At 35.4% G+C, this 60,948-nt stretch overlaps 2 protein-coding genes across 2 annotated transcripts; both read left to right on the top strand.

Moving 5' to 3' along the window:
• Positions 1 to 2,879: 2,879 nt before the first annotated feature.
• LOC111903600 (uncharacterized serine-rich protein C215.13-like) lies at positions 2,880 to 3,602 on the top strand. The gene has a single exon (XM_023899368.2). It carries the CDS (start codon positions 2,880 to 2,882, stop codon positions 3,600 to 3,602), a length of 723 nt encoding a protein of 240 aa, XP_023755136.2.
• A 16,381-nt stretch (positions 3,603 to 19,983) lies between these two features.
• On the top strand, positions 19,984 to 28,727 carry LOC128127967 (uncharacterized). The gene is made up of 7 exons (XM_052766718.1): positions 19,984 to 20,310; positions 20,455 to 20,921; positions 21,018 to 22,146; positions 22,227 to 22,802; positions 23,844 to 24,114; positions 26,211 to 26,569; positions 28,674 to 28,727. The coding sequence occupies exons 1-7, from the start codon at positions 19,984 to 19,986 to the stop codon at positions 28,725 to 28,727; spliced, it is 3,183 nt and encodes a 1,060-aa protein (XP_052622678.1).
• The last annotated feature ends 32,221 nt before the right edge of the window (positions 28,728 to 60,948 follow it).

Raw genomic sequence — 60,948 nt, 5'->3', positions numbered from 1 at the left:
ACGTCAGAAAATCCAAAAACAAAAATATTTGTGAGTAATGATGTGTTGGGAAGTGATATCAAAAGGTGATAACAGGCAATCTGGATCTGTGTAAAGTACCAAAGTTGAATTGTCTAGGCTCTGTGTTCTATGCGTTGGTAGGCACGAAGAATTTAATGGACTTGACTAGGAAAAGATGAACCTAAGAAATCAAATGACTTGACAAATCTTGACCTAGATAGATCCATTTAGCCTAACAATACGATGCTCGGGTAGGTTGAGCAGGGAGATATACATGAGAATCCACCAATCACACTAAAGAACCCGTATATAGAACTGTGGTTTTACTTTTCCTCGATGTACGGATTGTGTCCTTAATTCCGGTATTGACAGAGCGACTGGGGAATTCTGATAAAGTAGGTTTGTAGAAAATTATTTTCTTTCTTTCTTACTATTAGTCATATGTTGCCTCCTTTAACTGATTGGAAGAGATCCGACCTGGACTGCAACATATGCAAATCTATTTCTCTGCATATTATCTATGAAATTCTTCATATCTGTTAGCCATATGCTGTCTTCTTTGTGTGATTAACAATCCGATCTGCTACACAGCATATGCAACCTTCTACTTCTCAATCCCTCTAAAAACTATAATTAATAATAATCTAAATCTATCATCTCTATGAATAATAGTCTGCTCACCTAAAGTAAGGAGTATCTCGAAAGTTCTTGATTATTGGGGTATATCAGGAAGCGGGAAACATGTTCTAGTACATCTAAAATTGAACAATTCTAGATTTTCTGTAGATCTCGCTGCTCAACTTAGGTGGACAACAATATCTATGGTCGTCGTCAGATGAATGATCCTTAGGAAGTTTTATCTAGGAACATAGGATCAACTTGTCTTGTCACTTATAGCATGTCCAAAATTTGTCACAATTTTTCGTGTTTAAGTGGACCACAATACTGGCGATCGACCAGATTTATTCATGAAAGGGGAATTACTGATAAATTAAAAACGATTTTTAACAACTTTCATCCCACATCACAAAAGGTTAATCAATTTCCAGTTAGAGGATTAAAGTTAGTTTAGAATTGAATTTTTATTATTATTATCCTTTTATTTTGTGTCATCTTATTTTATTTTTATTTTTTTATTTTTATTTTTCATTTTTAGGAGTGATATAAAAATGTTCGTTTAAAATTTTAATCCTCAAAATGATTTATTTTTGAAATTCTTTTGAGTGTTGGGCTTGGGATTTTATTTTAATAAAGAAGGGAAAAAAAAAAGCCCAAGCATTAAGAAGTATATAAAGGGGTGTGCGGTTCATGCTTGGTCACTGTTTATTGATTTCAAAAAGCAACCGCACACACCTCTCATCTTCTCTCTCTCTCGAAAATCAACTCAAATCCTTCATTTTTTCAGAAATTGAAGCTTGATAACTATAAGAACTACAAAATTGACACCCTCAACATGATTTTTATGCAAAATCGATCAAGAAAAGATGGTTAATCGAGGGTTTTTATTCCAGACTGTGTGTGTGTGACCGCACACGCCATGTGCGACCACACACGCGTGTGCGGCTGGACCGTGTGCGGCTGCACACTTCCTTGTGTGCAGCTTCATACATCCTTTAAGTTCTAAATCGTGTGTGCGGCTGCATACTTCCTTGTGTGCGGCTGCATACATCCTTTGAGTTATAAATCGCGTGTGCGACTGCACACTTCCTTGTGTGCGGCTGTACATATCCTTTGAGTTATAAACCGCGTGTGCGGCTGAACACTTCTATATGTGCGGTTGCACACATCTACGTGTGCGGTTGCACATTTCAATGTGTGTGGATGACCATGAACAGTTGGAATAATTGTATGACTGTACACTATGTGCAGCTGCACACTCTGTGTGTGGATGGATATAGGTGTATGGTTGTATACCCAAAATTGACAATTTTTTTGCCCTAATGTATGCTTGTGTTTTTTCAGATTAACATGGGAGATCTTGAATTTGCAAAGGTGCACAACTCAGCAATCTTTCTTGAAAATCCTCCAGCTGCTCACAATGATCTAAAATTCATTGTTGAAGGTCTTAAGAAATGTTGTCTGGTTCATGCTTTGACGACTAGTCCGGTGATTTATCAGAATTTGATCAAATACTTTTAGAGAAGTGCAATCATCAAGAAAGATGACAAGGAAGAAAAGTATCTTGAAGCAACTATACAAGGAAAGAAGATTCTGATCTCAGAAAGTGTTATTCGAAAATCACTTCAAATCAATGACAGGCTTGAGTATTCTATGAAATTGACGTGTATCAAACCCAAGACGTTCTGGACCACATGGGGTATGAAGGATCATTTCCTCCTACCATCAAGAAACTACTTCCTCCTTGCTGGAAATATTTAGCTCATGTATTTGTGAGCTGTATTTTCGGAAGGAGATCAGGACCAAACAAAATTTATTTGTTCAACACAGGTGCCATTACAGCCTTGGGTTCACGGATCGAGTTTAATTTTTCAAAATTTATCTTGCACAAATTGATTCTAAATGTTGAAGGAAACAAGAGAGACAAGTTTTTGATGTACCCGATATTTCTTCAAATTATCTTCAATGTCATGCATTCTGAGCTCAAAAGAGGAAATGAGACACTGGATCTTAAGTCTGTTGGTCCAAGTGCTCTTGGATTGATGAAGCAGAAAAGGGAAGGAAAGTTCGTTTTTGAAGGGAAATTCCCTTTAATAAGATTTGGAATTTTTGCTGAAGATAGTAATCAATCAGATTCAGAAAATCACTCTAAACCTACAGAGACTAATGATGTTTTGATTTCAACTTCAGAGCCAGAGATTGAAGAAGTTCATGATTCTCCTATAACAATGGTGGCATAGGAACATAATCGTCTACACAATATGGAAGTTGAAGCACAGTTTGTTCATGAAGAAGGCGATGAGGATCTTCATGAAGATGTTGATTTTCTGAAAGAGATAGATTTTACTCGGATCAGTGATGATCTCCCTTCGAGCATTGAACTCAATCTTGACGATGATGATTTTGGTCCATTTCCGGGGTTTGACAGCAGGTGCTTTAAAAAGGTCAATGAAGTTGCTCAACCAGCAACCAAGACTGGGGAAGACGTTAATGCTCTCAAAATTTTTCTCTCCTCTTCCAAGCCTATGGAGGTCTCTTCAAGTCAAAGAGATGTGATTTCAGAGATTCCTCCCTCTGATTCAACTGTCTCTACTTATGCTCCGCCTTTGAGTGAATCAACACAGACACAAACCTCCCAGTCTCCTTCGAAAAGAAGTCGATCAGATTCAAGACTAGGAGTGCCCTCTATAAGCCAAGCACCACCAATCTTATCCACTTCTACCACCACTACTGTCACTACTACCACTACTACAGTCTCTATTCCACCACTACAGTCAAAAGAAGGCCCGAGCACAATATTTGAAGCAGCTGGTTCATCCTCTATTCCAGAGTATTCTCCTACACGACCCTCACTGGATGAAGCCTCGATCAGATTGGCCAAACACCTTGCTCAAAACAGTCCAACTTCTTCCTCCCAGGGAAAAGGCATATCTTTCGGGGAAGAGCATTCAGGTGATGACAAGACTTTAGTGTTAATACTTTAGGAAGAAATTGGTATTCTCAGGCAAGAACTTACAGAGAAGAGCATTCTACTAGAACAACACACTTCTTACATAGAAGAACTCAAAGAAAGAGATTAAATGAAGACAAAACAGATTAAGGATTTGCAGAAAAATCTTGGCTCTATAACAGCTTTTTACTTCAATTTGAAGACTATTTTGTATGATGCCTTCGATGATAAGGTTAAAGCTTTGTTTCAACAGCCGCACGGAATTGAAGATCCTCCCATGGATCCCACCCAATCTACTCATGATGATTTTCTAGTTGATCCACCTCCTCTAAGAACAACTACCATTGTTGATCAGTTTGATAAAGAACCTAAAAACAACAGATCTCGCATTACAATCAAGCAAGGAAAAGGACCGTCACTGCCAGCAAAAGCGATGGGTTACTTTTCATGAAAAACTAGAATGAAAATCGCAAAGCTAAAGATCCTGTGCTGACTGTGACAGATCTCATAAAGCGAAAGTTTGGTGACGAGTATGGAGATCGATCCGGAATCCGAATGTGGGCTTTTGATCCTGAGTCGAACATGTGGGTTGTAAAGAGGAATTCTGGTGTCCCTGAGTATTACAAAAGTGTTCATGATTTTAACTCGTGGACTAAAGTGGATCTTGCTGAACATTCAAGAGCCCCATTCCATAATCCTTCAGAAGATCCAAGCGCGACAAATTTCAAAAGATTTCTTGACAGGCAGGTCAAGGAAAACTTCTCAAAAATGAAAACTGAAAGAGCCTTATACAGAAAAGATAAGGAAATTTTGGATCCTGAATCAGGCGAGCCCATGAAGATTATACTATGGCCAGCAATGAAACAGTAGAAGGAAATTCCTATCCCTCAACACTTTCATGAGGGATACCTTGATAATATGGAATTCTGAGCGTACGATGATGAAACTACCATTGCAGCCATAAAATTCAAGGATCGAGAAGAAGTTTTAAGGATGATAAGTGCTAAGGATTTTCTAAGATTCATATAAAGAGATATATATGTACTCTGTCTCGTCACCAAATCATATGTCGAAAGGATGTCATGGAGGCTGCTGCCAAAGAATATACTGGAATGGTCGACACAATCATTAATGGGAGACTTTAGATGGGATCCATGGAAAAGCAAGATTTGTAGCTGTTTGAAAAACCCTCAGAATGAAGACCAAGTCTATGCTAGCCTCAAACCAAGGGGGAGATTGAAAGGCTATAGTTTTGTGGTTTGGGCTAGGCATTCTTTTGTATAGAGCTTGATAGGTTGATAGAGTAATAGTGTAGTGGTTTGATGGTAGATTGATAGAACTGTCTGTGTGTGTGCGGCCACACACGTGTGTGCGGCCGCACATGCCGTGTGCGGTCGTACATGTGTGTGCGTGTTAGAGTCGAAATGTTGTAATAAGTCGAAATTTGTCTTTAGTATCTTTGAACATTTTTGTAATGTATTTTACTAGGGTATAATATTCGAAGCATCATGTTTAGTCCTTAGTATATTTTTTTGTATGCTTTCATCTCCTATAAATAGGAGTAGTTACTAGTGTCTTAGTAACGAAGTCTTTACAGAATTTTCACTTGTACTCTATAAAACTGAAAAATCGTAATAGAGTCAAACAGATCATATTTACATCAATGTTCAAATCTTTCAATCTTACTTTGAATTTACATTCTAATTCAATCAACACTTGATTCTTTGTCTCATCAATTGGTATCAGAGCAGGAATCATATCTCTGATCTGATTTTCACATTGTTCAAAAGGTTTTTGAATCAACTTTTTGATTCAAAAGTTTCCGCACTTTTTGAAAGTGAAAAATTGTTTAGATCTAAGTCTGTGATTCGATTCTACACTTAATTCATTGAATCGAGTGTTCTAAGAGTGATTTTGATTTGAATCATATAGTTTGTTGTCAAATTCTCAAAGTTTCTTCAAAAATTCTCAAGGATTTATTCCGTACATCAATGGCTTCTTTCAATCTGAATTCCATGACTTCATTTTCTCATCTCCTTGGGTCATCCACCAAAATCCTTATGCTCATCCCTGAGTATTATGATCAGTGGGCTGATCGTATGGAGGATTATCTCAACGGATTGGATGAAGAACTGTGGACTTGCATTTCTGGCAATCTCAAACCACCGTCAAATGTTCAACCAATTGGTTCTTCCTCTGGAAATTCTGAAGTTGAGAATCAATCTGATCATCTGAAAAAGCTGGAGAAGAGGTGTGTAAGAGAGCTAACAGGAGATTTGCCTCCAGTTGTTTACAACTATATGAGGAGTTGTACAACTACAAAGGAAATTTGGAACAATCTCAAGGAAAAATTTCATGGAAGTGAGAAGACAAGAGTTAACTCTGTGAAACAATGCTTAGTGGAACTGAAGGACTTTAGACAAAAAGATGGTGAGACTATTGAAGTTTATTACGATCGTTTTAATGAATTGATCTATCGATGCAATCGATATGGAATCACTAGATCTGCCATGGAGTTCAATCTCATTTTTGTTATGGGACTTCGTAAGGAGTGACGTAGTGTGAGCATGATGGTTAAGAATCAACAGAGCTTTGATACATCAACCTTGAATGATTTGTACAATCAACTGAAGACACATGAAAGCGAAGTGATCGAAATAGCTGAAGAATCAAAGGCTATTTTGGGAGGTCCACTAGCTTTGGTTTCAAAGATCTCTGAAAGGGATGCTGAGAAAGATGCTTCTGATGAAGATGAAGGGTTCATCATGAACTCAGATGATGAGGCAATTGCTTTTTATTCAAACAATTGTGTGAAAAAGTTTTTCAAAAAGCCTTTTAATTCGAAGGTAAAGTCATCTTAGACAAAAGGGAACTTTCTGAATAAAATTGTTGGGGAAGAGAAAAAGAAGGAAGAGATGAAAGATACGAAGCCTGTTGAGGGAAAGACTGAAAAGAAGCTAAAGGGAGATGATGGGATTGATTGTCATTATTGCAATGGTGCCAATCACCTTGCTAATGATTGCATGCTTCGAAAGAAGGATGAAAGAAAGAATAAAGTCAAGGATGAGGCGTACTATGCTGAGAAGTTGGAGGTGGTTCGTGAGAAAGCCAAAAATTTGTCTCTAGTTGCAAGGGGTGCAAATGAGGATGAAGAAGGTACTTATCAAATCTGGTCATATGGATCAGATGATGAGGAAATGTGAAATCCAACCCATGGAGCAATGTTTGCAAAAATGGAGGAGGAATCTGAGGAGGAGGCATACGAAGTGCATGGGAGATGCTTCGTAACAAAAGCAGCTGACAAATCTCCAATGACCACAAAGGCACGAAATATTCTTGAATCTTTCAATATTCCAGTACATGCTTATAATTCTGAATTAGTATCCTTTGATGAAACGGTTACTTATTTTGATTCGATTGTGGTATCTGCTAGCAATGAGGCTAAGAAGCTATCTATGCAGTTGATAGAGACACAGAAGAAATTAGATTCGAAAATCACTAAGATAGATTGTTTAGAACTTCAAATAACTAATATCATGGTTGATAGAGACAATTTGTCTAGTGATAATAAATTGTTATTAGCACAGAGGAACATTTACTGTAACGCTGCTAAAAGATTGTATGGAAAAATAACTGAACTTCATCATTCATGCGAAATCAGTAAAGAACAACATAGAAAATTGTTGCCATTTTTAGCTTATGAAAGACCTAAGGTAGATAACATTTCATATGACTGTGAAAAGGAAATAGCTGACTTTAACAAAGTTTCGAATGATAAGTATAGATATGGAATAGTCAAAGTTGATGAATGTCTTGATTCAGATGATTTAGTTAACATTGTAAATGATACTTTGACTAAATCTGAACAAATTCACATTTTGAAAAAGACTGAGAATTCAACATCTGATTCTCAATCTAATTTTGCTGATATTGAAGATAATTCTGACAATGTTAGTGAAATTAGTGAGCTTGAAGATGTTGATTGTTCTCAGTTGTCTATTGTTAATGTTGCTTCGAATTCTAAAGGGAAAGAAAAAGTTAAGGATTTGATGGTCGAGAATGAAACTGATATACCCTCAACTTCGAAAGTTAGTGAAATGAACTTCGTGGATCTCAAAGATTACCAAACTGATGATAGTAATGATGAAGATGTTGAGAAAGTTTCGAAAGAAAAGGAATCCTGTTGAGTCTAGTGGATTGCGTCATGGGCTCGGTCCATAGCCTAGTTTGAATGCCAGTATTGGGCCTGTCCAGCCGTGCATAATTTCGTATTAGGGTTTAAGTATATAATCTGCATGCATGCAGACTTAGAAGATAGCTCGCCTCTACAGCGGTAGTTCTTCACCGAGCTCTGCTGAGGCGTGACTCAGTTTTGAATCATAAGCTCATATTTGATTCTGTTTTGTGTTCGTTCTTATTTTGTTCTTAAACTGTTAGATTTCTTTTGTCGTACTTGTTAAAGATCTAAACGATCAAAGAGTTTTGAACTCATCAATTGGTATCAGAGCAGGAGACTGTGTAATCCATACACACCTCTTCTGTCGAAGAAGTTCATAGGGTTTTTATTCCGCATTGATTGATATTTATTTAGCCGTCATCCTTTATTGGCGTATCTCATTAATTGTTAATCTAACCCTAATCGAAACATTACAAGTCTGATCTTTTACAGGTTTTCGATCAAAAGTATTCACAATGTCTATGGATGATTCTCAAACCAATCCGATAAATATCTCCAACAGCATAGGGTCTACAACAAGAATACTGATCTTGTACACGCAAGACTATGAAGTCTGGACACATCATTTTGAAGATTACATGATTGGATCGGAGGACAATGGGTATCTTATCTAGGAAGCAATCACTTCAGGCCCATTCGCTCATGCTAGCACATCAAAGATTGTTAAAACGCAGAAAGAATACAATCAGCTTGTCAATGACGTCAAAGACTTTCCTCAGGATGAAAAAGAGATGTTTCAGTGCAACATCAAAGCTCTAAGGATGATAAGGTTTGCACTGCAATCAGATACGTTTCGTTTGGTAAGTTCTTGTACCACAGCTAAGGAGATCTGGGATAGATTGAAGGAGTTATATTCCACATATGAAGATCTGGAACACTCTATTCAAACCCTCTTGTTATCAGAGTTTGGCAATTTTAAGCAAAAGCCTGAAGAAAAACTTATCCAAACTTTCGATTGTTTCAATCATCTTTTGAGCAAGATGATAAAGCATGGAATTGAAAGAAAGGTGATTGAACAAAAGTTCACTTTCATGAATGGTCTCAGACCTGAATGGATGGCTGTTGTGTCAACTGTCAAAGCTCATGAACAGTTCAAGTCATATTCTCTGGCAAAACTTGTGGGTATTCTAAAATCCCATGAGAATGCCTTATAGAAGGAAACGAATGTAGTTTCGGGTCTAGGTTCCTTAGCTCTTGTCTCCAAAGGAAAGAGTTCGGTTGAAGAAGAAGAGGAATTAGATCTTGTAGATTTTGATCTAACTGGCAAAGAATATGCAATGATGGTGTCAAACCCCAGAAAATTTATCAAGAAGAAATTCCCAGCCAACATGAACCGAAACTGGCAGGGAAGCTATAGCGCTGAACGGATCAAGAAGGAACCGAATATGGGATCAAAATCTGAAGAGTCAAAGAAGGAAGCTAAAATTGGAGGTGATTCAGGATTTGACTGTCATTACTGTGGAGGCAAAAATCATTTTGCTAAAGATTGCATGCTGAAAAAGAAAGAAGAGAAGACAAGCGAAGATGATGAGGAAAGCGAGCCTCCTGAGAAGATTGGAGGAGATGAAGAAAAGAAAGTCTGCTGTTAATAACTCTATTATGAATGCTTTAATTGTGCAGGGTTCTAACAACAGCGATGAGTTTGGAGGTGTGGAGATCTGATCCACAGATTCAGAGGAAGATGAAGTTAGGAAGCCTACTCACGGGAAAGCTATGATGGCAAAAGCAGAGCAGTCAATGGGAAGATGCTTTGCAGTGACCGAGGGTGTGTCCCATATGAGAGGATACACAACTGATGGGGGAGTTGAAGAAGAAAGAGAGCGAGATGACAGATGTTTTGCCTCCAAGCCTGTCAGTGTTCAGATCAACGAATGTGATGAGTTGATCAAAAAGGTACAAGATATTCTTGCTTCTCTAAAATTACCTGCTAATAATTATAAAAAGGAATTGAATAATTTGAAGTCAAAATTCTCTAGCATAAGTAGCAGTCTCACCCAAACCCGTGTCACGAATTCTAACCTAACTGATCAAATCAGCAGGATTTCATCAAAGAGAGAGGAACGAAGAATGTGGATCGAGCAAAAGGAAAAGGAATTAATTAGATCTAAAGATGATTCTATTTATTTGCAGAGAGACAATCTTAAACTTCTCAAGCAGAGAAATGTTTTTTGTTTAATTGCTAAGAGACTCTATTTTAACATCACTCAATTGCATCTTGATTGTGAAATAGGGAAGAAAATCCATCGTATGATTTTACCTTTCCTTGAATTAAAAGAGGATGAAATCGATGCAGAAGCATACAACCGTGAAAGCGTTGTATCATCTGACGAAGTGTCTCCAGCATATAAGATAGGCCTGGACAAAATTGAATCTTACATAAAGTCCAAGGACCACAAGGACATGCTCAAAAATCTACTAGATGAAAATGATAGATTGAAACTAAGAGCCGAAACTATACAAAATTTTGACTCATTGAATGCCAACTTAAGTTCAGAAAACAAAATTGATGTTGAAAATACATTTGAACTTAATGAGAATGGTGATATGAGTGAAATTTCTGTAGAAGATTTGGTAGACTGTTCTGAATTAGCCAAAAATGAACCAAAGTCCAATAAGAACCTTATCTCTAAAAACTATGTTGAGTTTGCTCGTTCCTCTACTAACAATTCCAAAGCTCTCAAAGCTAAAGTTGTTGTGTACCAAAAGGTAAAAACCACTCCAAACCAAGTCTACACAGTGCAAGGTAACACTCCACAACAAACTGCAGAACTGACTGCTATGGTAGAAGAAGATAATGTTGGTGGATGTGATGAATTCTTCTGGTCGGCCCCAATAGACAACACAGACGAGACGAAGGGTCTTTATCAGAAAACCTCATGGAGAGTAAAAGGTAGATACATACCTGAACCGCTAAATGAGCCTACCAAGTATGATGTGTCGAGCACAAGCGGAACTAAAACTACTTTGGATAAACTTGTTCAAACCACTACTAATACTTCTTCAGCAAATAATGCATGCTGTGCCCATGCATCAAAGCGAAAAGCCAACATTCACAGAAATCCAAAACAGGTGGCTGATCGTAAGCATCAAAGAAATCTGAGATACAAGAAGAACCTCTCAGAGAGAAAACGGTTTTGGAAGTCTCAAAATCCTGATTTTGTAAGGATTGAAAAGAACCAAAAATCACACGAATACACAAGGAACCGAAAGGGAGGTTTCGGTCCTTCGACCAACAGGAACCGAAAGGATGATTTTGGTCTTTCACAAATAGCAACCGAAAGGGTGGTTTCGGTCCCTCGACTGAAAACAACCGAAAGGGCAGTTTCGGTCCATCACCCATCAACAACCAAAAGGGCAGTTTCGGTCCATCACCCATCAACAACCGAAAGGGCGGTTTCGGTTCATCTTCTAACTACAACCGAAAGGAGAGTTTCGGTCCATCATCCTTGAACAACCAAAAGGACAGTTTCAGTTCCTCATCCAACTCCAACCAAAAGAACAATTTTGGTCCCACATCCTACAACAACCGAAAGGAGAGTTTCGGTCCTTCATCCAATGGCAAACGGAATAGCACTTTCCGTCCTCCTGCCTGCAAGTTTGATCAACAAAACCAGGAACCTAATGTCTCTCCTAATTCCAAATCTCTAAATTCCAGTTCTTCTGTAAAAAACCCTAGTCCCCCTAAGTCAACAAAAATTAAAGTTTTCACCATTAAAAGAAAAGATGAAACAACTTTAATTAAACGCACATATATGGTTGATATTTATCTTACCATACCATGTCCTGTAAAAGGCTCACAAGGACCCAAGAAACTTTAGGTTCCTAAATCTGGTTAATTTTTGCAGGTTATTCGTGATGAGCAGTTAGACGAACAATGGTACATCGATAGTGGCTGCTCGCGTCACATGACAGGAAGGAAGGAGGAACTAAGAGAGTTTCGTTCTCTCAAAGATGGCGGTATTGTAAAGTATGGCAACAACTCTTTTGGACCTATTAAAGGCTACGGAATGATCACTAATGGCGAATTCTCTATAAGGAAGGTTGCATATGTTGAAGGGCTCCAACACAATCTCATTAGTGTATCACAGTTGGTGGTTGGTACTGGGTTAAAAGTATCATTCGACGATGAAGGCTCAGAAATTGTTGAGAAGAAGTCAAGCAACGTTCTATTAAAATCCAAGCGAAAAGGAGAAATGTATCCACTGAACCTCAATCCGATAAGAGGTAAACCAACAGTCTGTTTACTCACAAAGGCTCACTCCGATGAAAGTTGGTTATGGCACAGAAGACTCTCGCACCTGAACTTCAAGGACATCAACAAATTAGTTTTAGGTGATCATGTTCGAGGGCTGCCAGTTCTGAAATTCGATAAAGAACATCTCTGTGCAGCGTGTGAAATGGGAAAGCAGAGTCGGCAAAGCCATCCTTCAATAATCAACACTAAGGTAATAGAACCATTGGAGATACTGCATATTGATCTATGTGGTCCATCGTCCATCGAAAGCATTAGAGGAAACAAATATATTCTGGTTATTGTAGACGATTTTTCAAGGTTCACATGGACCTTCTTTCTCAAGCAAAAGTCTGAAGCTGCACCAAAGCTCAAGCTCTTCATTAAACAGATAGAAACGCAACTCAAAAAGGTTGTTCGTAATATAAGGAGCGATAATGGCCTGGAATTCAAAAATAAAGATTTTGAATGTTTTCTTGCTGAAAAGGGGATGACTCACAATTTCTCAGCTCCCTATACTCCACAACAAAACGGCATTGTTGAAAGGAGAAATCGATCCTTGTGTGAAGCTGCTCGCACCATGTTATGCTTCACATCCTTGCCATTATACTTCTGGGTTGATGCAATTGCGGCTGCATGATATACTCAGAATAGATCTTACTTGAATAAATGGTTCTCCATTACTCCTTACGAGATCATGAACAATCGAAAACCGAACATGAAATTCTTTCATGTGTTCGGTTCTAGATGCTTCATTTTCAACTCCAAAGAGAATCGAAACAAGTTCGATGCTAAGGCGGACGAAGGAATTTTCTTAGGCTATTCCCTGAACTCCAAGGCATATAGAGTTCTCAATAAACGCTCGAAGAAAATTGAGGAAACATACTATGTCACTTTTGACGATAGTTATGTTAAGAAATTAAGAACAACCAAAGCTGCATCACATGACATATTTCCAAAGAATGGTCAGGTTACTATCTCCATCTCGAATCTTTTCGACCAATTCATGCTCTTGTTTAATGATCCTCAGAAATCAATTGACTCAGAATCAACTGCAAAAGACAACAAAGTTGAAAATATGAAACAAGTTATAGGTGATGCTGCTAGAAAAATGGCGGATGATCAATCCAAAGGAACCGAAAGTGCAGATGGAAGCGAACCTTCAAGTGACCATCCTACTATCGAGGGGGAGGGTTCTTCTCCTTATCATGATCAAGGTTCTTCTTTCCAGGGGGAGAACTCATCACCAAATACAACAGGATCAACTGAAATTCTAACCAATGAAGAAGGTGCAAATGTTGGTCCTGAACAGGAAACATTCTTCGAGGGGGAGAAAACAATTAGTGAAGATGACAATCTGTCTGAACTCGAAGAAGAAATCAATGCTAAATTGGATCCTATCTATGATCCAAAGTTTCCTCCACTTGTGAAATGGACCAAAGATCACCCCCAGACTCAAATCATTGGGGAATCCTCTGAAAAGGTGTTGACCCGCTCTCAAATCAAAGCGAAACAGGCTGTTTTATTTTCAAAACTAGTTTTGTATGTTCAATTCATTCGTGTCCAAAATTGAGCCAAAGACTGTTAATTCAGCTCTTGATCATTCAGACTGGGTTCAAGCCATGCAGGATGAACTAAATGAGTTTGAACGAAATAAGGTTTGGCGTCTTATTCAAACTCCTAAGGATGCTTCGGTTGTCGGTCTCAAATGGGTATTCAGAAACAAGATGGACAAAGAGGGGAATGTCATTCGTAACAAAGCAAAGCTTGTCGTAAAAGGATATTGTCAGGAAGTGGGAATCGATTATGAAGAAACCTTCGCTCCAGTGGCTAGATTGGAATCTGTTCGTATCTTTCTTGCATATGCTGCTCACAAAAACTTTGAAGTCTATCAGATGGACATCAAATGTGCCTTCCTAAACGGTGAACTTGAAGAAACCGTATATGTTGAGCAACCTCCAGGATTCGTTAATGAGAAGTATCCAGATCATTGCTATATCCTTGACAAAGTTGTCTATGGCCTGAAACAAGCTCCCAGAGCATGGTAAGAAACTCTCACTCGTTTCTTAAAAATGTCTAAATTCAAACAAGGTTCGGTTGACCCAACCTTCTTCCGTAAGCGAGAAGGTAACCACCTTATGATAGTCCAAATTTACGTTGATGACATCATCTTTGGCTCCACGAATCCTAGCTTAACAGCTGAATTCAGAAAGTTGATGGAAACTAAATTTGAGATGAGCTCAATGGGTCCAATTAACTTTTTCCTTGGTTTAAACATTAGACAAGGACCCGAAGGCATTTTTATTAATCAGGAAGCATATACCAAGACTTTGCTCACCAAGTTTGGGATGACGGGAGACTCCAAAGTAAAAGTGCCAATGGCTTTTGGAACGAAACTCACACCATCATTGGAGAAAGCAGCCGCTGATATAACGCTTTATCGACAGATAATCGGGTCTTTAATGTATCTTACAGCCAGTAGACCTGACATCATGTTCTCTTTCTGTTACTATGCACGATTTCAAGCCAACCCACGAGAACCCCATCTTCAAGCAGTGAAGAACATATTTCGCTATCTAAAGCGAACCTCCTCTCTCGGTCTATGGTATCCAGCCAACTCCGGATTCTTCGTGCAAGCATTTTCAGATGCCGATCTAGGTGGTTGTGGATTGGATCGTAAAAGCACCAAAGGAGGATGTCAATTTCTGGATGGAAAATTAGTCAGTTAGCAATCAAAGAAACAAACTTGTGTTTCGTTATCCACTTCAGAAGCCGAATACATTGCTGCAGCATCCTGTACATCTCAAGTCGTATGGATACAGAGTCAACTCCGGGATTATGGCTTAAATATGAAGAAAATCCCATTACATTGTGACTCTGAAAGTGCAATCAGAATCTGTCACAACCCAGTGGAACACTCGAAGACTAAGCATATCGCACTGAGGTACCATTTCATCAAGGATCACGTCGAAGATGGCAACGTTGAAATACACTTCGTCAGAACGAATGATCAACTGGCAGACATATTCACAAAGGCCTTACCTGAAGCAAGCTTCAATAAGATTTTACAAGGCCTAGGAATGATGCAAGCCGAGGCAGTACTGACATCGCCTTCACTCTCGTAAAGGTAACAAGCGAAATTGAGCGAACCGAAATGAACCGAACGTTCGGTCCATTTCGGGTTCGGTCTATTTCGGGTGAAGTTGGTCCATGAACCGAACGTTCGGTCTATTTCGGGTTCGGTCCTTCTGAACTTGTTCTATTTTTTTAAGGCGTTTTCAAGTGTTCACTTATGTACATCTTTTCTTTATTTTTATTTTTTTTTCTTCTTTTTTTTTTTATAAAAATTCCAAAAATATTTTTTTTTCTTTAAAAACTCTTAAGAAATCGAAAAATATTTTTCTTTTTCTCTTTCAATGGCATTGCTAAGGCAAGTAAATAGTTTTCATAGTTAGGAGTCCCTAGAAGCATGTTGTTGTATGTTGACTAAAGCCTTGATAGATTTTGAGTGAAGCCTTAATGACATGATATATACCTATCATGTTTTCCCAATCCAGGCTATGTGATTCACTCTAATCCTGAGCTACCTTACTCTACTCACATTGAGTTTAGAGTTTTCTGCTTGGTCCTTCTTTTCTTTAATGCAGAGGTACTTTCGCTTCTTATACCATCTCTATCATCTTTCTCCATTATAATTCGTTTCATCAATATAACCCCTGAGACTCTCAGTCTTAACCACTGAAGTTTATGGTTATACAACATCTGTGTTCATGATCTTAGTCTCATGCTACTATGTACTAAGTGAAACCCAAAGTTCAACACCACTAATGAATTGACGGTGAATCTAACGATTTAAGATCTTACTTGTTACCCTATGAAATCTCTTTTTCTTTTGAGTGATCTTTATAAGTTTTCCTTTCACCAAGGATTCTTTAACCCTAAAAGATCCAGTTTTATTTTTTTTTTTAGATTTCCTTTTTCCCTCGCTGCTATAAAATTTATCATACCAACTTGTTCAACAGATCACAATGATCTCACAAGTATTTCATTCAGTTTCGGTCTTATGTTAAGTATCGAAATTGTTAGGATTAAAACCCTAATTGGGATTTGACGAACAAGATGCGGAAAATAAGAACAAACACAAATATGAAGATTATGTCGAATGATCACTCGATTTATTGAATTGTGAGGAACAAATTACACTTAAGAAATAAGAATCTAACTCTACAAGAAACCTCACAACGTGGCGGCTACATTTTTCCTAACTTTTAACCCTAATAATGAATAATACATGACTCTTTATAGGGAAAATACAAGTCTTGGGCTTTTAACCTACACTTCATCAAGGGGCCCATTGCCATCATCCATGGAGTGCTTTGAAACCCTACAATCTCCCCCTCAAAGTATGGAATGGATGACAATGCTTTAACTTCCAAAACAAGCATCTAGAAAATAAAAAGATCTGCAACAAGGAATATATGAAGCAATCCATGAATCTTGATTCTTCAATAGTCTTCAAACACGGGCTCTAGGATATCTAAATCAAGCACTGAAGTAATGTCTTTAAACTTCATTTTCGAATGTAATCCCAAAGAATCTTCATGAAAACCATACCCGCCATAAAAACCCATTTCAGAACAAAGAAACCGAATCACTTCTTGTCTTTGAAGAGCTCCCCCTCCAAGTCACAATGATCTTCAAATAAGCTAATGATATAAGTCATCAAAAAATATCATGTAACAACCCAAGCTTTAAGATTCGTAACGCCACTTGATCGAGAAAATACAAGAATTCAGAGATATAACAAGTCCTTAGCAGAGCTCGATAAAGAACTTCCGCTGTAAAGGATACTTCTCTGTAAAACCTTTAGCAGAGCTCGATGAAGAACTTCCGCTGTAAAAGCTACCTTCATAATTCTACCACAAGCTTTATCAAAAATCTTCAAATTTGAAAAGTTACAAATCCAATTTCGTATGACCATACCAAATTCTCCCCCGATTTATAATCAAAAACATGATTATAAAGCCTTCAAATGGTCATGAGAATGATCTTGAATGCATAAAAAATTTACTAAGCTCCCCCGCGACAAAATGATATATACAATGAAGTATAAAATCCGAAAAAGTTGTGAAAATTTGATGTTATCACGAAAAACGACTTTTCGAACCGCCAAGACTTGATGGAATCTTTATTTTTCTGTTCACGAAAAAATATGAGCGTTGAAAAATCCAAAACTGTTCACCGGCCCTTAAAATTGCAAATTTTTCGAAAAATGGGCTGAAATTGTCACTTGCTGAAAAACAGGGACTGAAATTGTAATTCTGCATCAATACTCCCCTTTATTTCTGAAAAAATCTGGAAATCGTCCATAATCGCCAAGTTGTGAAAACAATAGGGACCAGAAGTGTCATTTCGTTGAAGTTTCAGGGACCATTAATGTAACTTGATATCTTCTTCCCCAATTTATGCGTGATAAACGAATGTGACTGGAACGTGATTACAAGCGAATGTTCACAAGCGAAACTACAGATACGATTCCAATATCTACATTCGTTCCAAGCTCAAATAAACGAATCCAAGTTCGTTCCAAGTTCATTGATATAAAACCGAAACCATACTTCCGATTTAAGCCCCAACATTCCAAGCACAGTCTCGTTTTTCATTTCTAGCACAAACACACGACCAATAAATCGTTCCAGGTTCGTCGATTATACCCCAAAGAGAATCCAGAAAAACGAATCTAATATTCTAATCAGAGGCGAATGTTCGCAGTTTTAGCGTTCGCTCATTATTCACCCTGAACCACGGTCAATTTTGACTTTATCCTTTGACCCATCTAGTTTGAATCGGAAGCCAGAGTCCAGAATCATGATAAAAAACAAAGAGACCGACTAACATTAGCAAATCGATTCACCCTTCATATCCGATTACACTCATAAATGAGTGCAACACTCATAAATCTATAACTCCAATTTTGACTTTTCTATTTGACCATTGTTCGTTCCAATTGAAGAAGATAATCACACTACCACAGTCAGAGAACGTTCGTGGGAGAAGAACGAGTGGTTAGCAGTGAAACCTTCCAACCCAAATTAACCTTTTGAATTGCCGATGTGAATCATAGGTTCCTTGTGTGCGAGCAATACAAGCTCCGAATCCGACTCCAACCAATTCATCTTTTCATCACTGGTGGACGAAATAGCAAAATATAACATCCATCCAATCGCTCTTTCAAAATCGATTTGCAGGTTCAGATAGTTAGAAAAACTTGATACAATCATCGAATGTATGTTCTTGATGTTCGTCAAAGCACTCATGATCAATGACCCACGCAATTAGGTTTTCAAATCAATCGATTGTAACAAATAGGACTTTCAACCATAAGATTGTACAACAACTAACTCGATTTATCAAGTATTGATGACAAAATGAATCGAAAACGATAAACACTCTATAACACGTACTCAATAATTAAATCGATTGCAAGAGTTTGTAATCGAACCTATAGAAAATGCAAACTTAATTCTGAATCGATTAAAATATAGGAACATTTAATCGACATGTAGATGAACACATCATTTGAATAAAGAGATTGATTTTTGAATCCAGACTTTGCGATATCGACACTGACATAATTTCTAGACGATGAATAGTGGACGAAAGATTGGGCTAATAGAGAGAAAAGAATGAACAGAAAAGAATCAGATCTAAGGCCCAAAAACTAATGAATTTAATTTACGAAGCAAACAATTTATTTTAGACAAGAAATGATCAGATGCGGCTAAGAGAATGAATAGACACACCAAAAAAAACAAGCATCCCAGATGAACAGAGAGATACCATAAAACTTGATGAACAGCAGAACGAACAAGAACTTTGATTCCATACCACAAAACACTAATAATCTTCAATAACTCGTGCAAAAAATCGTCAAATCAAGAGCCGATACTTCAAAAATCAATAAATCTTCAAAGACCCGCTCTGATACCACTTGTTAGGATTAAAACCCTAATTGGGATTTGACGAACAAGATGCGGAAAGTAAGAACAAACACAAATATGAAGATTATGTCGAATGATCACTCGATTTATTGAATTGTGAGGAACAAATTACACTTAAGAAATAAGAATCTAACTCTACAAGAAACCTCACAACGTGGCGGCTACATTTTTCCTAACTCTTAACTCTAATAATGAATAATACATGACTATTTATAGGGAAAATACAAGTCTTGGGCTTTTAACCTACACTTCATCAAGGGGCCCATTGCCATCATCCATGGAGTGCTTTGAAACCCTACAGAAATTATGAATTGAAGCGATAGCCACCCACTTTAACCTTTAAAAGATGCCTTTCAAAACTTCTCAACAAGTTATTGATCATTATTTCATGGGAAACCAAGCAAGCACTTCAATGTCTCTCTTGACTTTGAAGGAAGTGATTTTTGCCCAGAATCAATTGTTTTATGTCTAAATACGACATCAAAGATAATCCTAAAATACTAGTTTTATTTCTTTATCTTTTACACCCTTTGCACGAAAATTTTTAATTTTTCAAATTTCTAAGTTTCACACAGATTCATGATTCAAAAGCTCAAGGCACAAACACTCAAGCATCGTCAGGTGAAACGATTAGGATAAAAAGGTCGCTGACTCAGCAGAAATCCAAACGGTTTGGCGATTTGAAAAAGGTGATATTTATGAAAAGGCGTGAAAAGGGGAAACATTTTTTCTCTCCTGCGTCATCTTCGGCACGCCAACTGTTCACACATCAACTCAGGCGCTATTTTTGAGATAATCCAAGATTCCATCCGGATTCTTCTCTCTCTTCCTTGTACGTATAAAAGGATTTGAACAGTACTCTCTCACCCTTTATCACTTCCAAAAAGCTCTCAAAGAACCCCGGCTATTTTCTGCAACTCTTCATCGTCATTCTCAAGCTCCTACAATGGCAGATTCTTCATCTGTTCATGATACCTCAGTTCGTCAACCCTTACTCACCATAAAACCCCAACAAAACCTAATCATTGATCTCACTCCCTTCGTTTATGAGCTGTACATGTTGTATGTGGTTGAGTGTCTCAAATACTCACCACTCGTCGATGCACTGACAAAGGTTGAAGTAGTTCCTATGTCGTTCTTGTCACTTGTTTACTCTACGGCGTTCTACAACAAGACTAATGAGCATATCCACTTTGAGCTACACGATGAGAAGGTCTCTATCTCCAAGAGTCGATTCTGTGCCCTAATAGGTCGTTCTCAAGATCAGTCTCTGGTAAACCCTGATTCCATTACAACTGGCCAATTGTTTACAATGTTTTATCAGATGGGATATTCTAAAACCCTAACAACCGTCACCAAGTTCAAGAAGTCCTGCCTTCCTCCTCAATGGAATGGCCTTTTCACACTCTTATTCAAGGGATTGTCTGAGCGGAGCGCTGGTTCTGACGGTGCTAGCAAGGCTTTCATGACGGTGTTGTATGGGTTGTACAATGGGCTTAACCTTGACTATGGGACCATTATTTGGCAGCAGTTGGTTCAGAGTCTAGTCTCTTCGTCCAAGCACTCGGAGATTTCATGTGGGCGTTTCTGGACTATCATCACTAAGTGGGCAATGGATCGTAATCGTGTTCCAATTATGGCGGATTCCTTGCTTTCTTCCATCGCCACCTTTCATACGACGAAGATCATTGTCACTGATCCCACAAAGTTCACCTACATTGGCTCTATTCCTGAAACCATGCTCGGTTGTATCTCAGCATCAAGCAAACTTCTTCAACAGTATAGGAAGCGTAAGTCTGTTGGTCCACGTGATCTCATTCCCTCAATGCTTCGCTCCATTGAAGAAGGTGACAAACCAGCCAAAAGGGGCAAGAAGCCTGAGTCGTAGAAGGAGGGACCGGTAACAAAACCATCCAAGGGGCAGACCCCCAAGAAGAGGAAAACTGATAAAGCTGCTCCTTCTCAACCTCAACCCAAAAGGCAGAAGAAGCCTACTAGGAGACTTATTCTTCAATCCTCAAGCGATTCGGATTCAGAATATGTTCCTCCTAAGCAGAAGAACGCTCCATCTTCAGATTCTGAGAATGAAAGTTCTGATGAAGAGGCTTCGGGCCGAGGGGATACTCCGCCTCGCTCCCCTACTCCAGAAATTCCGGTTCGATCTTTGCCTTCTTCACCTCCATCTGTTACAATTCCTGCTTCTATCCCTCCTATCTCTCAAACAACCGCCTCTCAACCCTTCACTTCAATACCTATTCCCACTCCCATTTTCACAAATACAACTTCTACCACCACTACAAAACCTACATTCACTATTCCCAAACCACCTGCAACCGAACCTACTTTTACAACCGAACCTCCTCACACAACCGAACCTCCGCGAACAACCGAAACTCCAGTAACAACCGAACCTCCACCTTCTTCAAAACCTCTATCCCAAACACCTTCTACAGAAACAACCCCGATTTTGGGCGGTGAGGACTTGGAGTTCGACTCCACATACTTCAGTCCTTATCGAGTACAAAGTGAGGATGATGACGATGAGCCTATCACCAAATGTCATCTCAAAGCGATCAACGACAAGCTTGATCAACTGCTTTCCTCATCTTCCTCAGGAGCCTATTCAAATGTTGTGTTAAAGGCCCTATTCTCTTCACTTGTTGCTGAACATTCAGCATCTTTATCTGATGCAGCCAAGGCTATTGAAGCCTCCACTTCTCAGTGTCAACAGACCTCTTGTGCTGTTGATGCCTCTACTCAGGAGTGCAAGGAAGCGACCACAAAAGTCGATAAACTAGTCTCTGACGCTCATATCTTTTTAGATTCTTTACAGGCTGTTGCTGCCAAGAATGCTGCCACTGTCAATTCTTCTGTAGAAACTCTTCAGTCTGATTGCTCGAAGGTTGAAGCGGCACGCCTTGCTATTGAACAGGCAAATGACAAGTTCCATGCTAATGTCAACGAACGCTTAACTCAACTGCAAGCGGACTTAGCTATGGAAAATGGGATTATGGATGAGCTTGCCAAACGCACAACTCAGCTTAAATTGCAAACACACAAGCTGCAAACTGCTACTGCTAAGATTGATGACCTCAAGTCAGAACGGGAGGTTATATGAAGTTCTGCTGCTGATATTCACTCCATCCTTCTTCATCTTATTGAAGGTCAAATAAGCTCAGATAAGCTCAGATAAGCTCAGATAAGCTCAGACCGACACTGGACGTTCTCAGCCGTATCGAGGGTGTTCTGGTGACCGGGGTCCAACCGCAACAAGGGGGAGAAGAAGTGTCTAATCCAAAAGAGAAAGTGCAACCTCCTCCCTCTACCTCAAAACCATCTGCTAAACCGAAGGATAATGTAGCTTCGGTAAGTAACAAAGAGAAGAAGAAGAAGAAAATCGGTGATGACGACACAGATCATGAAGATGATGATGTCTATGCCGAAAATCCAAAGAATCCCTTCCAGAAGGTTAAGACTTCTGAGAAAGATCTGGAAGAAAGTGTCAAGAAACACCAGGCTGAGCTAGAACAGAAGCGAAAGGAGGTGGAGCTTCTAGAAAAGACAAAGGCTTTGTTCCTTGTATGGACAAAGGATTCGCTTCAGAGGTGTGCAATTGACGAGCCTGCTATTCTATGGCTCGAGCCAATAATTTCATTTAGCCTTGACAACTCCAAGGATGCGCAGTTCGATATGCCAATCACCCGAAAGGCATTCATCTTCCACTGTTTCAATTCGACTGCTGCCATTCCATCTCCAGACCCGAAGGTAGATAGGGATCTATTAGAGTTCTACTTAGAGTTTGCTCAACCCCAGTATCAGACCTGGAGCTCGAAGAAGATAACCACCGTCAAGGTGATGAAGCCCTACTCAGCATGAAAATTTATCAATGTCAAATTCAGGGTGACTACAGGAACCGAAGGCTCAGTTCACCATTTTTCCCTTGCTGATCAACCGAACCTCAACCCCCATGACTGGATACTTCTCAACATCATTCTTTTGTCAAATCCTCAGGAGTACCAGCCAATAATCGATCATGTCAAGCGTATGCTTGTTTGCTACATACATGAGGTAGCGAAGATGGGCCAGGAAATTGCCTCTGCCATACACAAGTGACCAACGATCAAACCTATGGGCAGAGCTGGCAATGTCAATTCCATGATCAAGGGGAAGATAGATTCGACGTATCACACAGTTATGTTTATCAGGGGCGAAAGTCAAAAATGTATGTTCGCTCTTGTTGACAAACACCTCTTCTCGACGTCCTGTCTTGAGCATGTCTTGGAAATCATATAAAGGTGCGACCAGAACAGTACTGCAGATAAAAAGCTATTCGTCGACATGCTGAGGTGGTACATTCTATTCCGACAGACTCTTCTCGCCATTATTCCTAAACTGTTTAAAGTTATCAAGATGGTGAGACCTGCTCAGAAGAAATAATCCCTCGCCTCATTTGACGCAAAGGGGGAGATTGTTGAGTCTAGTGGATTGCGTCATGGGCTCGGTCCATAGCCTAGTTTGAATGTCGGTATTGGGCCTGTCCAGCCGTGCATAATTTTGTATTAGGGTTTAAGGATATAAGCTGCATGCATGCAGACTTAAAAGATAGTGTTTTTATTGTTTTCGTTTTCATTGCTTCTAAACCCTAGCTCGCCTCTACAACGGTAGTTCTTCATCGAGCTCTGCTGAGGCGTGACTCAGTTTTAAATCATAAGCTCATATTTAATTTTGTTCTGTGTTCATTCTTATTTTGTTCTTAAACTGTTAGATTTCTTTTGTCGTACTTGTTAAAGATCTAAACGATCAAAGAGTTTTGAACTCATCACATCCTCAAAGGAAGAAGAAATTCCACGAATAGTTGTTGATCAAGTGTTTGGTGATACACAAAAGTTCGAAAAAGTAACGAATGAAAAAGGCGAACATTATCTTGAAACTAACACGGTGGTTTATCCAAATTTCAAATGCACAGATGATGTCATTTTTCCAAATCAAGTTTTTGTAACTACAGGTAATGTTGAGAATATTAAACCAGAGTTAAAGAAGATGATTGAAGAGGATAATTCAAAAACAACTGAGGAAGGTTTTTTCGCAAATCAAAACACGGTTGAAAACAACTTAACAAAGAATTCATATGTTTTTCAAAGACAAAAACCACAAAAACAATCGGTTGAAAAATCAAAAGTTGAAAAAGAGAAAATAATATGTGTTGAAAAGGAAAAAGAAAAAGTTGTCAAATTAAACTCTAAGGAATTTAAAGATCAAATTGACAAGTCAAGGGATATGGGAAAATCACAAATGGACAATTCACAGTGAATCGTGTTACATATGTTGAAGGTCTTCAACATAACTTCATTAGTGTTTCTCAACTTGTGCTGGGCACTGGCAATCAAGTTCTCTTTAACGAAGAAGGAAATGTTATTTCGAATGTTAACACAAAAGAAATATTACTGAAATCTAAAAGAAAAGGTGACATGTTCACTCTAGACATCAATCCAATTGTAGGCAAAGCAGCAGTATGTCTAGGAATGGCAACGGGGCGGGTTCGGGGCGGGGCATGGATTCCCAAACCCGCCCCGATAACTTTCGGGTATCTTATCGGGGCGCCCCATTGGGTTTCGGGTTTCCCCGTCGGGTTTCGGGTATCTTATCGGGTTTACAAAAATTGATAACGAAATCTTTATTCTCTTTTAGGGTACCCCAATGTCTTATAAAATATACATGTTCTAACAACTCTTTTAAATTAAAAACATGATAAATCACTTTAATAAAATAAACTGGACGTTATATTAAAAATTATTTGATTTAAGTTTTTTTTAATACGTCAAAACACATAAAAATGATAATTAACACCAGATTGTTAATAACTAAAAAAATTGTCCACGATAAGTATTTTATATTTGATCGCGTACAATTAACAGCAAATTTTTTTGAACATATTATATATATATATATATATATATATATATATATATATATATATATATATATATATATATATATATATATATATAATCGGGGCGGGGCGGGTCGGGGCGAAGATAACCCACTCCCTGCCCCGAACCCGATAAAAAACCCGATAACGACCCGTTACCCGACCCGAAATGATCGGGTTTCGGGTTTCCCCGTCGGGTTCGGGTTTTTTTTTCCATCCCTAAGTATGTCTTCTTTCGAAAGCTACATCTGATTTAAGCTGGTTATGGCATCGAAGACTAACACATCTCAACTTTCGAAACATCAATAAACTTGTGGTACAAGATCTGGTAAGAGGCTTACATGTACTTAAATTTGACAATGATTCTTTATGTGCAGCTTGTGAATTTGGCAAGCAACATAAACAAGGTCATCCAATCACAATTGATTCGAAAATTGTTGCACCTCTGCAGCTGTTACATATTGATTTGTATGGTCCTTTGACTGTTTCAACTCTCAACAATAAACAGTACATTTTAGTTATTGTTGACAATTTTTCCAGATTTACGTGGGTTTATTTTTTCAGGCTCAAATCTGAAGTTCCACAAAACATGATTGACTTCATCAAAAAGATGGAAACCACGTTGAAGAAAACTGTTCGAAAAATCAAGAGTGATCATGGAACTGAATTTAAGAACAATGTTCTTGATTCATTTTTGGTAGACAAAGGGATTTCGCATAATTTTTCATCTCCATACACACCACAACAAAATGGTGTTGTAGAACGAAGGAATCACTCATTATGCGAAGCAACAAAAACCATGTTGGCATATGCGAATTCACCTCAATATCTATGGGCTGAAGCTGTTTCAACTGCATGTTTTACTCAAAACAGATCGTTTATTCATCGTCGGTTTAATATTACACCATACGAAATTCTGAATAATCATAAACCTAATGTGAAGTACTTTCATGTTTTCGGATGTAGGTGCTTTATTATGAATCTCAAGGATCATCTTTCGAAATTTCAAGCAAAAGCTGATGAAGGGATTTTTCTTGGATATTCGCACAATTCTATTGCATATCGAGTGTTAAATAAGTGAACACAAAAAGTGGAAGAAACTTTCAATCTCACATTCGATGATTACTATATTAAACAAAATGAGCATACATTTGCAAATCATCCAATTTTGCAAGAAACTCAAGTTGAAACTGAAACTATACAAATGGATGATACTGATTATGATTTGATTTTTGGTATTTCAGATCATGCAGTTGATGCTGAAGTTCATGCTCCTGATAATCACATACCAGAATTTGCAAAGTTAACTGATGAATCTACATCAACTTCACAACAAAGCGAAAGTATGCAAAATAGTCCAGTGGAGGGGGAGCAATTGGATTCGAATACTTTAAATAATGAAGAGCATTCTTTCGAGGGGGAGAAAGATCAAATGAATGCTAAAGTCGAGGGGGAGCATGTTGTTGAGGGGGAGCATAATTTTGATGATGCTTGTTCGAATGCAGGCTCAGAAAATGAAGAAATATATGAAGATGCACCTTTGGAATTTGATCCATCATATCCACCAACCGAAAAATGGACAAGAGATCATCTGAAGGATCAAGTAATTGAGAATCCACAAGAGGGAGTTATGACAAGAGCTCAAATTCGTGCAAAGAATGAGGTATTGAATATTCATCAAGAATTTTGCATGTTTAATGTTTTCATATCTAAAATTGAACCAAAAACAGTTAAGAATGCAATGGAACACTCAGATTGGGTTGTTGCAATGCAATCTGAATTGTCAAAATTTGAACGAAACAAGGTTTGGAGATTAATTCCTAAACCTGCATATATTTTGATTGTTGGGTTAAAATGGATTTTCAAAAATAAAATTGAAAAAGATGGAAACATTGTTCGAAACAAAGCCAGACTTGTTGTAAAAGGATATTCACAACAAGAAGGAATCGACTATGAAGAAACTTTTACCCCTGTCGCAAGACTCGAGACGGTTCGAATATTTCTGACTTATGCAGCTCACAAAGATCTTGATGTTTATCAAATGGACATGAAGTGTGCATTTTTAAATGGAGAGCTTGAAGAAACTGTTTATGTGGAACAACCTCCAGGTTTTATTAACGAAGAATATCCTAATCATGTTTATGTTTTAGATAAGGCGGTTTATGGTCTGAAACAAGCACCATGAGCATGGTATGCAACTCTTACATCATTTTTGAAACAATCAAAATTTAAACAAGGATATGTTGATCCCACTTTATTTCGAAAGAAATTAGGGAATCATCTTATGCTTGTTCAAATTTATGTTGATGATATTATTTTTGGCTCGACTGGCCCTGCTTTGTCTAGAGAATTCGAAGATTTGATGAAAAACAAGTTTGAAATGAGCATGATGGGAAAAATCAATAATTTTCTTGGCTTGAATATTCGTCAAAACAGAGAAGGGATTTTCATTAATCAGGAAAAACATACGAAAAATTTGCTAGAAAAGTTTGGATTGACGAATAGCACAGAGCTTCGTGTACCAATGGCAACGGGCATAAAGCTAACACCATCGTTAGACAAACCTGTTGTTGATATAACATTGTATAGGAACATGATTGGTTCATTACTTTATCTTACAGCAAGTAGACCTAATATCATGTTTTCTGTGTGTAATTGTGCAAGGTATCAGTCTAATCCACGCAAACCACATCTATTTGTTGTGAAGAATATTTTTCATTATCTTAAATGAACAATTTCGTTAGGATTGTGGTATCCTTCAAAAACCAGATTCTTCGTTCAAGCATACTCAGATGCAGACTAGGGTGGCTGCAATATTGATCGAAAAAGCACAAGTGGAGGGTGTCAATTTCTTGATGGCAAATTAGTCAGTTGGCAGTCGAAAAAGCAAACGTGTGTGTCAATTTCCACAGTTGAAGCAGAATATGTGGCTGCTGTTGCTTACACTTCGCAAATAATATGGGTCCAAACTCAATTACATGATTATGCAATTAATATGAAAAAGATTCCATTATATTGTGATTCTCAAAGTGCAATCAGAATTTGTCATAATCCTGTGCAGCATTCGAAGACTAAGCACATAGCTCTTCTTTATCATTTTATTAAAGATCACGTGGAGGATGGGAACATTGAAGTACATTTCGTGAAAACATCTGATCAGTTAGCTGATATTTTCACGAAACCGTTGGATGAAAAGTCATTTGTGAGAATAATAGAAGGGCTTGGAATGATCGATGGAAATTTTGTTCCATGCGAAAAAGAAGAATGATGGGTGACAAAGAATGAATAAGAGGGTTGTATAAAACATAAAGCAAAGTCATTCAGTATTCAGCGGTTACTGTTCATGGTCAACGCTTCGACCGCTTCGAATTCGTACGTTTGTAACTTATTTTCAGCGTTGAGGTAGTGGTTATTGTTCATTGTCAACGCTTCGAATTCGTATATTTGTCACTCTTAAAGGAATGTCAAACATTCGTCTATTTGCAACAAATTCAGTCTCCTTGTCAATTTTTCGAAAACTCAAAAATCCAAAAAGATTTTCTTTTGTTTTTTTTTTATATTTTCGAAAAATCAAAAATCCAAAAAGATTTTCATTTGTTTTGTTTTTTATATTTTCAAAAAATCAAAAATCCAAAAAGATTTTATTTTGTTATGTCTTTATTTTCGAAAAATTCGAAAACAACAAAAATGTTTTTACTTCTTTTTAGAATTTTATTGCAGATTATGATGATGATTCAGAGGGGACAATGCAAGCAGTATAAGGGTCAGGTAAAAAAAATTTGTATGAATCGATATGTTTCTCATTATTCAAACTAGTTAGGATGTCCCTAGAAGCATGCTGCTGCATGTTGTCCAAAGCCTCCATGACTCAATGTGTGTGTACGAAAGCCTTAATGAAATTTTTCATACGAAAATTTCTTCCCAATCAGGCTTATATTCACATTAGTCTCTGAGCTACCTTACTCTTCTCAAACACATGTGATTGAGCCAATGGTGGAAGAGACTCAAGAGAATGTCATTATTCCTTCGAAAACTGGGATGTTTCGAAGAATCAAGATGAAGTCTACTCACAAACGAAAGTCATCATCACAGAAGCTGGTTCGCAAACCTCAAATTACTCACCAAGGAGTTTTAATTCATGATGTACCTGTTCTTGTTTCTTCCGGGTCCAAGAAACGAGTAGCAGAAGATATGGCAAAACACTTGTCACAACCGAAGAAGAAGAAGACGAAGAAGACTCAAAAGCTTGTTTTATCTACTGAGTCTACAGAAGAAGATGAATGAATACCAGAAACTCCAGAGTTCACTCTTATCATTACAAGTTCCATTCCTGAGAAGAATGTTATCATACCACCCGAAGTTTCAATTGCCGAGTCAATTTTTAAGTAGGTTCGAACTTCAGACATCCCTGCACACGTATCTGATACAGATGCAAATGTCAACATGGGTGAAGGAGGTTCGAAAGATGCAGATCAAGGTCTAATTATCTTTACTGTTACACCAACATCTACTATTCCTCTCACATCAACCACTATTTCGCCAACCTTCGAACATATCATCAATCAACCATTCACTTCCATTTTTCCTTCTCAATCCACTGATACACCCAGACCATCTTCACCAATTGAAACTGATAATGAAGGGTTTGGTGGTACGTTCGAAAATTTGGAATTTAACGAAGATGAAGAAGAATTTCCTGATCACATGTTGATGACAATGAAGCAATACAAAATTCTTAATCAAAAGTTGAACTCCATCATTCAATCCCAAGTTGATCTTGTAGGAAGTTCATCTATTTCAAGTTTGGAGGTTGATTCCATGCTCAAGATGTTCGAATCAAGAGTAATCAACAAAGTTTCTGGAATGTTGAAAGCCTCAGAGTCTGCTATTTTAGAGAAGGTTGATTACACAGATCAGAATTCTGAGCTTCGTGTTAAAACTCTCAGATCTGATTTTATGGGAGAAGTTAAGAATTTGAAAAGCATAACAAAAGAACGTCATGTTCTTTTTGTTCAGGAGGTGAAGAAGGTGAAGGAGGACGTTAACTCACAAATTCACAAACTTCGTGAAGATATGAAAAAGGAAATTCTTTATGTTCAACATGATTATGTGTCCTTATATCAGAAGGTCGATATCATTTGTGATGTTGTAACTCGTTTTGTCAAGCTATATGAAGGTTTGAGTCCTCAAATAAATCAACTCTCCAAATCCGAAAGTGAAAATTTTGAAGGTGTGATGAAGTTGCTAAAGGAATTGAAGGAGATCTCAACGAAAACGGTTTCGTCCCCGTTGATTACTCCAGAATTTTTATCCCAGAAGTTTGTGCAATTCAAAGCCATACTTAACAAGCAACTTGCCCCACTATTTCGCATATCCAGTCTTCTTCCCTCAACTACTGCTCCTCCTGTTTTCACAGGGGTGCAAGGGGGAGAAAGGAAGTCAGCAGAAGAAGAAGCGAAAGTGGTGGGCAAGGTATTCTCTTCAAACATCCCTTCAACTAAACCAGTGATAGTGTCTGCTGAACCAGTGACCTCAACAATCATAACAACATTGCCAATTACAAGAACAATTTCGAAAGGAATTGTAATTGGTAAACCTTTGGAATCTGGAGGAAGTGGTTCGAAGCCAAAAGAGGTAACTACAGACAAAGGAAAATCAATTCTTGTGGAAAAATATAAAGAAGAAAAGAAGGCTGAGGCTGAAGCTGAGATTTAAAAGCTTAGAATCGTTCAAAGTATAATGGCTCAGAGGGCTAATGATCCGAAGGGGATGGATAAAGGTGATCCGGCAAAACACTATAACAATGAAACAATCGAATCCAAGGTTGCTTTCAATCACATGTATACATTCGAAAAGAAGCCTAAGAAAAGTTATGTGATCACAAATTCTGATGTTTGCCAGCTGGATTCCCTATAAATGAGATCATGCTTATCATGCCTCAATTCAAAGCTGAAGGGAATTTCAAAGAGAGAGATGAAGGGACTCATATGAAAATTCTTTTTCATGTGGTACTTGGCAAAGCTCCTAAGGATGTTTGGTCACTGATCAAGATTAAGAAGGTGATAAGCATGAAAAAGGATGTGGTTTTTGAAAACACAGTCCAAAATATCAAGTATGTGGTTTCTAGGGCGAATGGAAAAACATGTGAATTCACGATTGCAGATTTTCCTCTGATGAACTTGTATGACCTTATACAAGTTGCATTGCTTTTGAAAGACAAATCTTTTTCTTTTCTTCAAAACACAGATCTAGAGGAATTCAAACTTGGAGTTTCTCACATCAAGATCTTCATTGAGAATTACTATGAGTGTCTAGCTCTAACTAATGTGGAGTTGGCAACTGCCAAGGGAATGGAGATAAATGCTCCAATGGCACCTTCAAAGACACATGCTGAGTTAAAGAAATATGCTGATGGAGAAATCTGTCTTAAGCCATTTGGGATAGTTTTTGTTGGAAAGGATAAAGCTGGAAAAGCGAAGCGGTTTTTATTGCATACTATCGAAGTGGAGAGATATTCTACATCTCAATATACGAACTTGATTGTTCGTATGAACCACTGCAAGAAGAACGATGAAGGAGACAAGAAGGAGTTGAAGAAAAATATTTCTTGGTATACTGAGGTTCGAAGAGTTTTGCTATACTCCATTACACTTCTCACAAATTGAAGACTTCGAAACATCATGTTTAGTCCTTAGTATATTTTTTGTACGAAATCTTTACAGAATTTTCACTTGTACTCTGTAAAACTGAAAAAGCGTAATAGAGCCAAATAGATCATATTTACATCGGTGTTCAAATCTTTCAATCTTACTTTGAATTTACATTCTAATTCAATCAACACTTGATTCTTTGTCTCATCAGTGCGGCTGCACTCATATGTATTGGTGTGGGTTGTATATAAATGGTTGTGTCGGTTTGTCAATGGTACGGATGAACAGTGTATGTGTGACGGGGTGTACTTGGCATTTATATGATATAAATGTGTGCATGCTTGCTTTGATTCTTCTTCTACTCCTTCTAACACTCTATTTGATTGCTATTATCTTATTGATTACTGATTTGGATCCATAGTTTGGGACTTACAGATCAGGATATTCATTCTATTAATTTGGAATACGGTTGTTAATATATCCTAATATGACCTACAAAAGGAGTATCTTCCTCATAGACTACGACGTTTATACTGCTATCGGCCCAACCTCCGATTACCCGAGGGTGAACCATAACATCTCCATTGAAAGTTTGCCTCTAAATTTCTCGGATCAGAATGTGAACCTAAGTATACACTTTAATTGTAATAGAGTTCCTGATTTTGCTCATGAAATACAGTGTCTGATTTCCCGGACTAATAAGTCGTGCATTAATGGTGTACATACCGAGCCGGCTGATTTCAATTGGGATGACTACTCATGCGATGACGAAGTTATCGTAACGACGGTGTTGGATGTATTTCATTTAATAAATGAGTTGGGGAGAGAACTCATCAAAGCATTGAGGGGAGGATTCGAGCTAAGATGGTTGGAAATAAAGGATTGCAAAAATGTGTGAAAATTCAGATGGCCGGTGCGGTTACAATAATGATACGAGAGAGTTCATGTGTTTTTGCTCCAACGGTACATCCTAAAGGTAGGTCCTTTATAGACATGTATGTCTAATGCATGACTTGAACCCAAAACAGGTCAAAATAGGGATTTATGACCTACTCTTCATGAATGGCATCAAAACTCGACTATAAGCCAGATCCAAGACTCTACAAGGTCACCTAAACCTAGAGATTCATAAAGTTACTAACTTTATGAGATCCAAACATTCCCTCACTCAAGAACAACAAGTAAAAGGGACAAAGCTCAAGATCTAGCAACATAGAGGAATAATAATCGGATCTTGGACATTTAAAAAGGTCCAGAAGAGTGTCAAACTGAAAGATGAGAGCTTGCTTGTTGGATCCTTCTTCCGTCTTCCAACTTCTTTCTTCTTTGGCTCCAAAAACACCACACTAGCTCACAAATAAGAGGGAAAGATGATTTGGATTCTCAAGGGTCGATATAGGGAATTGGAGGTTGATAAAAGACCAACCCTTCATAATTAAGGAGATTATATAGGGTGCAAAACCCTAAAATTTAGGGTTTTCTCAACCAGCCGCTAACATGTCGTGTTTGCCCACCAACACGTCATGGTGGTCCATAAAAACACACGACCCAGAATTCCTAAACATGTCATGGTGAGGCTTCACCACGCCGTGTTCCAAAGGAAAATCATGAATAAATGGAATAAATCTCATACCAAGAAATCGGGATGTTACATGTAGTATGGATGATGTCTTAGTGAGGATGAGAACTTTTTAGGTAGCTTTATCTTAGATGTTATATGAGCGATGATATCATCTTAGATATCTCTCGAGCTCTCTTCTACTTTTGGTTTTTGCGAACTTATACTATGGTGTGGGTTGTTTTTTAAAGATTTTTAAGTAACGTTTGTGATGTTTTAAATAAACTAAAAATAAGACTTTTGTTGCATTATCTTGTTAAAAGGTATATATATATATATATATATATATATATATATATATATATATATATATATATATATATATATAAAGTGAAAAATCATGGCATTACACCCGCCTCCCTAAAATGGGTAAAAAAAAAGTATATTAGTGAAGAAGGTGGTTCGAAAATAACCAAAATTTCAAAGACAAGTTACACTACTTCATCATATGCACATTTTGGGCTTGATTTGAATGAAGATGATGAACTCGAGCTTGAAGAGGTAGTCGCCCGATGAGTGGAAATAAGGTGAAAAACAGAGGGTTTTTGGTGAATACATCAGAAATCAAAAGTGGAAATAATATTCAAAAGGTAGCTAGTAGTTTCGAATTTATAATTTGAATTTCGAAAATCATTTAAATTTTGAAAATGAGAATTTGGAGGGGAAAAAGAAAGCTCGAGATGAAGCGGAGAGCGCAAAAAGAAAAACAAAAAGGTACGACGTGAATTTTTTAACAAAAAAACATCGATTATGTCACTGGAAAAAAGCTCGATATATTTTTGAGGAATAAAGTGGAAATCATGAAAAAATATTACGACTAGTCTTATTTTGCAGTGATTTAATATCGCTTTTAGCTATGTAATCGTTTTTAATTAAATTAATGGAATATATATATATATATATATATATATATATATATATATATATATATATATATATATATATATATATATATATATATATATATAGAGAGAGAGAGAGAGAGAGAGAGGTTCAAATGTGGATGGACAATTATTATGTGGTTGTAGGAACCAATCACAATTTAGTAAAAATTAAACCATTAATTAAATCAATAAGGGTGGATTAGTAATATTACATAAATATTAAATAAATTCCAAAATTAAAATCTAATCATATCCCTATAAATCTATAAGCAGTTTCTTATATACTCGTTGACATAGCATCGTCTTCACCCCACTAGCACCATTGTTTCATTCCAATCGTCGTCGATTAGAGGTTCCTCATTCATGAAGATGTTAACAACAGCCGACAAGCAATTTCTTATGCACTCTTTATATTAACAGCCGCCAACAATAAAGGTGGATTGTGATGTTCGTTCTTCACTCTCATTCTCGAAGATGTTCACATTAATATTTTTTTCTTTCATGTAATTACATTTTCATAATGCATTCATATTTGCATTTGGAAATAGTATTACCTTTTTTGTGGATATGTAATCTCCGTAAGATACTAGTTTCTTCCAATTAATTGTGCTATTATCGTAAGTAATATTTTTCCCAAATTTTTTAATTCAAATGAAAAGTTATTCGTGTTTATGCAGTCTTAATGAATAGACGACGAAATAAATAAATGATTTTTTTTCTTGATTTTATGGGCCAAGGGCTCCATAGGATAGCTAAAGTGTAAGTTATCAAATTTTGTCAATTTTTTCATTTTGTTCTTGTGGATTGGAGTTGGTTTTTATGTATATTACTACTTACATCAAAAAATTTAAGGAATAAGGTTACATTAATTGCTTTATGAATCAAACGAACAAGGTTGAATAGGTAATAGAATTGAAAAAAGTTTGTATCTTATTTTTTATAGTTATTCAACTTTTAATATCGTCATTAGTTTTGCTAAAAGAACATATACCTATTATGTTAGAATATACATCATTCAATTAGAATTTACATCATTATTTTAGAATAGTATTGTAGGTTAACGATCTATTAATGGTGAAAACAAAAATTAAACATGGTCATTCTGTTAGAATATAAAGCAAATCATTTTATTAGAATATATCTTATAACAAAAACAATATGGTATGCATTATGTTTAGGAAGATTTGAGTAGTAATTCGTGAATTTTGTTTTTTTGGATTGTCATATGAACTTGGTTGCAATATAAAATGTTGAATAAAGTTGATGTTGATATTTTTGATATTTGTTTGGCAGTTTCATAAAGCCAAGAATGATAAAAGAATCCAAGATTGTTTCAAAAATACCAAATATTTTGACATTCAAGAAGCCAAAATAATTTCATACATAACAACAGTTCGACATTCAAGAATCAAAGAACAAATGTGTTTTGATGCTTTCAATGAACATGTGAGATCAGAAGAAGAAGAAGACCATGAAATTTGTTGCTCTCAACTTCATGAAAAATCAGCATATTCTTATTTTTTTCATGTATTTTACTTAAGAATGATTTTTTGTATATCATTCTTCAAGAATGCAAAGTAGAAATTGTTATTCGTTGTAAGATTTTTAGCCTTTTGGTGTAGAATAATTCATAAAATGTAATCATATGATGTCACTACTACAAAAATGGCTAAAAAACCCGGTTAAAAGCTTAATATATCCCGGTTTGCAACCGGGTCTTTTATGGGGCAAGTCTTATGTGAAAATCCGAATAAAACCCGGTTTACCAACCGAGTCATATTTATGTAATATATCTCAGTTTCTATAAGCAAAACGGGTCCTTTCATGCTAAACATGCAGGCTTTGTGCAATCATATTGCCCGGTTTACAAGCAAACCAGGTTCTTTTAGACTAAGAAGAGTGGTGGCATTCTTGGCACCTTGCCACATAAGTATTTTTAATGTCACATCATTTTTTTTTATTTAACACTTACACTTAATATTTTGTAAGAAGTGGTAACACTCTTAGCACTCAATTTTTTGTATTTTCTTTTTTCTAATTTAATTTAATTACTATATTTTAATAAATATGTTTTTTCTATTTATTTTATGTAATTTAATTTATTTACTTTATTTTAATAAACAAATAATTTTTATTGGGATAGATATGAGTTTTGTTTTATATATATATATATATATATATATATATATATATATATATATATATATATATATATATATATATTGTGATAGATATGAGTTTTGTTTTTTATTGTCATGCAAATAAAGCTGTAACCAAATAAAGCCGTTCAAAAAAAGAAATAAAACTGTAGCATTTTGCATGAAACCAATCAATGAATTTCAATGAATTTCTTTAAGCTCGCTAACACCATAACGACTCAAAGATGGTGAGCCCCCTAGCGAGAGCTAGGAGGCGGCGTTTCAATATACTTGGCATTCTTGGCACTTGGCTTGGCACCTTCCACTCCGCATAGCCTTATACAACTTGGATGCTATGTTGACTGATTAAATAATCCGGTGCTTATGCATACAACCAGGTCTTTTACTGTTTTTTTTTTCTATTATTTTTATCTGATTTATAGTCCACGTACCAACAAATAAGATTTATAATCATGAGTGTAACAAAGACAGAAAAATGAGAGTCATCCCTTGATGTCAATTTAAAATGATATCTATAAGCAAAGGGAAAATGACTTGTAAGGTTAACAAAGTATTAGACTCTTACAAAAAATACCATTGAACTTTTTTTTGTATACACATCACTAATCAACTATAACTTTTGTACATATATGACCATTAAACTTCACATTTGTTCAAAAAATACCATTATATTACCGGTAATAACAGGTCATCAGCCACGTAGCATCCCACGTGGCATGCCATGTGGCTGCTGACGTGGATTTTACTGTTTATTATGTATACATTATACCATTAAACTATTTTTTGTACACATTATACTATTAAACTTTTTTTTGTACACATTTTACCATTAAACTTTTTTATATACATTTTACCATTAATGTTATATAATTTATTGAAAAAAAATATCATTTCAAAAAATACAAATTATTACATAAAAGTAGGTTTCCCATCACCTGATGTGGATTTTACTGATTTTCTAAATTTTATTAAACTTATCATTATAAGTCATTTTCCTATCGGTAAACAACGACATAATTTCAATGCACTTTTTTAATCATCGACCATAATCAAGAAGAGGGGGGATTATAATAAGGTAACATGTACAAAATGTTTCATGAGTTTATAAGTGTGCCTCAAACGTAGTTTCCTAAGAAAATGACTTATAAGAATATGTTTATTAGACATTAGTTAAAATAATGAACAATTGCGTATTTCTTCGCCACTCCAGATAGAAGTCTAAAGTTCAAACTTTGTGGGTTTCAATCGATGTATGACCAATATAAATTCACAATGTAGTTGTAAAAGAAAATGCTTAGTATCATTGTCAAAAACAAACACTTTCCCCCAAACCTTACAAAATCAGGGGGTCACAATAGGTGATGGAAAACCCATTTTATGTAAAAATATGTATTTTTTGAAATGATATTTTTTGAATAAATTATATAAGATTAATGGTAAAATGTGTACAAAAAGTTTGATAGTAAAATGTAAACAAAAAAAAGTTTAATGATATAATGTGTACAAAAAATAGTTTAATGGTATAATGTGTACATAATATACAATAAAATCCACGTCAGTAACCACATGGCATGCCACGTGGCATGTTACGTGGCAGGTGACCTACTATTACCGGTAACATAATGGTATTTGTTAAACATATGTGAAGTTTAATGATCATATGTGTAAACAAGCTATAGTTGATTGGTGATATGTGTACAAAAAAAAGTTCAATGGTATTTTTTTTACAAGTCTAATACTTAGTTACTCTTACAAGTCATTTTCCCATAAGCAAACAACAAAGATGACAACCCCAAATGAAAAATGAATCATCAAAAGAAAATCAATGATGAACAACAAAAGCAAAAATATATGAATTATGATTGCTTCAAAATGAGCATGAAAACATCCAAGAAAGGTAAATGACTTTTGCAACTATGTGGGATTACACTTGAAAGCAAAGAAAAAAGTAACAATTAGTGTAATTTTCCTTAGAAACTAGAGAACGAGAGAGAAATTGAGAGGTCCAAGCGCCATTAATATAGAGATAGCCAACGATTGTTTATTGATGCATATTGGTGTTCTCGAATCCCACAGTAGTTGAATGTCTAGATGAACGGACAGCCCCAAAAAGATTCCAAACAACACCAAATCCCACCTTCATATTAGTTGGCCCTGAAACCCCAAATGTTGATGCATTGAAAATACTTCGAAGGCTGTTCCTAGAATAAATACACAAGATACCACAAGTAAATAAGTCTAGCACATTGCATAAATCAATAATAAAATCGTAAGATGCAACTCTGAGCAAACAAACTAAACCACATTAGATTAGAACAAATAAACATTTATGATGCTGTTTGACTAAAAAACACTATTACTATATGTCCAAAACCCTGCAAAAAATATCAAATGAATCGATTCCAGTCGACATGGGTGAGATTTTGGGGTCACTAAAAAAGGTTCTGAATTCGCTTTTTCTATGTGCTGTGATGGTTAGCGGCGGCGGGTAAGGGAGTGGATGTGGGCGTTAGGTGATGGCAAAGAACTGCCGCAAGGAACCGCCGTCAATGGTGAGGTGGTTGATTTGGGCGTTCGGAGGTGGGTTTTCACTTTTCACTGATATTTATAATTATTTGGGGAAACCTAAACGGGGAAAGAGGGAGAATTTGGGGGGGAATTCAAATTATTTGGCGCAATTCAATTTTTTTTTTGGAGGGTGTTGAAAATAATTAAAGTTTTAAAAACGTTATTTTTTTGACATAAAATTTTCATAGTTTAATTGTATAAACTTTTATTAAAAGATGAATTTTTTATAACTTTCGAGTTCCGAGATATTAGTCTAGGTACACTAATTTTTTTTTATTTACACAATTTTATTTAGAGCAATTTTTATAATTTTTAAGCTAGAAGCTTTTATCAAAATTTTAACCTTAATTTTTTTAATTCAATGTATATTACATATTGTGATTACATAGCCATTTTGTAGTTATTCTTAATTTAGATACGAAATTTCATTAGTAAATTATGTATGCAAATTTATTTTGAAGCATTTTTTCATAATTATTTATCTGATTTCGTGTAGCGAATACTTATTTTTGCATCACATCAAACAAATTGAATAAATCCTCATGTTAAATTCCTCTTATTGTTACATATAAACACTATAACTCGAATTTGCCAATATGATCTCATATGTAGTCTTGATTGAAGGATTTAACAACTTATTTGCCACTTTCTAGGAAGCATCAATCTATATGTAATAATTAGTTGTTCACCTTGATGGTTTGGATGGATGGATCTATACACTTGGCAACTTTATGGATCCTTGAGGTCCCTTTGTATTATATGTTACGGATCTACTGTTTCATGGAGTCCTTGATCTTGTGCATAAGCTTTGAGTTAATTTCTTTCATTTTTAACTTAGCTTGGAAAAGACATGCATTGGATATACATGTCCAAAAAATAACAGTTTTTATGATGCATTTGATGGTTTTGAGCAAAACATCAATCCTCTGGTGTACATGCAAACCCTAATAGCTTTGGATCTAGTTTGTCTAATGAACATGTAATTGATTATCCAAAGCCATAAACCCTAGATCTAGCATACAAGTAATCATATTAACATAAAATAGGGTTTAAATCTAACCTTTGATTATTATATAGCAATAACAATCAATCATTGGCTTCAGAAAGCTTAGTGCCTCAAGTACTGCACCTCTAATGGAGTCACAAACACCACTAAGCAACTTGGATGAAGAGGGAGGAGGGAGGAGGCACCAAAAACGGATGGAAACCCTAACGGAACTCTTAGCCACGTTTTTGGGGCATAGGGGACCTTTATATACATGTAGGCTATTAGGGTTTACAACAAGGAAACTCTAATCTGGCTGCTTAAGCCCTAAGCAGTAGGCCTGTCGAAAAAACCCGAAACCCGTTCTACCTACCCGACCCGTTCCGAATTCGGGTAGAATGGTTCGGGTAAAACGGGTAACGGGTATGAACATTCGGGTAATAGGTTAACCCAATAATAATATAGGTCAGGTTTTAGGTATGAATATATATTTTTGGGTATACCCGAATACCCGAATTCATTTTTTAAATAATACTAAATATACAATGCAGTCACTTACGCACACTTCAAATAAAACAAAACCTTTCGTTTCCTTCTTATGAACGACGGCTGGACAGTCGACGCAAACTTGCAAAGGGAATACGACGCTGAAACTGAAGTCCTGAACCGTCATCACAATTCTCAGTTTCTCACTATCGCACGGAATGGAATTAAAAAAGTACATAACATATTATAATGATTTGTATTGTTAATTGTATGAAGTATTTTCCTACCCAATTCTTTATTGAACCAACCAACATGTAAAAATAAAAAAAATAAAAATTATCAATAAGTGTCATTTAAGAAATTTTCGGGTATACCCGATAATTACCCGACCCGACCTGAAACCCGAATACCCGAAACTCGAAAACTCGAATTACAATATAGGTCGGGTATCGGACGAATTCTTTATGGGCTTACCATAGAATTCGTCAAACCTATATATTATTAGGTAATCCATAGCCCAATTGTAATTATCTCATAATTACAATTTCAGTCCCCTAAGTTTAATTAATCTCTTTTAGCCACAAAATTAATTCTTAATTAATTCTTGACTAATATTAATTAAACATTATGATTTCTTCTTTAATATATTACTAGATTATGACCCGCGTAAAACGTGGGGAACATATAAAAATGTACATGTAAATGTATAAAAAAAGTTGGCACTGTAAAAAAATAAAATAACATAAACAGACTTAGCATTATTGCTAACATTTAATGTTTGAAAAAAAACAAAGAAACACTTGAATATCTATAATAGTTGAAGGATTTCTTTGTAAACACAATTTTTTGTTTTGTTAGTTGGAAAACCTTCCTCGTAATATATGAGTACCTTCAATCCCTTTTCACTTGTGACGCGAGAAAAAATATATATACAACTGAAAAAGAGTGAAGACGAGCTTATGCAAGTATAATCCAACATTTGATAATTATTGTCATTGACTTTTGTTAATGGCGATAGCAAAATAAACTACTATGGGGAATTGTCTCCGCTGAAAATGGAATGTGATTCTTTTATTAGATGGAGTTAAATTCATGCAAGGTACATAAGTAGTCTCGATAAAAAATCTAGCATATATGATTCAGGCTTCAATGACGTTTCTTCCAAGCCTAACAATCTATAATCTAGTACCATTGCATGATCCTTTGGTTTGGTCGATATTACAAAGTAATATGACTGGAATACGTATTTTTAGTGTAAGTTTATGGTTGGAAATTCTAGATGCCTTAAAATCATTCAACACAACTGAAGAGTAGATTGATTCCTCAAACAAACCTGGTAACTCTGTATCATGTAAAGAATTTGAACTCATATATGTTTTCTCTTCATCTTTCATAAATCCTAAAATGTAATCATTGATAGCATCAAAATCTTCATTTGTAGGGACCAAAATAGCTTTATCTTGAAAATATGATTAATCATCAAGATGGTTTTCAAAGGATGGATAAATGTTGGATACAAAAGAATGAATATGGTCACCTATAGAGCGAACAATAACGTCTTCTAGAAATTCAATTTCAGCTTCACCATCATTAGGGCCGCCAGTATTACCTTCACCAATTTAAGAATCTACTCATCAAATGCTTTTGTCTCATCCAAATCATTAGTTAGATAACCAAAATAAATATCATGTTTACGGTTAAACGAAAAAATGTACATCACACTGGAATTTAGATGAATATGATGCATGCACAATATCCGAACAATTGCCTCTTTGTATTGCTAGAAGAATTTGTCTAAAGCCATCTCCAAATAAAATGGTCTTGCCTCCAAACGATTCTTAAAGATAAATACCTACAGAGCAATGAAATCCTCTTTGTTGACCATATTTGATGTATAAACTACACTGTCGTTGAACTGTTCGTCAAAGTTTACTAATACTTTTGTATTGGCACGTGATATCCCTCTAGACAATGTCACATAAAGTTGGCCATGCGTGAAACCGATTCTGGGAAATAAATACCTACATTTGGAATTGTTTCTCCATAAGCTTTATTGATTGTCATTGCGAAACATAATCTAATTAGAAATTGTTTTCTTATCAGCTTGAATTGTAACATGTCATCTTCATGCGGACATAGAGGAAGTCTTGGACCAAATCTCTAGATAGTTTATTTTGACTATTAGTGATGCAATGGTACCAAATAGTTTCTTTTGACGATCAGTTTCAGACGACTATTTAGGGGCTTAAGGTTTAGTGGGAGAGTGTGTTGCAATAAATATTAGCAAATTGTTAAAAAATGAGACTTATTTATGAATGCGAATTTTCATACGTTCTTAGTAGGAACATTCTATACTTTTAAGAACACGTAATATATTGTTCTTGTATCATCTCCTATTCATATATAAGTACATATTAATCCTAAAAAAATAGTTATTTTCTCAAAATATATGTTTAAAAACTAAAATAATATGTGAAGTTTATTTTAAAACGGGTAGATGCTAGTACTCTGGTTCGTAATATGATTTTCATATATGAAAAACATAAACCATGATTACTTTTATAATTTGAAATATTAAAACATGATTACTTTTATATATTTGATAAAATTTCTGTATAACAAAACTTTAGAACATAATTAATCGTTTAAAGATAATAATGAAATATTGAAATAGAGAATCAATTAATTGGTTGCTATCTTATTTTTAGTTTTATAAGGTGGTAATCTCGTTATGTCTTATTTAAAAACTTATATTATAATATAACTTTTATATATATATATATATATATATATATATATATATATATATATATATATATATATATATATATATATATATACACACACACACACACACATATATATATATATATGTATATATATATATATATATATATATATATATATATATATGTATATATATATATATATACAAAAAAAAATTAATATATTGTTATCATTCTACTTTTTTTTTTGCAAATTTCAATACTAAAAACAAATTTCCCCTGGAAATTGTCATATTAATGACCTACTAATTAACAATTAAATTTATGTACTACATAAATGGTCCAGTTGTGAACAAAAGTACACAAATGGTCCATATTTGAAATGTTTTTCTTACATAAATGGTCTATTACGCGAAAGAAAATGAAAATGTACTTTCCATTGACAAAATATTTTCAAAAAAATCCTATTAATGAGCTCTAATGTAGAAAAAAGTAAAAATTTTCTAGATTGGCCAAAAAGAATACGGAAAAGTCATTTTTTTTGAAACTATGATGCTATTAATGAACTTTTTTGCAAAGTTTAATGCTATTAATGAAATTTTTTTCCAAAAAACAATTGTTTAAATGAGCTTCAATATACAAAAAAAGTAACTTTCCATACCAACTAATAATAATCCTAAAAAGTCATTTTTTTAAGAGAATGATGCTATATATGAATTTTTTTTTCAAAGTTCAATATTAAAAACAATTTTTTTCTAAAAAAAGGTCATAATATAAGGTTAAAAGAACATATTCTAAAATATTTATCGATCTACATGAGCAAGAATTAAACGTTTCCATCAATACCCAATCAGGTATATAAATCATGCCTCATTCTGTAATGAATTCCAACGCCCCACAATGTGGAATCCCCTCAGTCGCAGCATTTCATAACTTAAACCACATCTGATAATCAATACGAAGAGAAGCTACAATAAAAAATAATAATTGTCACCATCTTATACAAATATTAGAGATTATTGGGGTGCTAGATAATGTAATAACTTGCAATTAAATATAATTTTCAAAGAAAACTTAGTATGAGAAACTAACCAAGGTGATCAAGGGTCAAAGAAGGCATTATAACTAAAACATAAACAAAGAAATATTACGGACGAAACATGAAACTTTAAGGAAAAACATACAAATTTAAACCATGAATGATAACAAAAATCAACAAGTATATTTTTTAAGTAATTTAAACCAATATTTTTTTTAAAGTAATTTAAACCGGGCGGTAGGTTTATCCCAATATTGTTCCCTTAAGCATTTCATTGAACAGGTAGTAGACAGGTAGACCAAACAAATTTCCAAGTATCCAAATCAAGGTCTCAAATCCTAACACATCCAAAAAAACGAAAAAAAAAACAGATTTGTGATTTTAACAACCAAAAGCAAAGGATATGACATACATTGTGTATGAGTCTATCATTTATAATTTGATTGCTCAACTTATTGAACAATTCGTCAAAAGTAAGAAAAAAAATGGGAAATTCCATAGAAAGGTCTGATTCAAATTTTTAAAGAACACAACAGTGACAATTAATTTTCAAACCATAAAATTTGACACCCTCATAACATAAAATCAAAATATAATTTACTTACATTCACAAGAACTCAGATGAATTTGACTATTTCTGTTGTTCATCAACTCCAATTTCGACCTACAAAAAATCCAAAAAAAATCAAGCAACTTGAGTAACAATCATTTTCATGTTGTCACAACTTTAGCACAAATATCGATAAATAGTACAAATATTAGTTATAAAGAAATAAACATATATGAGATGACTAAAAAGTTGTCAAGTGGAATTTGAGTTACTTGTTTTCTTACCTTTCTCAGATATATTTATAATTTTAGTCGTCCGACAATAAATCTAAATCGTTAAGTAAAAATCAAAACTAACCTGTTTTCCCTCATTTTCTTCTCCACTACAAAACTTAGGTTAGATATATTATGTAAAGAATTGAGGGAGGCTTGGTATTTTTTATTTTATTTTTGTGAGATTTAGTTGTCATTAATAGAATTCCTAATTCAATTCATTTTATTTTTGGCGATATTTAATTGTCATTAATAGAATTTCTAATTTAATTCATTTTATTTTTGGTGAGATTTAAGTGTCATTAATGGAATTCTATTTTAAAACGTGATATATGTTTTATAAAACTGTTGGACAAAAATAAAGAGGTTGACAAAGATGATGTCATCAAATAATCTAACGGTGGAAAATATATGATTGAAATGCAATCAATGGTCCAGATTTCTTCAGTTTAGAATTAAAGGTTATCTTTTAATAATATTTAGAGATTCTCATAATATTTTAATAAATCATAATTAAACTTTTCTCTCCTTAATTCATCCTACATATTGCTTTGGTGAAGGCAACCCAAAAGGACCATGCTCATGATCGGGTCAAGTACATACTAAAATAGTTATGGACTTAGACATTAATCCAATAGTCTCCCACTTGGATAAGTCTAATAACTATTTTGTATAACTCCAGAACCTGATCAGCAATCGTAGCTTTCAAAAGCCGTTGTCAACTCTGATCTTATCAGATACGCATGTCCTTTAGATAAGGGATCATATATTCCTCCATTCTCAAGATATCGTATAGACATAAGACATGAATTTCAATCATTCTCTCTATATTGTTTCCCGACTTCCGATTTAGGACGACTGACAACATACTACAATTGAACACATCAACTTAGTCTCGGCTTGGCCAAGCGCTTAGGTGTCATCACTAAATCATCGAGAGGCCCACAGATATCGCTTTTATCCTACTTTGGGTAAAAGGAATGGATAAACTTCAACTCAAATACTCGCTTTCATTTACTGATTGAATCACACACAACAATAAGTTTTATAACACCAAGTTACTGGTGCGTTTACTTATTATCAATGTGCAACCGACCAACAATTAACAACTCACACGTCTCGGTTTCAAGAATATACAATATTATTGACTCAAAATCACTCGTGATATAATCCATGAAGTGATTCACATGAGCGTGGGTTTAATCTAATACTTTAATCTTATCAAAGCACTCATGAACCCTGTAGCAAACTTGTGCTATGTCTAAACTCTTTAGACAATCTACAGACTCTTCGTGACAGTCTTCCTTCATACATACTTCCAACGTATGACCGACTGTGGAGGTTCGAATAACCCAGTTATTCTGGAAGTCAAAACATGCAAAATGAAACACAATAATAATACGTAATCCTATATGGCCCCAAACTTGTGGGAGTAAATAAAACACTTTTGTTTAAACGCCATATTGATTACTCATTATTCATCATTTACTGTTTCAGAAAATCAACTTATTACTCAAATTACAACAATAGTTGTCCCATGCACAAAGCATGCACACTATGTTTCCTATGGTCCTTACTTTATGAAATAGATCAATTGAAAAACTTTTCCAATGATGCTCATTTCATAATTCTCAATCCTTATCATTAGTGTTAGAACACAAGGTTCTTTCCACTACTAGAATATGCTAGATTCTAACATTTTATGCAACGATCCTTTCTCAAAGTCATAGCACAAAAGTCACCAAGACTTGGCCAATGAAAATTACAAAGTACTCTATCAGAAATTGTTACAAGACAACTCCATAGACGTGAAGTCTCACATTCAAAGTACATTCCTTTGAACATCCTTCTTGCATAAAATTTTCTAATCTAGACATAGACTCTCAATATACAACTCCAAATATGGAAACATTTCCACATTTTCCATATGACAGCTCATTCTTAATAGAATCTTATCTATTCATAATAATGTCGATATGGTCCATCCAATATGATATTTCCAACTACTCACAAGCGACCAATCCTCAGCGAACTTTGGATACTCCTTTGATAGTTGTTTAATTATTTTAGTCAAAACCGATTCTAGTCCTTTTTCCCTCTTAATGCGCTAGACATTTGGAAAATTTTAGAATGGTCAAATATTATAGCATTTGCAATCGATCCTATACCCAAAGTGTATGGGACACGATGCATAATGTCTTACATAAAGATATGATACTTTATCAATCTTCTACCATAATATTTTATGTGTCATGTTCTCCCAATTCGAACTATGAAGAGGGATGTCGTAATCATAATCGAAATTTAAGAACACACTTTGTATCCTTTGACTAAATTTATAAAAAAATTTCAATCTAAGCTTTAGATTTTGAAACGAAGTATAATATTCTCTCCCTTAATTATAGCAAAACAACCTTTCAACCCATGCAACTTTGCAAATTGAATCTTTGTTTTTCTATAATTAATATTGCTAACTTGCAATACTTGCCATAATAACCATACAAACATAACACTTATGCTCCCACTATCATGATGATTATTATCATATAAGCATAACACTTATGCTCCCACTAGCTTTGACATGTATTCAGAAAACAGCTGAACTTCCAGAAAACAATGCCTATTGAATTTCTGAAGTTCATATTTCCAATACCAGATGCTTCGATAAGCCTTTATCTAAGCTTCTTAAACTTATACACCTTTGCCTCAGATAGCTCATATGTGTGTCTAAACAATTTAGAACTTATATCAATAAGTCCCAAATGTTAGACTAATTGCCAAATCTCACAATTCAAACTATGGAAAGGGATGATGTAACCATAATCGAATTTGAGAATACAAATTTCACAATTGCTGTCTTCTTAAAATCTCTCTTAGTGAAAGCATTTCCTCACAGTCATTTTCATGAAGGAGGGAATCTTATGACACTTAGATTTTATGGTGTATGAGTTCTTATCCATGTGAATTTGCCAAAACCAAGCTTGCGACAAATCCAAAATTATATGGATTGAACTTTCTTGATTTCTAGCTTTATGGTAACACGAGTGCCCACCATGTCTTCCAAGTAGTTTAGCAACTTATCCTTACATATCAATGTACTTTCCATCGATCAAGGCCCTTTTTCTTTATGCATTTAAATGAGAACTCATAGAACTCCATACATAGTTAACTTAATTGGAATGGCACAGAAACAAAATAATGTGAACACGATAGGTTGTAAACCTCAAGTCGTGTGCTAGTGATGATCGATAAGGTTTATTATTGATTTGTTCTTGAAACCTTTTTCAAGATCATTAAAACTCTCACTGACCTCTTGACATATATGATTCTCTTGTTGGGAATCTTTCCTAGACAAAACAAATATTCAAGAGTTAGTGTAGTTCTTATCAAGACAAAACACTTCACATAATTGGTCCTAGTTGGTCTTTATCTTATCCAAGACATCACAACTTACCAATTTCAAATAAACAAGGATAAGAAACTTTCTTACTCTACATTTGATAAGTGTTACAAACCTACTTAATGTCACACCCCAAAACCGAGAACGGCGTAATACGTTCTGGGGTGGAGGACGTCATGTACAGTATCATTACAATTGCATAATAATAAAAACAAGAAACAACAACCATTCCATTAATATAGTGATAATAATTACAAATGTGTTCTGTAAAGTAATAGACACAAAAAGTATAACAAAAATAAAAGATGGGTCTTGTATGTGCTCCATCTTCTCCAAAAGCTGCACCTGTATCTGTCTATCTTTGCCCTGAGGATACAAGTTATTTTGAAAACGAGTATCAGCATAAAGCTGGTGAGTTCATAAGATTTTAGTGTCGTTGTTTGTGTAAAAGAGTTTTACGAACATGTAATATAAAACTAAAACTTATATATTTATGAGTAGTAGAAATCCCTAGAAAATCCTATATTTTCCAGAAATGTACATTTGTAAGTCAAATCCTTTGAGTGTATAGAAGTATTATCTTTGAAACCTTCAATTGTAAAAGTAAGGTAATAGATCTCATGTGAGTAACATAGCTGAAGAAAGGTTATGTCTGTTAACAGTAGTAGTGGCGTAACTTTAGTTAGTGTTAGATCTTTAATTAGTTCGGGATATCAGCTTAGACTTTAAGTCTTAGTGTATTTATTTGGATATAAGTGTAATCCCTCATGTGACCAGCTGTATGATAGTAGAGTGTCCGATGACCTTCCCAGTCATGCGTAGTGGAGTGATGTAGTGCCATCCCTGGGCCTAGTCGGCTCGGACTGTAGTTAATAGTCGGGATGTAATAGCGTCAGTTCCGTATCGATCTATACATGTAGTGTTGCTTTCCTTTCGGGAAGCCCTGGTCACATGGTGTAAGCACGGTAGAGTGCCTTATAGAGGGATAGTGTGTTTTACTTTGTATTAGTGTGTTCTCTTATGCTTTAGTATGGTAAACTTTTAGTATAGTAGGTAGAGTGTTCTCTTATACTTGTATTAACTTGAAATATTGACAGTTATAGTGAGTATAGTAGTAGTAGAGGTAACAAGCAGTAGCCTTAACTATACCTATTATAGTTAACTAGAGTGTGTGAATTCCTGCCCTCGATCAGCAAAAGTATTAAATAAGATGAAAACTTTCATATCTAACACAAATATATATGATGTATAACTAAGAAATCAATGACAGTCGGACGGACAACCAATACCCTAAGACCACATCAAACAAGAACAGGAAATAAGGCGAGCTATCGGTCCTAAGTCCTTCAAGTCTTACTTATATAAATAAATTAATGTAGATATATTTTAAAAGAAAAGTAGTTTATACAGGGGTTTTAAAAATATTTTAATCAACAATTTAACTTTAAAGAAAACGCATTAGATAATTTGTAAAAACAGTTTTATTGATAAGCATCTAAAAGTGTGGAGAAATCTCTTTTTGATGACAAATTGTAAATCACATATGATTTGATAATAAAATCTTGTAGCATTATACTTGTATTCCCCCCCCCCCCCCCTATAACATGTAAAAACATTTAAAAGGTTCATTAAGGGGTATGAACTCACCTGCAATGAGTTGATCGGGTGGATGTGTCGGATGAGCGTTTAGTGTCATGTAAAGACTTGAACACCCTTTATGACCCTAGTAACATATGGATACATATGTTTACAAGTAATTAGTGATTTAAACTCTAATTAAACACATATAGACATCCTAATGTGATTAGAGGTCTTATGGTTGGGTGCTAGTAGGCTAATGAGTTGTAAAGAAGGAGTATAAGACCTCACCATGGAGTTTGCTCTCCTAAAACTCACCCTAAGTGAGTTTACAGTTGGGAGACCACATCCCCCATGAGTTTACGGCCGTAAACTCATGGGAGGGGTGAATTTGAGTGTTTTCAAGCCTCATGTTGTTCTAGAAGTGATTCTAAGGTAATATACAAGGCTATAGGGGTGTTTAAGGTTCCAAAAGTGTACTCCCTTGGAGTTTACGATCCAAGGACCACTCCTTGGGAGTTTACGGCTGTAAACCCCTTGGTTTACGGTAGTAAACTCTTGGATACCTCTATTCTTTGATTACAAGGCCCTTGGTTCATTCCAAACAAGTTCTAGTGAAGGTTATAAGGCTTTCTAGGGGTTTAAAGGGTCCTTTGACATGGTTTAGGGGAGTTTACAGTCTAAGCATATGCTTGGGCCGTAAACTCTAGTTTACCCCTCAAATTACAAGATTTAGGTGCTCCAAGGCCGAAATAGCAAGTCCCTAAGTCATATCAAAGCCTAAAATGGGGTTTGGAAGTGTTGTTGGGCTTGTTTGCATGTTTAGAGGGTGTTTACGGTCTAAGAATGTGCTTGGACCGTAAACCCTCTTTCAAGCCCTAAAAATTGATGAATCAAGGTTTAAACACTTCTAGATTAAGTCCATAACTAGTTTCTAAGCTTAAAGGGAAGAAATTTGGCACTTTTGACAACTTTTAGGGGTTTACGGCCTAAGGATGTTCTTAGGTCGTAAACTCCTCTTTTTCAGCCTTCAAGAATGATTTTTGAGTTAAAGCAACAATCAATGATGTCTAGAACAAGTTAGGGTAAGAGAACTTACATTTTGGAGGCGGAAACTCGCGGTTTTGAAGTGAAATCGGATTTTAGGAGAGAGAGTAGAGAGGGAAAATGGGTCTAGTGTGGTAAAAGGTTTCTATGGAGTGTTCACCCTCCTTTATATAAGGCTTGGGTGTTGTACCCGGTATACGACTACCCGATACCTATGTTTAACGAGGTTTAAACTTTTACCCGGTTAAATGGTCGTAATTAAAAATAAACCTTTTCCAATAAAATGGAAAGATAAATTTACTTGTTTTTATTTATTTTATTACGACGATATTGACATAAAACATAAATAAATAAAACATTTATTTATTTGTCGACCCCAATTTAACGAAACTTTTATAAAATAGAATATTTTATTAACGGAAACGGGTTATAACGACGGACTAAATTTTGGGTTGTCACACTTAAGACTTTTTCACCCAAGTCACAATCTTGACTCTAAGACTTGATATTGGAACGAAGTATGATTGACTTCTTGATTTTAACCATTTCTACAATTCTAGATTCCTCTTCTTAGGCATGCAATTTCACTAAGACTTGCTTAGAGGATCAACTAAGACATGATTCTTAATCATTAAGACTGATCATAAAACACAATAAAAGTTACTCTCCCTTCTTCTTAGAATAGAGAAACTTTTATCTTTCTGCCTACTAGATTCTTTTTATTCATTCTGCTATTGATTGAAACTCTTTTAATCAACTCAAAATTATACTCAATCTTATAAGTATAACCATATTTACTAAACTTTAGTAAATCATGACGAATATATTTATCACTCTTGTGGTGGACTTGATCAACGCACAACCTAGTGTACTCGATCTCCTAGTCCTTCAATTGACACTTTGTCAAAGAATTAATCTAAATTTCCTAAATGTGAAAGTTTTTCATTCATCATACAATACACGTTGTATGATTCCAAGTTTCTATCCACTTGAAACTTGGGCGATGAGAAACTCTCCCTAATTGATAAATTCTCGACACTTCCACAAATAACCTAATTAAGAATCAAATCCATTTTGTTAATAATAGAAACCTTCAAACATCAATTTTTCATACATGCCATTGCAAGGATAAATAAATGAGATAAAATCAAAATTTATTTTATTGCGGAAAAACTTGTCCTTACAATGCAATTCAACTGAAAAACTATGTTATTACATATTTCTCAGCAATCTACCCTAGCTCTAAAGTAGCAGCTCAAAAAATCTGATCTTTAAATACATGTGATCGAAATCCATTTCTTCGTGATCAGATTCAACAGCTTCTTCCTTAAGCCTCCTTTCTTTTCTTCGTTCTTGCAAAACATCAAAATGTAATCTTATCACATCATGAATCAAGAATCAAGAATAGGAACTTACAGAGTTAGTTAATGGATTTTACCTGTAGTAGAGCCATACGTCCTGACTCCCCCATCTCTTAGATCTCTCAGGTAAACAGGGCAGCTTCATCTCCAATGCCCCTTCTCTTGGCAATAAAAGCAAATGGACTCCTTTGGAATGACACAAGGGACTATCTCAGAGTTCACCTTTTCTGGATCTCCAATGTCATCATTTTCAATGTCTATTGAAGTTTGGGAGTTTGATTCACCAGACAAATTTGCCTGACCATCACGCCAAATCATTGTTGATTCAGCAGCTATAAGCAAATAGGTGAGATCAATGAGGGTCACTTCGTGGTCCATCATATAGTACTCTCTAACGAACTCGCCATATGATTCAGGAAGTGACTGAAGAACCCAGTCAGCAGCCAAATCACTTGAAATCTCGAAACCCAACATGCTTAGCCTATCAATGTGTGACTTCATCTCTAAGACGTGTGCACACACATATTTCCCATCCTCGTGTTTACTTGCCAAAAGGGCTTGAGTGAGTTTGAACTTTTCAAGCCTTTGAACTTGTGGGTCAGGGAGAACAATTGGAGGAGGTGGAGGAAGTGAAACATGACTCTCATTTCCTTGATCGTATCTCGGAATGTTATCTTCATTTGGAAAGCTTGTTCCAAAGGATTTGGGAAGACCATTGTAAGATTCATACATCTATAAAACGGGAGAAAATTCAAGTTAAATTGATTGAGTCCTTAATAAAACACCCAAATGAGTTATTAAGGCTAGGATTCAACACAATATTCTACAACCTAGAAGAGGGATGTCGTAATCTAGTTGCGGAATATTTGAAGGTAGGTAAATGACGATTTACCAATTTCTACCATGAAAAACGAAAAGGAAGTTTAAGTTTTAAATGAATTGAAACTCCTAGATCTTTTGAGGTTCATTGAACTTTTAAATGGCATGTTTAACTATCGATTATGCCCTTCTATTTGTGACTGGGATGCTGAGGATCACAAATAAGGTGTGAATAACCATACGAATCACGTGGTGCACTCAATGCTACTATCACCTAATCAATGTGTCGGTTAGCCACACATATATGCTCCATTGATCTATGACAAACATCGAGTCACCCTTCGCCACTAATGTCATCCCCAAATTAGTGTGCCGGTTAACCACACACACTCCACTAACGTTTGACAAGGGTACGAAGTGTAATTCCATGGATTAGCATACAATTTCACATTTTGCCTAAAGTAACTATGATTTGGGAATTTATAAAAGCATTTAGTTACTTTGAACTTCATTATACTTATAATGGAAGGTTTCTGTCCTATCCTACCCGTTCGGCTAACGACCCTCCACTAGTCAAGAGTGCGGTGGGCAAGAGTGGATACCCATTCAATCGCCATTTTATAGGCAATTTCCTTAAACACCTCATATACACCAGCTTTGTGAATGAGACCTACTAACTAGGGGTGAGCATGGTGCGGTTTTTGGTCAAAACCAAATCGTAAACCTCAACTTCGGTTTTTTGAAATTTAGAAACCGCACCGTTCGGTTTTATGCGGTTCGGTTTTTGCGGTTTTTTATTGAGGTTTTTTGCGGTTCGGTTTTTTTTGCTGTTTTTTGTTACTTTTTTTTCGTTTTGCCTTTTTACTCAATCTCAAGTAACTCAGCGAGTTATTTTGACTCAGATGAGGAGTGCTAATCATTAATTGGAGATAAACCGATACCACCATCTCTTGATTTGAAAACAAATTACATAACCACTCATCCAACATGTTTCTAATGCTTCAATATAATATGAATTTAGTATAACATTTATTTCACAAGTACATACAATAATATCAATTAATGTATTCATAAAAATGATACTATATCACTAGTACTTTTCATATTTGAATGTTAAAAAAAAATGTCATAAACATTATTTGTTATTGTAAATACCACTGAATGTATGCTTAAAATTATAAAATCATCCTCCGATAGATAAGATAGATATTTACATTTATAGAAATTGTAATTGTCATAAGTTCTTGAGTATTACAAATATCAACACTTTATATATATATATATATATATATATATATATATATATATATATATATATATATATATATATATATGGGTAAAGTGAATATACCTAACAACCTTATATAAGCTTAGGTACCTAACCACATTATACTACGTCGTTTTGCATTATATTTTCATTGCAATCATCCAAGGTTCTAAAACTTCAACCTTAACTTGATTTACTTCCAAGATTTTCAGACATTCACCATTATATTCCTCTTACATCATTTGAATTATAGCGGTAGTATATGAAGCCCACCAGAAGGTATTCGACAGAAAGACGTCATTTGAAGGAAGATAATGGTGAAAGTCCAAAGATTTTGAAAGTAATCAAGTTAAAAGGTTGAATTTTAAGAACTTTTGGCGATTACAATGTAAATATGATATAAAATTGCATAGTATGATGTGGTTAGGTACCTAAGTTTATATAAGGTTGTTAGGTATATTCACTTTACCTTTTATATATATATATATATATATATATATATATATATATATATATATATATATATATATATATATGCGTTGCGGTTCGGTTTTTTGCGGTTTTTGCAAGACTAGAAACCGCACCGCACCGAGTATTTTCGGTTTTTGCAAAACTAAAAACCGCACCATCGGTTTTCATTTCGGTTTCGGTTTATGCGGTTTTTTCGGTTTTTTTGGTTTGCGGTTTGGTTTTTGCCCACCCCTACTACTAACGGTAAGACTGACTGTTTACTCACACATACATACATACATATATATATATATATATATATATATATATATATATATATATATATAATATTATACTTTTAATGTTATATATATAATATAGGGTGTATTTTACAATTTTAAAATACTAGGTGGACTAATTTAATAAATTATACTTTTAATTTAATTAAATGAAAACCAAAACTTTATGTTTTATTAAATCTCTTTTAATTATACACTTTAATTAATTAATAAAACATAAGGGTGTAATTTGAATTTTTCAAAGTACTAGGGTTTTAGAATTTAACATTTCAAAATTAAACTTTTAATTAAATTTTAAATTCCAAAACTTGAGGGCAAGTTTTGAACATTTCAAAACATTTTGGTTCAACTATTTAAATTTCAAAAACTAAAACTATTAAGCTCAACTTTAAACTATGAAACCTAAAGGGTTAATTTGAAACTTTTTCAAACTTTATCAAGAACATTTTAGATCAAAAATTCAAATAAGGCAATTACCAATTAATTGGTAGTTATCTAATTTTAACCTAGTCAAATTTCTTGCAAGATAATTCACCAAATAATTCAAATAATTAAATTTAATCATATAAGGAAATAATTATTCAATTAATAGGAAATTATCTTTTATTTTGTCAAGGATAATCACCTAATATCATAAAAATCCGAATTTTATCAATCAAAAACGTTTTGGTAACTATCCCATAGCAAAAAGGCAAGAAAATCGCGAAATTTGCTCAATCTGCGACTCTGACTCGCTGAGTAAGGCTTGGACTGGTAGAGTTCACTATGGACTCAGCGAGTTCAACCATGAACTCGACGAGTTCAGCCCCCATAAATCAATACTTTTCGATTTTAAGCAAGAATAATCAACAATAGCATCAAATACATCAAACAAACAGCCTTAGGCTCTGATACCATTGATGGGTTTTGAGCAAAACATCAATCCTATGGTGTACATGCAAACCCTAATAGATTGGCTCTAGTTTGTCTAATGAACATGCAATTGATTATCCAAATCCATAAACCCTAGATCTAGCATACAAGTAATCATATTAACATAAAATAGGGTTTATATCTAACCTTTGATTGTTATATAGCAATAACAATCAATCCTTGGCTTCAAAAAGCTTAGTGCCTTAAGTGCTGCACCTCTAATGGAGTCACAAACACCACTAAGCAACTTGGATGAAGAAGGAGGAGGGAGGAGGCACCAAAAATGGCTGGAAACCCTAAAGGAACTCTTAGCCACGTTTTTTGGGCATAGGGGACCTTTATATACATGTAGGCTATTAGGGTTTACAACTAGGAAACCCTAATCTGGCTGCTTAAGCCCTAAGCAGCCCATGGACTCCTTTAACATATTTCTTGGACGAATTCTTTATGGGCTTACCATAGAATTCATCCAACCTATATATTATTAGGTAATCCATAGCCCAATTGTAATTATCTCATAATTACAATTTCAGTACCCTAAGTTTAATTAATCTCTTTTAGCCACAAAATTAATTCTTATTTAATTCTTGACTAATATTAATTAAACATCATGATTTCTCCTTTAATATATTATTCTCATAATATATTAATAAAACATAATTAAACTTTTATCTCCTTAATTCATCCTACATATTGCTATGGTGAAGGCAACCCAAAAGGACCATGCTCATGATCGGGTCAAGTACATACTAAAATAGTTATGGACTTAGACACTAATCCAACAACATTTGGATGTAAGAAAGCCACCCAGAAGTATGGGCAAGTAGCTTGAGGGATTAAGAGATTAATCAATTAAGTTGGCCACAACATGTGTCATGACATGGTGGTTTGATCACCATGACGTGGTGATACGCAGTCTTGCAACTGTTTTGTATGCTAGGTGCCATGACATGGGGTTGACTTTGATTGTTGATTTTGATCGTTGACTTTTTGACCAAGTTGACTTTTGGTCAACTTGAAGGGTTTTGGTTATAAATTCAGGATTTGCTTTTAATTGATGAGTAGGTGGTTCGTAGCATGGAGAGGCCCTTAAGGAGTTAGAGCAATTAAATAGGGCTTACAATCCCTCAATTAGGGTTTAGATGTTGCGCTCCTATGCTCAAACGTAAATTTCTCTACTCTCAACGTAGGGCATTAAACTCACGTATGGAATCTTTTACCTATGCTCATCGTAAGAGGCTATTGTACGCTCAGCATAAGGCACCCAAAATGCACATTGGCAAAATTAGCCTTAAGAATTATCCATAAGGATAAGGGTGTTACATAAGGATCATGTGTGCATGCTTGTATGTGTATTGTTGTGTGAGATATTTTGGGAAACTAACCAATCTCTGGCTTATAGTTGTGGATTTAAATCTTTAAGGTATTTCAGAGTATCAGGGGAAGGCGAGGGCATGATTGTACACATCATCTACGGATTTATGTTTGAGATGTTTTATTTGATACTTTGATGTTATGATTAGGTTTTAAAACAGTGAAATTATGATATCTATGAAAATGTCTTTTAAAATGAAAAAAAATTGCTATGGTTTTGGGACGTTATTTGCTCATTATATGGATCATCATACTTGTAAAATATCATCACAAAATACATATATGATTTACCAAACAATCTACTAGCTATGAAATAACTGGTTGGCTTTATTGTGCAAGGCCCTTAACGATAAAGTAAAGCTTTACAAACATTGTTTTACTGGAGAGGGAATGCTCATTCCATCAATAAGAGGATCGGATTTATTCCATTAAAGATGGAAATTTAAAGATTACCAAATTACCCTTGCTCCTTTCATCATCATCACTAACGCCATCTCCGCCACCACCACTACCCGCACCACCTTTGCAACCACCATCACCATCGTCACTACCACCACCACTACCTCCATCAGCATCCACTACCATTACCACCCACCACCACCGCCACCATAATCATCATCTTCATAATCACCACTATCCATCACCATCGACAACACCACTATCTCCTCCGTTACCAACCACCGCCACCATTCATTGACACAACTACCTTCACATCCACCGCATTCATCATTACCCATCACCAACGCTACCTCCATTACCATCCACCAACCACTACGATCGTCACTATTGCCACTACCACCACCCCTTCCTTCATCACTCACCACTAATGCTACCACCAAAATTTACTATTTTTATAAAGTATATAATATATGTACCACTTGAAATTATGGTATGTTTATTATGGCCCCTTGTGTATTTGATAATTGCAATTTGGTCCTTATATTGTACGTAGGGAGTACCACATGCTACTCTTAGCGTATAAGTTACAAAGCGAGTATGCAGGGTGTGCACATGGTACACTTAGCGTACTCATACGATGTTTTGACGGGCATCCAGACACGTATGCGGGGCGTATGTGGCATATATTAAAAACCCTAATTTCAAGGTTGGGCACTATATATTTATCACTATGGCTGAAGAAAATCTCATTTCTCAGCCTCCTCTGACCCTTAAGCCTCAAATTCGAAACCCTAAGCCCCTTATTGTGTTTTTAAGCTCATTGTGTCCATTTGGTGTGTTTTCATCTATATCCAAGAAGAAAAAGCTTGGAGCAAGGTGTGGATCAAGGAAGAGCTAGTGGATCTTGATCATTTGCTTCATTTCTAGCTTGTTTGAGGTACAAAGCTATGAACTTTCTCATTAGTGGCTTAGATCTATCATTTATGAGTTTTGGTCACTTTTTAGCCCCAAGGATGTGATCTAGTGGTTTGATGCCACTCCAGGAGCTATGATTTCCACTCTTGATGTTCTGAGGTTCTAGATGCATAAAGTTGTCACCTTTAGGGTTTTGATTTATCCATGCAAGATTTTATGTTCATTTGTTAATAGCATGGTGCTATATTTTAAATTAGGTCTTTATAGGGCATGCAAAGTCACCATATCAGTGACTTTATGGATATAGACACTTATTAGGACTCATATTTGTGATATGGACTTCTAGGCATAAGCATTAAGAGCTTAATGGAGGATTTGGTTTAATGGATGAGTATGTTAGGCGTATAAGTTTGTACACACAACGTACAAGCCAAACAACATGTACGCTTAGCATACAGCTGCGTACGCATCGCGTACTCAGTCAGCGGGATTGTTCATTTTGGGCTTCAGTTTGAGCCTTCCTTTTGGGCTGGGAGTTTGGGTTCTTGTTGGGACATCTGAGAAAAGGAATTTTTGGACTAGGAAAATGTTTAGGCTTTAGGGTAAGGCCCATGTAAAGGGTTAGAGACCAATTTGGAAAATTGGGCTAAGGATGAGCCTTGAATGATTATTTAGTTTTGGGCCTTTTTAGATTTTAAGTTTGGGCCTTAGTCTTGGGCGAAACTAGGTGAGGGGTAAAATGGTGTTTTACCCCAATAATAGATTGTTGGACTTATGGTTATGTTTTGGAACCTAAATGTTAATTGGGTGTTATTTTGGTATTGATTAGCTTAGAGATTCGTTGGACCAGCAGCCATGGATTTTTTCAGTGAGATTCAACATTCGAGGTGAGTTTCCTCACTGGGTTTAGCAGATCTAAGGCACCAATGTCGACCCTTATCATTATTTTAGAATGCTAGGAGTTTGCGTAATGTATTAGGTGCTGCTATGTAGACCGGGCGAGGCCCGATGAATGAATTATATGCTATTGTTTTGATCAATGTATGTGCTAGCATGATTATGTGATATGCTAATTTGTATGTGTATAGTGGGAGGGGCCCGATGTCATGCGGGACCTAAGAATAACATATATGTATACCGAGCGGGGTTCGATGCCAGGTGAGGTCCGATGGAGGGCGGGGGCCTAGTGTGTGATTTATTATGTATGATATGGGGTAGTTTGAGGAACTCACTAAGCTTTGTGCATACGATTTTCAATTTATGTTTCAGATACTTCCAGTTCCAAGGGGGAAGAGCTCGGGTTAACTGCATCACACACACCATATGGATTCCGCTATTGAGATATCACTCTGATTGTTATGATGTTGAGATACTTATTTTCATTTAAGTTGTATGGATAATGTTATTTGAATACTATTTTATTTAAATTAAAAATGAAAATTTTAGATCATATTTTTGGGACGTTACAATATATTTACATATAATTTATAAAAAAAAGTAAAATTAAGCAAAAAGAAAAAAAATGAAATTATGTTATTTTACATTATTCCAATTTCATTTCATACCAACCAAAGAAAAAATGATATTGCATTCTAAATTTTGACAAATTCCAATTCCTTTATATCTCAAAAAGCCTCAAGTGTTGTTTGGTTCGCATAACGTTTCTAAAGGAATTAGAAAATGAATATGTCAGAAATTTGAATCTAAATCCATATATTGTTTGGTTGGTAGGTTATAGAATTGGAATTTATTTCAGATTATGTTTGGTTGACAGGAAATGGAGTTGTAATCCACGTAAAATGGCATAATTGTCATTTTACGTTTGTTTTGCTTAAGTTTACTTTGTTTTCTATCTTACATGTAAAATATATTATATAAACTATAAAAATAGTAAATTTTAATTTAATTAATTGAACATTCATGTCGACGGCGACAGTGGTGGTAGGTAGTGATGTTGATGGTGGGTGGTGGTGATAGTGGCAGTGGTGGTGGTAGTGGCGGCGACAATAATGGGGTGGTGGTAGGTAGTGGTGGCGGTGGTGAACAATAATAAAAAGAAATATCAAAACTTAATAAATTAAAATAAAGTATCAAAATAATTAGTACACTAATCTCATATTTGAGAAATGATTTAAACAATTAAAGTCGTTAAATTATTTTATTCGATATATAAAATAAATAATTAAATATTACCGTTTCATTTCCCTCCAACCCAATTTATCAT

Source organism: Lactuca sativa, chromosome 8, assembly GCF_002870075.4.
Source record: "Lactuca sativa cultivar Salinas chromosome 8, Lsat_Salinas_v11, whole genome shotgun sequence".
Classification (NCBI taxonomy): domain Eukaryota; kingdom Viridiplantae; phylum Streptophyta; class Magnoliopsida; order Asterales; family Asteraceae; genus Lactuca; species Lactuca sativa.
The sequence above is the reverse complement of the archived record's forward strand: the minus strand, read 5'-3'. Positions and strand labels throughout refer to the sequence as shown.

Bases quoted from the DNA above. Each gene is read 5' to 3' on its own strand.
- LOC111903600 (XM_023899368.2), top strand. From the start codon at position 2,880: ATGGAAGTTGAAGCACAGTTTGTTCATGAAGAAGGCGATGAGGATCTT.
- LOC128127967 (XM_052766718.1), top strand. From the start codon at position 19,984: ATGGCAGATTCTTCATCTGTTCATGATACCTCAGTTCGTCAACCCTTA. The intron at 20,922-21,017 runs GTAGAAGGAGGG...TCAACCCAAAAG, and splicing joins AGGGGCAAGAAGCCTGAGTC to GCAGAAGAAGCCTACTAGGA. The intron at 22,147-22,226 runs GTTATATGAAGT...AGATAAGCTCAG, and splicing joins ACCTCAAGTCAGAACGGGAG to ATAAGCTCAGATAAGCTCAG.